This window comes from Cibotium barometz, chromosome 54, assembly GCF_041138505.1.
Source record: "Cibotium barometz isolate CiBa-2024 chromosome 54, ASM4113850v1, whole genome shotgun sequence".
In the NCBI taxonomy this organism is placed as follows: Eukaryota; Viridiplantae; Streptophyta; class Polypodiopsida; order Cyatheales; family Cibotiaceae; genus Cibotium; species Cibotium barometz.
The window spans coordinates 8501432-8573520 of record NC_141099.1 but is presented as its reverse complement, the minus strand read 5'-3'; the positions used below and the strand labels follow the sequence as shown (position 1 = coordinate 8573520).

At 42.2% G+C, this 72089-nt stretch overlaps 2 protein-coding genes across 3 annotated transcripts; both read right to left on the bottom strand.

Moving 5' to 3' along the window:
- Positions 1-28058: 28058 nt before the first annotated feature.
- On the bottom strand, positions 28059-57532 carry LOC147607826 (monodehydroascorbate reductase, seedling isozyme-like). Of its 2 annotated transcripts, XM_086790082.1 has the most exons (10): positions 57319-57532; positions 56355-56426; positions 55688-55739; positions 55462-55542; positions 31100-31218; positions 30367-30586; positions 30130-30248; positions 29898-30023; positions 29416-29556; positions 28059-28641 (listed from the first exon to the last, which is right to left on the bottom strand). In XM_086790082.1, exons 1-10 carry the CDS (start codon positions 57367-57369, stop codon positions 28318-28320), a joined length of 1305 nt encoding a protein of 434 aa, XP_086646208.1. In that variant the 5' UTR covers positions 57370-57532; the 3' UTR covers positions 28059-28317. The 2 variants fall into 2 exon arrangements, with proteins under 2 accessions (XP_086646208.1, XP_086646209.1); XM_086790083.1 differs by lacking the exons at positions 55462-55542; positions 55688-55739; positions 56355-56426; positions 57319-57532 and adding an exon at positions 55279-55337.
- Positions 46817-48485, bottom strand: LOC147607827 (uncharacterized). The gene has a single exon (XM_086790081.1). It carries the CDS (start codon positions 48462-48464, stop codon positions 46962-46964), a length of 1503 nt encoding a protein of 500 aa, XP_086646207.1. The 5' UTR covers positions 48465-48485; the 3' UTR covers positions 46817-46961.
- Positions 57533-72089: the final 14557 nt, after the last annotated feature.

Here is a 72089-nt window from a genome sequence, read left to right as displayed (position 1 = left end):
GAAGAGTATTTTCATTAAAACCCAATATTCTCTAATAAAACCATTTCTTAATCTACTATGGAAAAGAAAGAAAGAAATTCACAAAGTTGGAATTTTCTTATGATTAGAAGTTTAGTAGTTTATATGAGAAAATCCTTGTTAGAACTAAACCGAATGATTTTGGTTAGACTACGAGAGGAATGGACAGTAAACCTACTTGTCCATCTCTCGATTTGAATTAAGCAAAAACTTCGTGACCAATTCTAGTTCCTAAATACAAAGAATAGACTACCGTTGAATTAAACTAGTTTTCCTTTGACCGAAATCACCAAGAATCTAGTTGGACAATCAGTCAAATGATGGGTAGATTACCTTGATGAGAGATCAAGGATTCTCATTATGAAATTGAGAATTAAGGAAAAAGGGGTTTTGTGGAACCAATCTCAAACTGGGAATTTTACTTGCATAGAACCTCTGTTTTTCATTTAAAGGACTGTTTTATGCCAGAATGCTGGAGGAAGCATTTGGCATGTGTTTTACTAAGAGGAGGTTCGTTGTAAACAGGTGGCGGCGAGGGACGTCGCTCGTCGCGGCAAAACCAGCCTCGATATAGTTAAAATGGAACGCTTCTAGTATGATGGACGAGGACCGATTGTAAGATTCCTCCCTCCGACTTTTGAGGTGTGCACGTGTAAGAACCTCCCCTTTTGATCTTATAATTATTCCCCTCTCTCTGAATAAAAGAAAGATCTAGTTTTACCCTGTTTTGGTCTAGAGAGAGACAATGTCTAGAGGGAGGTAAATTGAGATATTTTTTGGATATAAAAATCCTCCTAGTGTCTAAAATGGTTTCCCCTGAAACAGATATTCAAAAAGAAATTTCCAATGTGTAATTGGAATAAATTGAAATTAGGTAAAAAGGACCTTAGCCGAAGAGTCCAAATTTTTTGAAATTTTTGAATTAAGGTTCCTATGGACCAATTAGATTAATCCAAATGTAGGGAGGAGATAAATGGAAGAACAAAAGAAAACCTCCCAAAAATGAGTAAATGCTCACATAAGATGAAGTGTTGACTAAGGGCAAGGTTATTAGTTAAAAAAGAAGAGATATTTAGAAGAAATGATGTATTTTTGACACCTCAGTGTAGGGAATTTCCCTCATGAAGGAGGCGCTTATTTCACATGTGTGGTTGAGTTTTAAACTCACAAATAATGAGATATTTTCATCTCTTCTCTCTCCTACTTCAACTAGATCCAAAAAGTAAGCTAAACTGACCTAAAAATGGTCAAAATTGACCAAACTGATGTGAAAAATTCTAGAATCAGTTTGCTTGGTTAGAGGCTCACTTTTTCCTATAAATGAAGCCTCCCCCTTTGTAAATGGTTAATAGTGTTTTATGCACTGTTACTCTACTTCTCCCTAGAGCCAAAAACAATGAATTCATTGATAATTCATTTGTTTTTGACCATTTCCTCTTCAAAAGAATTGGTGGCCACTCTTGTTACAAACAAGAGTAGATCCCTCAAACCATCAAGCCAAAGGAAAGCTCACAAAACTCCTAGTAAGTTAGAAATTCTACTTTTTCTTATTCTATTTTATGGTTTTGTGATTTTGGCTTTCTTTAAAATGAAAATGGATGTTATGCCTTGCTGGAAAGGCTTTCCCCCTTCTCTTCATTATTGAATTCAGCCTTTCTTTATCCTAGATGTGTAATCAAATTGATGGAATTAAACTTTTCATATTGTTTACTCTTAATAAAGTGAAAATTGATTAGATTAGAATGATTTAAATCATCTTGGATAATTTTTAGTAAATTTTAGAGTGAAAAAAAATTGAAAAATGGTCAGTCATACAAAGGAGGTTATGGTAAAATTTTCTTAAATTTAGTGAAATAAGTTTTATCTTTTTATTATTCAAAAAGAGTAATCCCCACCGCTTGTGTATTCTAAAAGTGTTATTTTTATTCTATGCATAGAAAAATGCATATTAGAAATATTTTTATAATAAAAGTGTTATTTTTATTAGAATTAATTTCTATGCATAGAAAGATGCATATTGGGAATATTTTGATTATAAAAGTGTTACTTTCATCAAAATTGATTTTTATGCATAAATAGATGCATAAAAGAATTTTTATTATAAAAGTGTTACTTTCATTAAAATTGAATTTATGCATAAATAGATGCATAAGAGAATTTTTCTTACTATAAAAGCGTTACTTTCATCAAATTTTGATTTTATGCATAGAAAGATGCATAAAGAAATTTAATTTTATTTCAAATGAGTTATTTTAATTAATTTTGATTTTATGCATAGAAAGATGCATAAAGAAATTTATTTTTATTTCAAAAGAGTTACTCTCATTAATTTTGATTTTATGCATAGAAAGATGCATACAGAAATTTATTTTTATTTCAAAAGAGTTACTCTCATTAATTTTGATTTTATGCATAGAAAGATGCATAAAGAAATTTATTTTTATTTCAAAAGAGTTATTCTCGTCAATTTTGATTTTATGCATAGAAAAATGTATGAAAAAATTTATTTTTATTTCAAAAGAGTTATTCTCATTAAAATTGAATTTATGCATAGAAAGATGCATAAAAGATTTATTTTTATTTCGAAAGTGTTATTCTCCTTAAAATTGAATTTATGCATAAATAGATGCATAAATGGATTTTTATAAAAGTGTTATTTTCCACTGAAGTTGTTCTTATGCATAAATAGATGCGTAAAGAATCTTTATATAAAAAATAAGAATTCTCTTACATTCTATAAATAGATGTGATAAGATGTGATATGAATCAGATAGATGAGAATGAATAGAGAATGGATGTGATGAGAATAGAAGTGATGAGAATGAGAGGTAAATAGATGTGATGATATGTGATGCAAATCAGATAGATGGGAATGAATGGATGGATGGATGCGATGGGAATAGGAGTGACGAGAATGTGAGGGGAATAGATGTGATGAGATGTAATGCGAATCAGATAGATGGGAATGAATGGATGGATGGATGTGATGAGAATAGATGTGATGAGAGTGAGAGGTAAATAGATGTGATGAGATGGGATGCGAATAAGATAGATGGGAATGAATGGATGGATGGATGTGATGAGAATAGATGTGATGAGAATGAGAGGTAAATAGATGTGATGAGATGGGATGCGAATCAGATAGATGGGAAATAATGGATAGATGGATGTGATGAGAATAGAAGTGATGAGAATGAGAGGTAAATAGATGGGATGAGATGGGATGCGAATCAGATAGATGGGAATGGATGGATGTGATGTGATGTGAATGAACGATAAGGGACGTGAATGAATGTGTTAGCATGTGAATCGGGATGTGAATGAATGAGATGTGATGTGAAATGGATGTGATAAGATGCGATGTAAATTGGATAGATGTTAATGTATGTGAAGTGATGAGGATGTATGGGTAGATGCAAGTGGATGAGATCTAATGAGGATAAATGAAGAAATAAGTAATGAGATAGAAAAAGATGTGATTAGATGAGAATGGAAATACTTATGAAATGAATGTGGATTGACGTGTGGGTAATGTGGAGTGATGATGTGGATGGACATACGGATGATGTGGATGGATGTATGGATGATGTGGATTGATGTGTGGATAATGTGGATTGATGTGGATGGATGAGTGGATAATGTGGATTGATGTGGATGGATGTATGGAAGATGTGGATCGATGTGTGAGTAATGTGAATTGACGTGAATGGATGTATGGATGATGTGAATTGATGTGTGGATAATGTGGATTGATGTGGATGGATGTATGGATGATGTGGATTGATGTGTGGATAATGTGGATTGATGTGGATGGATGTGTGGATGATGCGGTTGGATGTGATTTGATGTGGGAATGATGTGATGTGATAGGGATCGATGAAGAAAAAAAAAATTTGTGGGAAGATGAGAAAAGATGGGGACTAATGTGAAAGGATGTGGGGTGATGAGAAAAGATGGAAATATTGTTGGAGTTGTATTTGTATGTGAAATCTGTTTTTAAATGGCTGTTTTATGTCAAGAATGCTAGGAAAGCATTTTGACTATCTTGTGAATGAGGTCGTGGTGGAGACCTATCTGTTAAAGTTGCAACTACTGACGGAGAGTCAACGGAGGACGTCTCACGTAGCAAGGTTGGCTGATTGACCAGCCTCGGTTTGAGTTAAATGGCAAGCTTCCGGTACAGTGGATGAGGGACCAAGGAAGCAGCCTATGAGTGAAGCGCTAGAGGATCCTAGAGGGTGCTGACCATACGGTGCTTGGGCTCTGGGTCACTGAAGATACCCACACGTACGTCGGGGAAGATATTGGAACAAGGAGTAAGAGTTGTTTTCTGAATTCGGGCATGGATCTGGTTGATTGACCTTGCTAGTCCTCAACGGATGAGTCCATGGCTCTTTTATATATGGATCTGTTGGTTGATCTTGCTGATCTTTAACGGAGACTCCATTTTTGTTAAAGTGAATACTTGCCGGTTACTATGAGCTAGGAACTATCAAAAAGGCCCCTGAGTGGACAGGGGGTGAGCGTTCTGGTTGCTAATGATGCCATAGGTACACCGATGAAGGAATGATTAGAAATTATGGTTTCATTAAATGATTGTTTTAAAGACTGTTGAATCTGTGAAAAAGGCAAGTTCATATTGGGTGTAAAAGTGGTGTGACTAGTTTTAAGTTTGCATGAATATCCCGCTAGGGGGCCTGGGAACTCTTTTCCCTGGTACCCGGGATAACCTAACCAAATTCTTAATTGGATCCCATCACTATAGTGGTTGGACGGTTGGCTAACCCATGGGACTAGGCTGGATTGATGGATCCCTAAATTGAGACTCAATTCTGTTTTGGTTCGATAGATGAAGTAAATCCCGGACAAAAATTGTTCTATGGAAAAGAATCAATGGCTGTGCCTCTCAATGAGGAAAAAAGCGTTGGTCTCTATGATCCAAGTACAATCTTTTCCCTGATCTGACTATGGGACTTACGGGTTCGGTCAGATCAGTTCAGTTAGTTAAGACTTTTGACTACGTTAGAGAAAAGTTATCCTGGAGGAATCGCCCGTGCTTTCGGGCAAGGGAAGTTTTTCCGGGTTCGGTTTTGGAAGAACTGATGGATTAGTCTCTTGTTTGGATATCCGTGGTTGGGCAAGGCCCCGAGTGTGGGACCCTGCCCGCACAAGAAGTGCTACTTCCGTTGCTAGCACCCCTGAATTCGTTGCGCGGTGGGGATAGGGACTTCACACCGATGAAGCGGTCCATGAGTGAAGTGCTAGGACACCTAAGTAGGATCCTAGAGGGTTCTGACCAGGTGATGAACAGGCTCGCCGGTTGCTAGGACACCCATGCGTGCGTCGAGAAAGATTCGGATGGACTAAAAAGAATGACTTTTGTGAATTAAATTTTGATATTGGATCTCATTGGTTGGCCAGCTGGTCTTCAACGGAGAGTCCAGATGACATATTTTGTAATACAATGAATTCAAACTTTTGGAGGATGATGATTAGTAATATTATGATTTCATTGAAGAATTGTTTTAAAGACAACCGATTCTGTTATAATGGCAATTTCATATTGGGTGTGTACGTGGTATGCCTACTTTAAATTGGATGCAGTTGTCAGGAAGCGTATGAAGAATGAATCAAATATTAGCAACATGGAGTTGTCATTATTATGCACTCCCTAATTCAATGTCAAAGGTAATGTTAATTCCATATTGATTTTAGTAGTTTGATAATTCTTGTGAACTTAAAGTTTACATAGTTTGTTAAGTTATCCAATTCTCTTTGTAGATTCAGGAGGTTGGTGCGTGCTTTGTAGGGTCAACGGTTCAGTGTAAGGAGTAGAGTCAAGTATCCTAGAATTGAAGAGACAATGCGCTTTGAGTTCTTCCATGGTAGTCATTTTCCTAGGAAAACTTTGGATGAGTTAGAGCAATGTTACGTGTTTAAAATGTCAACCACAAGGCCTACATTGGGTTTAGATCTGGTGAACCGTATGTGCAAAATAGGAGACGAGGATTTGAGGAAGGCTTGGGTTTGTGGCATGTGCAAGGATGGACAACAATGGTGGCTGCACATGTATATGATCCAAGGTGTAGTTTGGTCTTGTAAAGTTCTTAAAAAATTGATCTTGTTTTTAGTACTTTTTCAATTGTTGTATGATGCCATGCAGCTTGCAAGAGCTTATGACAATTACAACTTGCGAAATAAAAGAGGAGGACACAGTGGCACAAGTGCTTTTTTGGAAAATGATTAACAATGTTGTGGTCCAAAAAGGCTTTTCCAAGCTAGATTTATTTGGCTTCATGGTGGTGAGATGAGGCTGGAGCCAATTGGAGGTAGTTTTAGGATAGTCTATAATAATGGACCAGAGAATATATCAGGTCATGAGCATTGTGTCTTTTTCATTGTTGGGAAAAAATCTTGAACATACATACAATACAATATGTAGATAGGAATTTTTAGGAAGAGCACAAGCGACTATGTTGTCAATGGCGTGCATTCAGTGTGAGGAAGATGCACTTTTAAAATACATATACATTAGATTGTGGTGGTGGATGAACGGTAAAGTCAGTGATGCAAACTTACCAGCCATGGATTGTTGACTTAGTTGGTGGCATACTAGATATTCCCGTATTGGAGGAAACATCTTGTAGGGGTAAGTATTACTTTCTTGGTTTTTTAAAAGAATAGCTTGTATTTGCAATCTAAATTATCAACTTAACTATCTGGTTATAGAATGTGGTTGGAGCTTGCAAATAACTTAATCTCCTATTTGTAGGATGTCGACAACATCAGTGTGCCGCACATGTCGACCACCAATCTAGCAGAAACGAAACATGCAAGTTGGTTAGCAGGAGAGGGTTTCAGGGGAACCATCTCTTTATATGGTGCAGCTGATTCACACCTCACTAATTCCCTCTTGCAATCCACAAAGAAGCATGCATTCATGCAAGGTAAAATCACGGAGCAGGCCCTACAACAATAACAAAGTTGATGGAGAGGAGGCTAGAACATCAAAAGCTCCAAGTCCGTCACAAGCACTAGCAGATTGGTGGGGGAAGCATTGAGTGGCACACCAATGCATGTGCAACTGAACTTTTTTGGTGATAACATTACCGTTAGCTGGTGTCGAAAGCCCATAGTTATAAATCTTGAGGAAGATAACTCATCACATCATCCAGAGTATGTCACAGAAAACCAGCCACGCAAGAAACAAGGTAGGAGATTAAACTTTCCACCCACTAGCCACAGAAGGTGGTTAACACAATGCAGAGGGAGAGACAACTGAAAAGCAGAGATGTAGGAAATTGTGGAGAGTGACATACACGATTCAATGTGGGCTATACATCTAACATCTCTACACAGCAAGGTAACTTGCCAAGGATGGTTAGGTGGCCAAGATGGCAAGTGCAAAAAGAGCATCAAGAACTACGGGCAAGGTGTCCCAGCTTCTTCTTTCTATGGTATGAGAGAATGTTCTAGAAGGCAAAGGTGTTAAATCATGTGGTTTTGTAATAACAGCAGTGTGGATCATACTTAGAGAGTATGTAACACCATCTGTCAATTACCTCAGTTGTTTGGCCAGTGGGACAAGGTACAAACCTGACTGTGGAAGAGATCTAAGCATTGAAGGCTAGTGGGTTTGTGTTGCAAAAGGGACAATGTTAAGAAGTAAATGATGTAGGCCAACGTTCAACAAGGTACAGAAGTGGCATATCGGATATGGTAGCCAAGAGAATAGATTTGGCAATTTCGAGTAGCACAGTTACGGTCTTTGAGCATTTGGTCATTAAGGTCAAGCAGATGGAAGTGTTTGCAATTGAGATTGAGGAATCACTAGTACACAATGAAAAATACTGGGTGACTATGGGAAAGAATCCATCATGCACATGTCCCAAATTTTAAATCACGGTAGGTGCTGGACGAGCATATTGTGCATGTAAGCGCTTTTATTTTATATATTTGCGTATCTTTGGGTTGGATGTGAACCATAATATGTTTACATATCAACCCACTTTAAAAAGGAGGACCTGATGAGAATGTTTAGCGTAGCAGTAGGAGAACAATGTGAAAAGGACCTAGTACTGTTGATAACATTGTACTGTAGTTTTGAAAAGATCCTTCATGTTGCAGTAATAAATTGTCTTTTGTCTCAATTATCTAGCAAGGACTATTTACTTTTCATTTTTTTAATGTTTTAGCAAGACAATCAATATGGTTTTATGTTAATGGCTTGAATATGTTCATTCCATTCATCTACTTTTGTAAATAAAGGTTTGTAAATAAAGGGGATAGCCATGCATATACTTTTCTAAATTTAGGGAAAAGCCATGCATGTACTTTTTTAAATTTAGGGAAAAGCATCTTCTTTTTTAAATTTAGTAGTGGATAGCCATGTAAAGTACCTTTTTGCTTTATGCTTTATGTATCTATAAATTTGACCCCTGCCTCTTACTCTAATCCTCACTTCCAAAGCTTGTTGCCTCCCTCTCCCTCTCCCTCTTGTTGCCTCCCTCTCTCTCTCTCTCTCATTGTATTTCTCTCCCTCACTATCATTCTATTCCTTACAATCCTTACCATCCTCACCTAACCTTTGTTGATCTCTAATGGCTTCTTCCAATGGCCCCTAGCTATACTATGAAGGAAACCTTGGATAGGGTTTGCAAAGATTTATGCAACAAAACGGGTGGATATGTGACATAACATCTCAGAATCATGACAAAGGCCCACAATCTTTGGATGATGAAGATGCTATAGGGCGAATGAGCCTATTGATTCTGGAGATTTGTATGTGTGGAACATGAAGATTGGAAGCGCTATCGGCACTTAGCGAAGCTACGGCTATATTGCCGAAGAGACAGAGGAGCCCCTACGAGAGGAATTAAAGAATGGAGTAGCCTAAAAAAGCGTATAGGTGTAGGAACCGCAGGTAGTTATGTTATGTTATCAATTTGAAACAATGTTTGATTGCATTAGCCCCTATAAGTGCATAGTTTTGCAGATGTAATCTTTTTTTGGAATAAAGTGGTCTCAACTATAGATCACCTTGTCTTTGTATTAATTACCTTCATAAATTTTTGGTTTGTTGTTGTTTTGACTAATTATGTCAAATTCTCAGTTTGTTGTATGTTTTGAATAACAGTTATGATAGAAGAGATATTTGAAATGTGTATGTGAATGAACTTGGTTTTATTTGTAATTGAAAGCGGTATTTTTGACCCTAAGGATGTAATGTCATCATGTTCTTATCTCTCTCTCTCTCTTTCTCTCAAATAATTAGGCCATGATCTCAATCATGATTGAAAAATTATTGACCTGAATAAATTTACATTCTTCATTGCTTTTTAATATCTAGTACGCAATGCATAGTAGATATCTTGCCTAGAATGAAATTATCTTGTATATGTATAATTCTTTACATTATTCACCTTGTTAATTGTACTCACATGCAATGATATGCCATCACATGCAAAGGCTTCAAATGACATACAATCACATGCAAAGGCATGCAATAACATTCAACACTATGCAAAGGGCATGGAGTACCATGCAATGACATGCACATGTAATAACATCCAGATGCAATGCCATGCCATGCAATGCAATGCAATGTATTGTAATGGTGCATACATGCATTGACATGCAATTGGATAATAAAGGCATACAACACTATGCAAATGACATGCAACACCACGCAAAGGGCATGGAGTACCATGCAATGCCATGCACATGTAATAACATCCAGATGCAATGCCATGCAATGTATTGTAATGGCACATATATGCATTGACATGCAATTGGATAATAAAGAGAGCAGGCAATGTTATGAAAATGTAAAAATACAAATGTAGAAAATAAACTCACATTCAATGCTATGCAAATGCATGTAAAGATGAGGGAGAGAGAGAGAGAAACGAGGTGAAAGAGAGACATGGGCCAAAGGGAGGGAAGAACAGATTATTATGCATAGGAAGGGTTGGACAAGGAGAGAGAGAGGGAGGGTGGGAGAGTGAAAGGGAGGGTGGGAGAAGGAGAGAGAGGGAGGATGGGAGAAGGAGAGAGAGAGGGAGGGTGGGAGTGTGAAAGAGAGGGAGGGAGAGGAGAGAGTGAAAGAGAGGGAGGGAGAGGAGAGAGAGGGAGGGTGGCAGAGTGAAAGGGAGTGTGAAAGAGAGGGAGGGAGAGGAGAGAGAGGGAGGGTGGCAGAGTGAAAGGGAGGGAGGGAGGGAGAGGAGAGAGAGGGAGGGTGGGAGAGTGAAAGGGAGGGAGGGAGAGGGAAATGAAGGAGAGAGAGGGGGGGAGGATAGAGAGAGCTACCAAAGAGGGTGAAGGATAGAGAGAGCTACCAAAGAGGGTGAAGGATAGAGAGAGTTAGGAAAGAGAGAGTGAGATAGAGAGGATACAGAGAGTGAGAAAAGAGAAGGATAGAGAGAGTGATAGGGGGAGGATAGAGAGAGTTAGCAAAGAGAGACAAGGATAGAGAGAGAGAGAGAGAGAGAGAGAGAGAGAGAGAGAGAGAGAGAGTGAAAGGGAGGAGAGAGGGAGGGAAGAGGGTGGAAGAAGGAGAGAGAGGATGCAGTGGGGGCTGGGCATGGTTTTGGGCTGGGCTCGGTGGTGGTGGGACAAGGAGAGAGAGGGAAGAGGGTGGGAGAGGGAGGGTGGGAGAAGGAGAGAGAGGGAGGGTGGGAGATTGGGGGGAGGAAGGGAGAGAGGGAGAGAGGGAGGGTGGGAGAAGGAGAGAGAAGGAGGGTGGGAGAGTGAAAGGGAGGGCGGGAGAAGGAAATGAAGGAGAGAGAGAGAGAGAGAGCTACCAAAGAGAGAGCAAAGGATAGAGAGAGTGGTGGGAGAGTGAAAGGGAGAGAGGGAGAAGGAAATGAAGGAGAGAGAGAGAGAGAGAGCTACCAAAGAGAGAGCGAAGGATAGAGAGAGTTAGGAAAGGACAGAGAACAACACATGCATCAACTTCTTCATCAAAAGAGAGAGAGCTACTATGCTTAACCACCTAAGAGCCAGGGAACCTATTGATGCTACCCAGCTCTCGAAAAGGCTTGCTGAATATCCTAACCACCTGAGAGCCAGGGAACCTATTGATGCTACCCAGCTCTCGAAAAGGCTTGCTAAATATCCTAACCACCTGAGAGCCAGGGAACCTATTGATGCTACCCAGCTCTCGAAAAGGCTTGCTAAATATCCTAACCCCATAGAGGAGAAAGAAAGATTACTGGTGGTGGCAGCCTAAGCATTGGTCAAGGATTTCCAGGCACAAATAGAAGACGAGCCTCCTACTGCCTATCTTGAGCCATGCCCATTGGCCTCCAACATGAGAGCTTAGGTATACTCTAGAGTCACCCCCACATAGACCAACAAAAGCTGCAAAACCCACTGTAGTGGCTAACCCCCACCAGGGAGACTTGGTAGCCAAATATCTCAAAGATCTGGGGGATGACCACCTTAAGAGAACGGATACAGAAATCCCTATCTCAAAGATCTGGGGGATGACCACCTTAAGAGAACGGATACAGAAATCCCTATCTACATTACGTACACATAAAAGAGCTTAAGATTAAGCCCAAGCAACTCATGGAACAGCCTCCACCCCTAGAGACATTGTTGGTCTCTCTTCCTTCCTTTCCTCTTAGATGGAGGGATGCCTAGGGGCAGCATGTAAAAATCCATGGAAAGATCTAAAAGATTGGATGGAGGGACGCCTAGGGGTAGCATGTAAAAATCCATGGAGCTAGATAACTATAATGAATCTAAGGAAGATGAACTTGTTATACCCCACGGAATAATTGGCACCCCCACCCTTTGAGTCAATAAGCTTGGACAATATTTTAAAGGAGACAAATTGAATGCAACTTTTCCAATAACCTTCGATGGCCTCTAGGTGTCACAACAATCCTAGACGGGGGATCGGGAGTGAGCATTGTTACAAAACAATGTTGGGAAGAATGGGGAGCACGTGCCATGGATGACACCACATTGCTAGTCAAACTTGCTAATGGAGCCATATGAAAAGATGCAGGGGGGAAGAGAGCTTGAGCTCTTGCAAGCACACATACACACTCACAAAACCCTAATAGAGAACACACAAGGTGAGAGGCTGAAAATCTTCTTCTTCTCTACTCAACACTCAACACACCATATACAAGAATAAGAGTACACACAATATGAAAGGTACTCAACCAATACATACATGGGTTCTCTATAATGTGAACCCGACTAAATGAGCTGGCGCTATAACTATGCCAGTCTCTAGAGTGGCTGTCACACAGCCTGTCATCCCACTGGCCGCATATCATCCAAGATCTCACCAACCATGCCAGTGGTGTAAGTGCGGGGCCTATCCCCCAGGCGGGTCATCAGTGTCCACCGCCTCACTAGAGCTCGATATCTCAACACTCCCCCTCGAGCTCAACTCCATCTCATGTACACCAAGCAAAGCTCTGAATCTGCGGAGCTTCTCTGTACCCAATGCTTTGGTGAAGATGTCAGCTACCTGATCCTCTGTGCTGACATAAACAAGGTCAAGGTCTCCTGCCAAGACCTTCTCTCTGACGAAGTGGTAGTGGACCTCTATGTGCTTCGTACGAGCATGAAAGACTGGGTTCCTGGCCAACTGTATACTGCTAATGTTGTCACAGAAAATGACAACTTGTCTATCCACTGATAGACCCAAATCTCCAAGTAGCTTTCTCAACCAAGCTACCTCACATGCTGCCATAGCAGCTCCTCTGTACTCGGCCTCTGTACTCGATAGAGCAACCGTAGGCTGCTTCTTGCTGCTCCAAGTCACAGCAGCACTCCCCAAAGAAAACATGAATCCACTGGTAGATCTTCTATCTGAGATACTACCAGCCCAATCAGCATCTGTGTACCCATGTACACATATCTCTGTCCCAGTCTCATAGAATAGTCCACAATGCAAAGTAGACCTCACATACCTCAGTATGCGTCTCACTGCATCCAAATGCGGTTTCCGTGGAACCTGCATAAACTGACTCACCAACCCAACAGCATAGCTCAAGTCTGGTCTGGTGATCGTCATGTAGATCAAACTTCCTACTATGCGTCTATACATAGTAGGATCCTCCAAGATCTCTCCTGAATCTGCACTCAACTTGCCATTCTGATCCAATGGCACAGAAATAGGCTTACAGCCTGTCATACCATACTTGGACAACATGTCCAAGCCATACTGTCTCTGCAGTAATCCAATACCATGTGGTGACCTAATCACCTCAATGCCCAAGAAATATCTGAGCTCCCCCAGATCCTTCATCTCGAACTTCTGTCTAAGCAAGATCTTTACATCAAGGATCTCTGCATCATGGTCCCCCGTAATGATCAAGTCATCTACATAGATGACAACAAGCACAACTCCTCTATCACCATGTCTCACATACAATGAGAAATCTGCATTGGCTACATGAAAGCCAATAGTGACAAGATATTCAGAAATCTTGTCAGACCATGCTCTTGGTGCTTGCTTTAAGCCATACAAGGCTTTCTTCAACCTGCAAACATGATTGGGGTGACCCACATCCTCATAACCAGGTGGCTGCAACATATACACCTCTTCTTGCAAATCCCCATGCAAGAATGCATTCTTTACATCCATCTGATGTAAAGACCATTGCTTTGATGCAGCCACTGCTATCACAACTCTCACCGTTGCCATCTTGGCAACTGGGCTGAAAGTTTCCTCATAATCAATCCCATATGTCTGCGCATATCCTTTGGCTACCAATCTAGCCTTGTACCTGTTTATGCTCCCATCACTGTTATGTTTAACTTTGTACACCCACTTGCATCCAATGGCTTTCTTGCCTTCAGGCAATTGCACTAAATCCCAAGTTTCATTTCCATATAGTGCATCCATCTCCTCATCCATGGCTTTCTCCCAATTCACATTTCCAACAGCCTCATCAACGCATGTGGGTTCAACAACCTGCACAACCTTTGCCATATATGCATAGTGATGTGCCACATAACCATCATATGTAAATCTCTGCACAGGGTTCTTCACTCTCCCTGATCTTCGCAGCTTTTCATTCATGGCTTCCATAGCCTTCTTTACACCAGGTGTTCTCATAGCTGGGATCCCAAGCTCCTCATCAAGGCTCATATCTGAGCCACTAGACTCTCCATCAACATGTTTGGGTATTGTTGAAATTTTAGAAAGCAAGACTTGCAAAGAGGCCTGGCAAAGAGGGTGCATATCCTAAGCTTGCAACCAGGTACTATGGGCCTTTTCGAGTGATCGAGAAGATCAATGATGTGGCTTTCAGATTGGCATTGCCTAGTCATTGGCACATACACAATACTTTTCATGTTTGTCTCCTTCGCAAGTATGTAGGGCCGGAGCCCAGTGAAACGGTCATTGAGGATCCACTAGAAGTGGATGAGCTTAAGGAGATCTTGCAGCCAGAGAAGATTGTGTATCACAGGGAACGCATGATTGCTGCAGGCAAAGTTGTCAAGCGTTACCTTGTGAAGTTTATTTTTTGCTTGTATGATAGGAGGTCTACTAGTGGTTATGCCTTTACATTTGGAAGTGTAGTGGTGAGTTGGAGTAGCAAGAATCAACCTACTGTTGCTTTATCTAGTACAGAGGCTGAATACAGGGGTGCAACCATTGCTACATGTGAAGGAGTATGGTTAAAGAGTCTCTTGGCTGATTTGGGTGAGCCTGATGGCAAGGTTATCATTCATTGTGAACATGAGCATACAATCGGCCAAGAATCTAGTTTTTCATGCACGGACCAAACATATAGAGGTCCACTATCATTTTGTCAGAGAGAAAGTGTTGGATGGTTGCATTGCCCCCCTAATGCTGCCAAATTATTGCACCCTTCATCACTTGTATTTCCAACACTATAAATCTGCATATTAGCTTATCCTCAAGAAACCTTCCTCCTCATGTGCCAGTAATAGTTAGTAAGGCTTGTGAAGAGTTGTGGCTTCACTAATAGTTGCAAAGGCTTATTCTCTCTTCCTTTTTCCTTTTGAGTTGTTGTGTGTCAAGGCTCTTATTTTCTCTATGATAGGGTTTCTTTCATTGTAAGTTCTCACTCCAGTGCTAGTGGCTCTTTCTTCAAAGAATGGTCAATTACTTTTGTAAGAACTTGTGGGTTTTGGACTTAAGATTTGTGCGTCTTGCATGTTGTCTAGACAACATTTAATAGTAGTCAACCTAAATTGTTTGGTACTCCATTACTACTCTTGCTGGCCATGTTTGGGTTATTGCACCTGTTGTATTTATCTAGTTATACTATCATAATGATATATAAGGCCTTTTATACTCTAGCTTTAGGTCATCAAGCACTATGTCCTTTTGTTTACTTGATTGTGTTAATCCCATCTTTTCCTTATCCTACTTTGCCATCTTTCTGTCCTTAAACTTATCTCCATACACCAAGACTTAAGGCATTTGTTACCATGTTAATGTCTATCTTGATGGTCGTATCTTTATTGTTATCATCCTTTACATGTATTCTCAGGTATTGGGGTTATATGCAAAAGCATGTTGAACCACCCTTGGTAAGTCTACCCCCATAGAAAGGTAATTGTCATTTTCCCTAAGCATATTGGCCCACCCTTGGTAATCCTACCACTCATGGGTGGCAAAGTAGTTGTAATTGGCCTTAAACCAACTTCTACATCAGCTCTTGTACCTCCATGGTTGTACCTCTGTTGTCTTTAACACCTTCTATGATTTTGCTCTTACTAGCAAAATCCATAGAATTATTCCATGAGTTTATCCCAAAAAACGATTCATACTTTGTATTATGTTTCCTTAGATGGTGTAATTGGTATTGTTACTCCGTCATCCTCATCCTCCTCTGAACTTTGTCTTCACAACTACTCTGAGTCAATGTTGGAAATAGTCTAACATGTTGGGGATTACAAGCTGGCTTGCAAGTGGGGTGTTAAGGATAAGGGTGCTTTGCATGCTATTTAAACATATGGTGACCTTTTGTGTGGGCACTTCCTAGAGTGGACACACACTTAGGCAATAAAGGTGGTGATTATCCTTGATGTAGATGACATTTGGTTTTTCTAGACCCTAATCCCCTAATAGCATGTGCTTCTTGTTATGATATAGATTCTATAGAAATCTAGTTCGTGTAGTTGTGTTTCTTTCAACAAGTCTATTAACCACTCTGGTTAACATTACTTTTGCAAGCGTGGCTACACTTATTGTACTCATATTTTGTAACTGCGCTAAGCGCTTAATGTAAAAGAGACATGGGATGACCAAGCTTACGGCTTGTGTAATGCCGGTCTTGAGGAATAGTTTACATAGAGCTAGGAAGACTAGTACCCGGCCATTGTAACTATAAGCTCTTGTATATAAGACATTTGATGAAATATGAAAGGGAACATCCCATTAGTCTCATTTGAGTTTTTCCTCTTCTCTCTCTCTCTCTCTCTCTCTCTCTCTCTCTCTCTCATTTGAGCTTGTGGATGTATGCTTGCTTGTGCTTGCTTGCTTGCATGCTTGATTGTTGGTGTGTGCTTGTAGGGATGATGATGCTCTAACCTCTATCCCCTCTCTTTACTCTCTACCAAGTCCCTCTTGCATGCATGTGGCATGAGGTGAAGGTTGATCTTTCCATAGCTCCCTCCTTGCTCTCTACCTAGCCATTGAATCTCTACTTGGGTGTGACACAAGTAGAGGTGGAGTGAGCCCCTAGCGGCTTCACATCAAGGAGTTAACCCTTATTAGGGTTGGCTAAGTGCAACTCTCTGGACTCGACCCTCTCATGTTGTCTCTCTTCTCTCTCTCTCTCTCTCTCTCTCTCTCTCTCTCTCTCTCTCTCTCTCTCTCTCTCTCTCTCTCTCTCTTGTGTGCAAGGTAGTATGTTAGGTTTAACATCTTTGGCACCGCTCTATTGGGGAATGCATTTAGCTTAGGGTCCTCCACTTTGTTCATTTGCTAGAGTCCTTGTTTGGCCCAATTGAAGTGCAAATCCACCAGCTGGTTGCTTGATTTTGAGCTTGTTTTTGTTTGTTGATGGTGATTCCATGGAGCATTGAAGGAGGTCAATTGAGCATTGGAGCATTGAGATCTTCATTTAGCGTGGGAGAAGCAAGTAAGTGCTCAAACATTGCTCTTGACATTCATGCAACTCTTTGATTTTTTATTCTTTTTTCATCAAGTTTGCACCTTAGTTTAATCAACAAATTAAGCTTAATTAGTTAGTTTTCATTAAGCATTGTAGGCATCAATAGATAGCTTGAGACTAGCTCTAGCTCTCTATTGAATTAAAAACACAAAAATTGGAGGGAAGATACCTGAATTAGCAAGAATCTGAGAAAACAACCAAGCAGAAATCACATTCTACAGGCAGTTCTAAGAAGCGAACGGCCATTCCTTTCACAAGCCACAGCCCTAGCACATCTGCCACACTCGTTCCCTTCTCACTGGCCAAATCTGGGAGGAAGATCTTTAGCCTTGAATGTGGCAGCAATTTGCATTAAAAATGGAATAATTGCATTAAATTTGCATAAAGAGCATTCAATTACATTCAACCAAGTAGGTATAACTAAATTGTCAGGGAATATAGTGGGTGGCTTGTCAGACCCGTAACCTTAAATTCCTTGAAATCTCTTGAAAAATCTGGAAAAAATCTCTGAATCTGACAGTGCCGCGGCTGTTCCTTCTCTACCATGGCCATTCCTTCTATATTTGCCACAGCCATTCCTTCTCTACCACGGCCGTTCCTTCTTAAACCGCATGCCCGTTCCAGAGCATTCATTGTGTTTGCCACATCTATGTCAATTTTGCCACGCATGTGTCATTCTCTTTTGCACTAGATTTAGAAAGCATACGGCCGTTCCACTTGTGCCACGCCCATACCACTCATCCTGTCATCCAAAGAGAACGCTCATTACCAGTTGTTCTACTTGAAGTGTACACCCGTGGCAAACTTGCCATGCCCCTACCATTCATCTGCCATGCTCGTACCTTCTCCATTTCAAACCGCATGCGCGTTCCTTTGTGAAGCCACACTCGTGTCCTTCAGCAACAAGTGAACGTCCATGCGATCTGCCCTCTGAGAAGGGTATGCCCGTTCCCTTTGGCCGTAGAAAGTGTACGCCCGTACCATTCCCACAAAAAAACAAACTTTCACAGGGGGTTCTGCACAGCAGTTCCACATTTCCATGCACCTACGCTCCCACACATTCACAGAGAAGCCTTGCTTTGAGGCTCCGCAATTTTATCCTAGGAAACACACAGTTGGAAGAACTGCAACCCAGGGAGAGAAGTATGGACCATCCACAAGAAAGTGAGCCCACACCATCTCTAGATCCTAGAGTGGAAGTAGGGTAGAGAGAAAGCCATCAGACCCAAACTGAACCACCAGTCTGGAGAGCCATGCATGTTTTAGGAGTGGCTGATTCTTATTGGGCCCAAAGACCTGTACAAAACCTTAGGCTAGGTCTATCTTCTTAAGGACCAGAAACATTATACCAAAGAGAAAGGGTCTACCCAGGCCCATCACATCAACCCAGTCCGCATGTATACTAGCAGTACCCACCACAAGGAGCATACCCTGGGTACCACATGGGACCACAAGGGGCACAATCTAACCGACCTATAAGACAAGGACCTCCAATCGTATATTATTCTCCTGGCTCCTGCTCCTCCTCCAATCTTTCCTCAACCTACACCCACTCCAACCATGGTAGGGCTAACCCCAAAAAAGATTAGCCATGAAAATAGGGAGGGGGTGGCTACAAGCATCACGCCCCCAATACCAGTGCAACCTGCACCTGCACCAAGATTAGAGCAGAAAAAACCCATCAACATTGTTATAGGGCTACCACACCCTCCAAAGAGAGAACTCTAACATTCACCATTGGATGAAGCAATAAAGCACTTTCTTTTCAGCATCTCTCTCTCACTCTTCTACACATACATGCATAGAAAAGGCACATGCACTAGAGTACACTCCCTCTCTCTCACACACACACACACACTCTCTCTCTCTCTCTCAGACAAGACAAGGCAAGAGCTCTCATAGCACAAGGGGGATTGTGTCCATTCATTATGAGAAAATGACTTATATACAATTGGCCCTTATTCACACTTGGACGCCCAAAACTTACTAACTAAGGCCTTGGGTGGCCAGTATCGCATAATGTTACAACTTTTATAGTGCCTTTGCATGACACTTATTATTAATGTCCTCAAATGGAGGAGTATAATTGTTAATCCAAAATGGGATTAACAAACATCTCAAAGCTGATCACTAAATTTGATGGGACTAGAGACCCCATTCTACATTTGGAGATGTTCAATCAAATTTGTGAAGCCTTTGGCCACGTAGAAGATCAAGTTAAGGTGAGCACCTTCAGTCTCACCCTCGATGGTAAATCAAGCCAATGGTTTAGGTCCTTTTGAAAGCTGAGGACAAGGCCACCTTTGAAGCCTTGAAAGAGGCTTTCAAGGTAGGATATTCTTACCAAGGCACCAGATGGAGTCCGGTGGAGCAGTTACACAATGTCAGACAAAGGGATGGTGAAACCATTTGAGATTATATCAATAGAGTCAAATACCTCCATTCTTGCTATAGTGCCAGAGACAAGTTCTCTAATAAAAGAGTAATAGGGAGATTCCTGGAAGGTTTGGATGACATACCCTTGCAAAATTCACTATATGCCATGGCTCATACCTCCTTCGAGCAATGTTGTAGGAGTGCTGGACTTTGAAGACAATTTCAAGGGAACACGTTCCCGAGAACTTCATGAGGGTACATCTGAAGCCTCTTTCAAGACCACCAGTACAAAATCTGACGAAAAGAGTAAGGAGTCCACAAAGGGACATCAAGTTGAGCAGTTGGCCGCTACATTAATGCAGCAAATGGCCCAACATTGGAGAACCGACCAAAGTCGAGATCGGGTCAGCCAACCCCATCTCTATCCAAAGAGGGAGCTTGTGTGGTGCCCAATCTGTTGAGCTAACCATACCAGCATATGGAGTGTCCACATTTGCAACCCAGTCATCCCAACCTCTATTGCACATATTTCCAAAGATGGGGCAATTACGAAATCACAGGGCTGCTCAAGCCTGTGCACTCTACTTCAAGCTTTGCTAGCCAACCCAAGGCAACCGCTGGCTTTGCCATCACTTGCTCATCATAATGCATCTCAACTAGGCCAAGAAGTGGCCCAAAGAGGAATCCTTAGGGTACCAAAAATGCCCTTATCACCCTCGATGCTCCCACCTCAACCCCCATTGCCAAGAATCACACAAGTGCGTCAACTAGCCCTGACAGAAATCTTCAAAGAAGGGGACGAGGGGGAAATTCCAAAAGTTCCTAACTACAAAATCCTTGAACCAACAAGTCCACCCTCTAAAATTCTAAGTCACTATGTTATGGAGGGAGACCAAATGTACCTAGTGTACTTAGCCGGCCCAATGTTAAGGGCCAAAGACATGAATACAATGGCAAAACGACCACCTATGCAATGCTATCATTGCATAGGGCCTCACCGAGTGACTGAGTGTCATATCAAAAAAAAGGGATGAGGAGTACCTCTATAGGTGCTCCCGCATTAACTCCCTTGTGCGTTGGGTATGCGGAATTGACCATATGTATAAAGATTGTCTACTAAGACATGGAACAACAGGGAAGGCTCGTGAAGCTAATTCGAGCACCAGCATTAACCTACTGAGTGTAAGAGATGGCTTCATCCACATGGTCCCTCTCAACGTCATAACTAGATTGCAAAATAGACAAAGAGCCACAGCTCATGCCACAGCTGAGGGATCAACCTCATGATACCAGGGCCAAGCAAGCATCCATGAGAACAAGCATGAGAGCAACTAGACGCTCAAGAAAGAAAACCATAAAGATCGGTAAGGGAGACAACCAAGTAGTTATCAAAAGTGGTTTAGAAGATGACTCATTAAGAATTGTCAAAGGGCCAATTGTGCTAGTGTACACATTGGGTACTCTTGAAAAAGCTGAGACCCAAACAGAGGATGAAAGTGAATGGGAATATGAAATAGAAACAGGATTTAAATCTGAAACAATAACCGAAACACCCATGGTTCCTTTTTGGAAGACTCTATCATGGTATGGTTGGATTTCCCTACTACAGGCAATGATGTTCAGCCCAAACGCACATTAATTAGCCCTCAAGCTAGTCATAACATCGTGACCTTGGATAAGTGAATCGTTGTATTCATCACTAGATAAATCCATGCAAACAGTCACCTTGAACACTCGTGTAGTAGGCAATGTACAATTGCTATTTACTGGAGGAAGAAACCTTGCAGGAGCTGGAACTTCCAACATATCTTACTGAAAAGATCCCTAGGATTTTGGTTGGATTGGAAATTGCAAATAAAATCACCACAGCTCAAGTACAGCTTTATCCAACACAAGAACACAATCTCATGACCCTCGAGCTATGGGATTTGTTAGGTCAACCAACACTCACAGCCCATCCTGAAAGAATAAACTTTACACAAGACGAACATGCCATGTTTGGGGTACTTTGAACATACAATGTATATTGCAACTAACCCCCTCACTTACAAGTTTTTTGTGGTTGAGTATGTGTTGGAAGCAGATTTGATCTTGGGGTATAAATGGACTATTGCTGCCCAAGCACCACTGTGTTTTTTGCGATAGAGTCATCATGATGCTCAACGACAAAAAGTTGACGATACTATACTGTCGGGAAGAGGATCCAACTTTAATGGATATCTATGATGCTGAATGCAAAAGGACACAAATCTCTTCCACACACAAGCCCCTCTACACAATGACCTACCATCTGCGTCAACAACCAACTCCGATAAAGCCTCTACTCCTTCAATCCCATCCTCACCCACTACAAAGTTCGATGCCCAAAACTTGCAATCAATAGCTATTCCTGAAGCTTCATCGACAAATCTCATCAAAGGAGACAACCACATGCTCAAAGGCCTCGTCATCGAACAGCAACTACACAAGAGACTCTAACCTCATCATCAACAATGCCAATGAGTCTCACACCTACAGCCTCAGTGCCAACCAAAGTTAAGGAGGGCCCCAAACCTTCCACATCAACCCAAACAAAAACTCCATCACGACAACCACAATCAAGGTATCTTAATAGTATCAAAATGTGGGTGGAGAAGCAGCTACTTGTAGCTCAAGGCTACTATGAAGGTGCCAATCAAATTTGGGTGCCTCGACAGTCAAAACCTCTTCCTCAATGAAGCATTAGCCAACAAAGAAGAAGAGTACTCCACAACACCATCCACAAAAGCCTAATGTGCGAGTTCCTCATCAAAGAACTCCACCAATGCAACAAGTGTGGGTACCAAAAATAGTGCTGCAAACACAAGGGTACTACCAAAGAAATACCAAAGCTAGGGTCCCCAAGCGCATCACAAAGTCCCCTAAGCTTGCACAAAGAAGAAAGCCTCAACACCAAGCACAACGGTCACCAAATTACAATGTTTGTCAAAGATGAGTGCTTGTATATGTACATCATCAACAAGGATACTATGATTGTAATTCCATCATATGGTTGCCAAAATCGAACATTGTGAAGAAAACCTCACCACCGACTTCAATCCCAACAACTTCACCTAAAGTTCGACAAGAATGGAGGCCCAAGAAACAGCAAGCAAATCACTCAATCACTCTCATGCATTCAGCGCACCAACACAAGAGCTTGTCTGTTCAAGCAAACAATCAGCAATCTTCCCTACTGTCTCGACATCATTTCAGCAAAAACAAATTCAAGATCAATTATAGAGACTTAGGAGCACATCAAGAACAAAATAACAATGCTCTTGTCACCCCTCCTGGAAGTAAGAAATGGGTGCATAAGAAGCTATTGCTTGCAAATCATGACCTAGATAATCCATAAAATAAATAAATAAAAGGGTCAAAATCTACAAATTCATGATTTAAGCCTCATCATGGATTAAGCCATATCACACAATAGCCACTATATATTTGTTAAGCTTATTCCTTACTATTCTTTTGGCTAAATTAATGTAGCAGCTGCTCCATGAGTACATATCCATACTCATGCACTGGAGAATATTTGCACCAAAGCCTAACCATCGACAACTTCCAGGTACATCTCTGGATGGGGGGGCCATGGTGGGTGAAAGCCTGGTCAATGGTACAACCCATCGACTTGAATTTTCTTTCAAATTACAAACCTCTCCAAACAACGCCAGCATCTTCACAAATTAATTATCTTCAGTCCTTAGTGAAGATATCTATATTAGCCAGTGCTCTTATGAAGCAGATTTACATGAAGTACAAGAATTGAGTCATATAGACTCTTATTGAACTGCTTTGTGTTGAAGTAGCTGAGCAGAAGAAGACAAGATCAGGTCCTACTCAACATTTGACAAGAATCCTACGATACAAAGGGACATCCTCACAAGCCAATTACTTCAAATTATGAATGTCGCTTCAATGAATGAGAATCACCGTCTCGTTCTGATGATTAAGTCTACATTCCTCCGAATCCTTTTATCTTCTCTCCCATTATTAACACCTCTTAGTGTCCCCACTAACAAAAATCACATGTAACCTTGCCGATGATTGCCAAAAACAAAGTAAGCCACCAAAAAAACAAAAAAAGAGAAAAAAAAAGAGGCTCACATAAATATAAAAATGTAATCATTCGCAAAAACCCCATCAGGAAGGGAGGAATGTTAATCCAATTCTAGGATTAACAAGAGCTACCGCCATTATCTTACATCAAGGAGTCACGGTAGATACACCAAAGGGTCATACATTCAAGATATGAAGCAATAGTGTCCAAAGCTACAACTTGGACAAGCGCCTGTAATGGTGTGGCGGAGTATTTATGGTGATTCCTACCTCAAGAGCATGTGGTAGCAAGTTAGGATGAAGTCCTAAGTGATGTACTTCATGGATATACTATGAGTAATCATTGTAATAGCATTAGGCCTCTTATGAGCCTAAAGTGCCCAGTCGGCCATACTTTAAGTGTGTGAACACCTATGGCATGTATATAAGTGAATTTCTCTCATAATACAAGATACTCTCCCATTGTGCAATTGAGAATTGCTCTTGCTAATCCTCTTGCTAATCTCTCCCTAATGCATGCTAGTGAGTGTGTGTGAGTGAAGTGAGGTGAGAGGATGGACGAGGATTCGTAGTGCAACGTGACAGTGTAACAACGCTCGCGGCTGCTGGGAGACGCAGTGGCCCTTGCTTCTTAAGGAGTTGTAGAGCTTGGAGACCTCAAGGGTTACGAGCTCGGCCATTGGAAAGATCCTCACGATAGTTGCGGTTCACCAGGTAATCTCTTTTTGGATGTGTTTCAAGGAGGGTTAGGGTGAGCCATAACAATGGCTTGACTCCTATTCTAGATCCGACCCCCCCAATGTGGCTAGGCGTGTTCACCATACACGATATCCTCATGGTGGTCCATGGAGCAGATGAGGACAATGGCTTGCTCACTTTTTCTATTGGATTACATGGCAGATTAGAGATCAAAGCACCCCTTGGAGGATTTTAGAGGCTGCACCTTACAGAGGGTGAGGGTGATTGGTTTTTGGGCATGGGCATGACACATAGATTCAGCACCAGCCAAGGTGGCCAGGGAGAGACTTTGGCGGTAATGGATTTGGGAGTGCCAACCACTCACGCGGTTGTAGTGGGACCCTGGAGAGTGGACTTGGCCTGATCCCACAGATCGGGTGAGGGTGATTGGTTTTTGGGCATGGGCATGACACATAGATTCAGCACCAGCCAAGGTGGCCAGGGAGAGACTTTGGCGGTAATGGATTTGGGAGTGCCAACCACTCGCGCGGTTGTAGTGGGACCCTGGAGAGTGGACTTGGCCTGATCCCACAGATCGGGTGGAGACTCTGGATGCCCCTTTCTTTGCATATACAGCGCGGCTTGGCCGTAAGATCCAGATGCCGGAGACAAATGGCACACCAGCAGCAGCAGCAGCACACTAGCAGTCTTAGGACCTATCACAGCGCTTACTTTCAGATTTATGGAAGAGGCTTTGGAACAGCTTTTGGCCGAGGAAGATCACTCTCTTGGGCCACTGAGGCTAGAGTGGTCAGGACTTACGAGGAGGATGGGGAAGGACTAGCCCTTCAGGTCTCTCACCATCATACTGCAATAGTACCAATCATAGCCCCACCGGCAGGTGTCTAGCGACCAGGCTCATGTCAGCGATGGGAGATTTGCAATAGCATAGCAACCTAGCACATCTGGCGTGCTAGATGTAGCGATGCCATCGAGGGTACCCACACTCAGCCGGCTGAAAACAAAGAGGAGCATCTGGCTCGATATCATTCACACCCTCCGCGGTCAGTGGGGAAAGATCACTCTCTTGGGCCACTGAGGCTAGAGTGGTCAGGACTTACGAGGAGGATGGGGAAGGACTAGCCCTTCAGGTCTCTCACCATCATACTGCAATAGTACCAATCACAGTCCCACCGGCAGGTGTCTAGCGACCAGGCTCATGTCAACGATGGGAGACTTGCAATAGCATAGCAACCTAGCACATCTGGCGTGCTAGATGTAGCGATGCCATCGAGGGTACCCACACTCAGCCGGCTGAAAACAAAGAGGAGCATCTGGCTCGATATCATTCACACCCTCCGCGATCAGTGGGGAAAGCTGCAGGGAGGTTCTAACTGCATGCAGAAGCGGCAGGAAGCCGTCTTGAGACTTTGGAGGCCTGGCCCTTTCCTCACAGATAGAGGCAGTGACCCCATTTGGCATTACAGACCACCTGTATGGTTGTCCCTCCCCTCTCCCCTATATTAGATAGCCTTCTCCTCACAAAGCAACCAACCGGAGAAGAAGCATCTCTTTCCCTTTGATCATTTGTCTCCCACCATTATATGAGGTGAGGCTGTATTTAGCCCGTCAAGCCCTTCGCGGCTGTTTTTCTTTAACTAATTGAAGGTTCTTTTTCCCAGAAAAAAAAACTCTCAAGATCTACAATCCAATTACTTGGACTCTTTGCAATCTAATCTCACAAGAAAGGGACGCTAGAAAGCTTTCTCTCCACGTAGACGATCAATCTCTCTCTCAATCTCTCACTCTCCACAACTATTAATCACAAGACAAGAATCATGCAAGCTCAAGCTCTCAACATGCTCACACACACACACACACACAAGCATGCAAGCAAGCTCACAAGACTCATAGCCATAGACATGCAAGATATGAAAGCAAGGAAGATACAAGAAATCACAAGACAATGTAAGTAGAAAAACTCTCCAAGCTAGAGCTGAATGTTAATTGTATTACCAAGAATGTCTTTATACACTTCCATAACACACTTATATACAATTGGGACTTTGCCCGGTAGGTCCACACTTATGGGATACAAAGAGTGTACGGAGAAGGAGTAACAACCTCCCTGCCTAGCCTAGCTTTCTCGAAAGCAGTTATCTGAAGACCATTGGATTGGCGATAAAATTACGGAGGCCTACAATCACACCTATTCAAACAAGCATCCATCAAGCAAGTAAGAACACAATAGTATGCAACCAAGGAAGAAGAGGAACGAAGGAGCGCTAATAAGAAAAGTATTACAAGGGAATGATTGTGTATTGCTTATTGTCAAAAATGGCTTATGTACAAATGACTAGTTTTTACACTAGGCTGATCAAACTTAAAAATAGTCCGACCTTTATTGCTAGTCTTAAGCAACTATGTACACTAAGGCCGTAGACTTTCCATATTTGACATTAAGCTCATGGTAAGGCTGCTTTATATGTTACAATGCCATTTACAAAAATTAATTGCCCGTTCCCACAAGTAAGATGTCAAAACACCTTACAGTAAGTCAAACGGGCATAACCATGTTAAACATGTTAACCAACGAGGTGGTTAACATTGGGGTTTAGCATGCGGCACATGTTTCAAATTTACTTAGCGTGTCTTTACTAGCTCTTGTACTTCTTTAACTTGAGATTTCTCTGACATTGGAATTTAGCATGTGGCATAGGTTTTAAATGTGCTTCGTGTGTCTTTACTAACTCTTCTACTTCTTCAACTAGAGATTTCTCCAACATTGGGTAAGAACACTCTCAAGTAATCACACAGGATAGTATGAAACTAAGGAGGATCAAAGACATTCAAGAACTCTAATGACTATCAAGGACAAGCATCAAAGCCATGAGCAACACAATGATATGCTTAATTGACAACATAATCTGGAATTTTGATCATGATCTCAAGGTTAATCAAACTCCCATACAAATGAAATCTAAATACGCTCCCAATCACGACCAGAATGAATGGCTCCTAGCATACCACCTATACTCACCAAGAGAAACCCCAATCTACTATAAAGCTAAGCTACTCACACCCCTAAAATGCAGCAGCAATTCTCCCAAGCAGGATCTGATACCATGTGAAAATTTACGAAGGCAAAGGAGAAATATAAGACAAACATTAAAGCCATGATAAACAATGAACAAAACGATAGGCGTTATGGATAAGATAATATTAACCCATAATTGCTAATCAAACTCTAATACAAATGAACTCCAAAATACACCACAATACAGCTCTAACAAGCTCCCCATCACCACAAGAATGAGTGGCTCACAGCATACCACCTATGTGACTTCACCAAGGTCCACGTCATCACATCTACTCACACAACTTTTCAGCTCCTTCAGTCTTCTACATTTTTTATAAATCATCAATCAAAACAACCTTTGAGCTCCCACAGCACAACCAAACCTACAACTCAAAATTGCAACATCAACACATACTATACTCACGAGTTGTTTTCCTTGGTTGGTGTTTGTGCATATTAGAAGGAAGAAGGGGACAGAGAGAAGCATAGAAGCATTTAAGGAAGGCAACATCATGGAGGCATTTTTCACCACAATGGTCCAGGTCATCCTCTCATATATTTAGAGAGCCTACCTTCCATGAGCATTTTTCACATGGATTTGCATTCCAATAGAAAGAGAGAGTACAGAAATGAGAGAAGGGGAAAAAAAGACATGCTAAATTTTTTTGTTTTAAAAAAGTTAAAAATCTGTAGAAAAAAATGAATTGGCCGAAATTCTAATGCGTATTAAGTATGTACAGTTTAAACCAAAAGTATTTAATGCACCCACCCCACCCCAGGCTTGGGGGCCCATTAAGGATAAGTTAATAGGTGCAATGCTCTTGCAATAATTAATCTCTCAACCGTCCAGGTAATATTGCATTATTTACTGCGAAATATGCACCAAAAGTGCAGTTCAATCCTCGACCTTTTCCCACATGTTGGATATAAAACTTTCCAAATAAATTGTTCCAGGAACAAGCACTATATTTTGGAAGCAAACTCAAGGCCAGATGCAAGCAGCACTTCCTTGCTGTCAACCGTAGGCTGCAGTTTGGCCACTTTGGCAATGGCCTTGTTCTCTTCAGGAGAGCCATTCTCTAGAAATGCACCTACCACTTTGTTGTCTTTGATCCAGTAGGCACCAAACTTGGCCTTTGGAACTGAGGGGTCTGACTGTCCGAAGACTACCGAATCGCCCACATTGTCACCATAGAACTGCCATGAGAGATCGAAAGAGCGCGAGTAGAAGAAAGGCAGATAGTCATACTCATCAATGGTCTTGCTTTGCTCTGCTGCCTTGATAGTCTGTCAAACAACATGATGAAATATTCACAAGTTGCAAGATAAATTTATAAAAAGCAGCACTTGTCCTCTCTATGGGACAACACTAAATGAGGTGCTAAGTACTCTCTCTCTCTCTCTCTCTCTGTCTGTCTCTCGTGCAGCTAAAGCAATTTACACGTCAGGGTCCTAAATGGTGTTCAAGTCCCATTCCCTGCTCTTCGGAACAGTGATATGGTTTAGAGGCCCGGGTTCAATTCCCATTGCCTGCACTTTGCTGCCCATATATGGATCAGGCCACGACGTTGAACACACATCACATCATTCTTGTAAAACATCCTCATAAGGTAATTAATTACCCTTTACTTGTAAATCCTGCTAAGAACCTATGTAATAAGAAGAGACAGACACCATTAAGTCAGCAACAAAGGATTTGTAAGTAACAGTACACATCAGGTGGTGATAAGGCTCATGCCTCTTCTTATTTATTGTCACAAAAACTTGTAATTTGTCTGGAGTGCATTCACTATGCATATGAGTAATTTTAATGTTTTTGGCTTTAATGTTAGATATGGGTTGCACCATGCCTCTCTCTCTCTCTCTCTCTCTCTCTCTCTCTCTCTCTATATATATATATATATATATATATATATATATAGATAAGGGCTTGTCCTCATCATACGTACAAAAAAAACTGCTTGCATTTCTTCCACTCAAGGTCTTGTCCAAGAACTTGAAATCCGCCAAGCCTCCATAATTCAACAAACATTTGTCAGGCAAAAGGTTTTACAAACATACCTTTACTGCTTGAATGGCCGACTTCCTTGCATGATCAACATGTTCGACTCTTCTATTCTCATTATACAGTTTCAAAGGGAAAGTTGCAACATCACCCACAGCATAGACATCTGAAACACTGGTTCTGAAGAACCCATCAACCTGTTGAAACACAATGCTTCAGTGAAACATCTCATGTGCAGCAAACTGCAGACATAAGGGTACAATGCTTGAACAGACACCAGAAAAACTAAGAAACTGGGCCCTCCACCAGAAACTAACCCCTCTTTGAATGTTAAACATGCAACACACAGAATGACCAATTTCACTTCAACATTTGGACCATGACCCAATGCTTTAGTGGGGCACTTTAATTAGGGATGAATTCAGTTTAAACAGTTTATGGATGCATCTGTGTGTGTGTGTGTGTAAGAGAGTGAAAGAGAGAGAGAGAGAGAGAGAGATTACACATGCACATATATTATCCATTCCTAAGTACAAACCTTGATGCCTCCCTTCTCTTCTTCTAACTGCCCCTTGAACAGACTTATAAGCGGTCGTGCACCGACACCAACAACAACAATGTCAGCTGGCAGCTCTCGTCCATCTTTCAACTTCACAAGCTTCACCTATAATAAACAGGGGCTTCAGAAGTAAGCAATATCATACCAAAACATATTAGAGAGCAACCCCTAGAGAAGATAAAAGCATAACATTCACATGAACACGACTCACATTCCCAGCTGCATCAGACTCAAAGCCTGTAGCTACAGTTCCCTTCACAATCTTCACACCCTTATTTTGGTAAAAGCCCTCATAGAAGGCTGCTATCTCTGATGTAAAGAGACGTGGCACTGGAAAAAAGATCCAGAATAAAGCCATTGGCAACTAGTATGTAGTTATCATCTCTCAATAACTTAAAAATGTCATTGCCAGACAGAAAAATACTGGATTGTTTGGGAGACCACTTACTGCACCATGGCTCTGGATAAACCATTGTAACCTTCAACTTATTTATGATCAAATCTGCAGCAAGTTCCAACCCTATGTAGCCCCCACCAACTATGACAGCTGTCCCTTCTGGTTTTGCACGAATAGCCTCAACAAGAGCATCTGCCTCATCAATTTCTCTCAGGTAATATATGCCCTTGGCATCAGCTCCTTGAACTCCGAAATCAGACAGCTTGATGAACTGCAAGGATGAGAAATGACCACTGGGATGTGAGGCAGTGTTTCAATTAAGAGCTCAATCTAAACCAATTGTCAAAATCAAAAGTAACCTCTCTTTTTCCATCACAAACAAGCCATTTATCCTTTTTCGACTGGCACAAATGTTGAAACCTACTGATGAAAGAGGCAAGAAACACAAAAAGAAAAAAGCGTAAGCTATCCAAACTAGTGCACTCAACGCAGCAGTAGATATGTAGGTCAGTGCACACCCAATGCCAACTAATATAAGTCACATATAACAACGAATGCCAAGCTAGGTAGCATCTAGGACAGCAGTAGACATGTAAGACAGAGCACACCCAATGCCAACTAATATAAGTTACATATAACATAAAATGCCAAGCTAGGTAGCATCTAGAACAGCACTGAAACTCGTGTTAGAACAAAATTAGCCTGTATTGACACATCAATTTTTTTTCATATAAGGTAACATAAATGCATAAATGTGATCTAGAATTAAAGAGAAGATTCTTACTGTTGCCCCAGTGGCGATGATCAAAGAGCCATATTTAAAAATGGCTCCGGCAGCACTTGCAAGAGTTTTCTTTGCAAGGTCCACCTTCACTATTTCCGTCCTTAGAATTAGCTCAATACCTGAGGCACAAAATATTGTATGGTTAGCCAAGCAAAGGCCAAAAGCAAAGCAAGAGAAACCAGCAATCTAAGCTTCAGAAAGCTTGTACAATGTGCTTAGAAAAATATTGTGAACTGTGTCAACCCATTTCACCCATTATAAACAGGGCAATAATGATGTCATAATCTTACTTTCAAATAAGTGAACTCCAAGAAAAAGACACACGGAGACCTCAGATCAAGGGTACCACTTATGGCAGAGCAACTTGAGGTTGAAAGGAGCAAATGGACTGGACAACAGTGAAAACTTCAAGGGCTCATGGTTGTTTCAAAACCTGTTTCTAGCACTCAGTACAAAATGTTCTGGTATTCAAAAACTCTCTACTTTGTATATGAAACATTTCTTTGGAGTTTCTAAACAATATCCTAAAGTTTTTCACGTAACAACAAGGCTTTTAAAAGACCTTCCATCTATCCTCCTTGACCCTTACCCATTGGGCATTAAAAAATATTATGTGCACCTATAGAGGCGTACAGAAATACAAACCCCCCCCCCCCAAAAAAAAAAAAAAAGCGGAACTTTATTCAAGATATTCCTGTCTCATACAACTCTGCAAGGGCTGTGACAAAGAGGACAGATGGCCGCAAACAATAGAGGCAGCCAAGTGTGGGCTGCAATATGTGATCAACCTTGAGCAGCCATACAGAGAACACAGCCAATGCTTGAGAAGAGAGAGAGAGAGAGGGGTGTTGGGGGGGAGGGGGTCCCATAGGCAGCCCCAACCACCCTAAATGCAAGGAAAATTACCCCTCCTTCCCACAAACCCCATCTCCAATCAACTTGTGTAAGCACCCTTGAGATTCCTCACTCCTCGTCCTTTGCCACTTACACTAACTATCCTTGTCTGAGCACACAGCCAGGAGAGCACTACAGCCATACTGGACTACAAAAAGCAGCCAAGATTTGCGCATGTCTTCTCTTGTCCCTTGTGAAGATTCAATGCCATATCCCTTGAAAACGCTAGGCCCATATCCCTTGCAAGCGATAGGCCCATATCCCCTGCAAACACTAGGCCCATACACCTTGCAAAGGACTGAAGCCATCCTAATGCACGTTTGTCTGAAAGTTAAGAGGTGCCATCTTGGGAAATTTTGGATTGAAAATTGATTCCCGAGAAGAACACACCTCTTAATTGTTGCAAGGATTCCCAATACATTATGATAAGTGGGCTTTTGCACTAATCAGGTCGCAAAAGTTGTAAGCAACGAATGCAAAACCATCAATCTGCTGAAAAAGGATAAAGATGGTTTTGTTGAAATTGATGGTTCCCTTCAAGATTGCGTGCTTACAGATGAAGGCCTCTTTCAAAAACACTGCAATAAGCATGTGCTCTTAACCAAGCCACCAAACCTCATCATGTTTTGGCATACACACGGGATTAAAGTACTGCATACTTTCAGCAAGAGGATGCTCTCAGTTTCCTGTTCAACATTACCTGCCCACAAAGAAATTATAAAGCTGTCATATGCCCACATTTTCATGCTGCCAAAATTTCCTTGAGCATGCTGCATGTTGCAATCAATGTTGGTCACATGCTCAAGCTGATTCATGCTTACACAAACATCTCATTAGGTGACATAATTCTGCAGCTGCTAGGTTGCATGTTTTAAAACCAAAAGAACTGCTAAAGTAGCAGAAACTTTAAGCAAGCTAATAGATCTAGCTGCACTTGCAACCACATCTTCATGCTGCATTTTGCCAACCCAATGCATTCTGCAATGCCCCATGGACATTTGGGTTGCTACCAGAGCATTTGCCTCTGACCTTATTTTGACAATGGTTGAAAGTGCAAAAAGGAAGAGCAGGAAAATTGTTATTTTTCCTATGGCAGAAGCAATGTAAAAGATTGGGCAGCTTAAGACTGTAGAAAAAGGTTAATGATTTCCACTCCTATCATATCCACATAACTATCAAGACCAAACACTTGATGAAAATAACTTGATAATAGATATATTTATAATGCAATATGTGGCTTAGAACAGTACCAGGAATGTGCGAAAAGATCAGCCTCTGCCCTTCAAGATTTGTTAATGAACAAGTCTCACCCTTGGGTGGCTCGTAAAATGAGTAGAGTTCCCCTTATGCAAAAAAGGGTGTACCAGGAGTCTCCTCACTATCCTCTTGATCATGCCATGTCCACTCCCCTAGAGACGTGTGAAAGGCTGGCCCTGCCAAATCCATGAACACCAAAGTCTCTCTCTGGCCACCTTTGCCGGTGGAAGGTCAATGTGCCACTCATGTGCATGGAAACCAATCACCCTCACCCTTCGCAAGGTGCATCCCCTGAAATCCTCCAAGGGGGGCTTCACTCTCTCCAGTCTACCATGAGGTCCAATAGAGAAGGTAAGGCGGAGCTCTCATCTGCACCATGTACTGCCAAGGGTATATCATGGCTGGTGAACACTCCCAGACACTGCCACTGCACGGCTAGTCCATAGCCTGTAGGATTCACATGCCAAAGGTTGAGGGCACTCCAGCAGCAACAAGACACTGGCGATCCCAAGGCCTCTCGCCGCACACTCTCAGATTTCTCGAAGAGGCTGAGGGATACTTTTTGGCCATAGAAGATCACTCTCTTTATGCAGTTGGCACATAAGAGCTTGGCAGTTGGCACCTGGTTGGCCAGCATTATGTCCGAGGTGTGGTGTCACCATTTGGTCCATCTCCGTTTTTTTGGTGCCACTCCTATGGGATTACCACTCCATAGAGCGGCCAGATTTGTACCATGTTCACATGTGGCCAGGCCAGTGTCCCATGTGAAAGGGTTCGGTCATCTTGTGTCACACGGACGGGAACCAATTTTGTGCCACCCGTGTGACCAATATTGTGCCATATGGACAGGAGCCTGTTTACTGCCACCCGTGTATGACCAAGATTGCGTCTTATCCATGGGACTGTCACTCCATGGTAGGACTGATATTTGTGCCAAGCTTTGTCTATGGGATTGTCACTCCATAGGAAGGCCCGTGCCAGGATTTGTGTTTTGCCTATGGGATTGTCACTCCATAGGAAGACCAGGACTTCACATTTCTGTCGCACCGGCCTTGTGCCTGACAAGAAATTCTTGTACAAGTTTCATGAAAGGGAGATTTCGTCCATTACATGTGCACATGCATTCATGTTTGCATGCATAAACTTGTTTTCGCATGACTTGTTTTCGTGTGTTTGCCTGCTATGACATACCAGTACACTCGACGGGGATGCCCCAAGTGTACGATGGGTATGCTGTTTGCTGACGAGTTGGTGTGGCGTGTGAACAGGTGGTAGTATTGCCTTTTTGGCCTTTTTCAAATGTAAAATCTATAAAGTAGTGTAAACCTTAATATTTATAAGGTTGGGTGTTCACACATATTTTAAATTATGACTAGACACCTTTCAATGTGGGTGCCCAAGGATTAACCATTGCTTAAGACCTAATCATATATAGACTAAGGATTGCATGGGGAAAAATTCCCTCCAGCACGTGGATGGCTGTATGGGGGTGGTTGATGGAAAGAGGGCGCCGCCTCGTTGGGACTGGATTGGAAACAGTGCTATTGGTTTTCATTTGCTGGCTGCTGCTCCTATACCCGCCATCAGATCTGCCGGCTGCTGCTCCTATACCCGCCATCAGTACTTGCCGGCTGCTGCTCCTGTACCCGCCATCGGTACCGGTCGGCTGTTGTCCCTGTACCCGCCAACAGTACCAACCGGCTGCTGCTCCTATACCCGCCATCGGTACCTGTCGGTTGTTGTCCCTGTACCCGCCGTCATTAGTACTTGCCAACGGTTGCTTCTAGACCTGCCTTCAGGACTGTAGCCACCTTTGTCTACTGTGCCCAACAGGACTGGTTGCTGCTGCTGCCTCCGCCTCTTCTTCTGACTGTTCTCCTGCTGCTATCTGCACCAACCAGGACCGCATTAAAGGGGATAGTCTCCTCTCCCTTAGATCCTAATTTGAATCTCAATGAGGTACATGTTTCTGTAATTCAAATTCCGATAAGATTAAATTTAAATGTTGTTTCTCCAAGTCTTGTGTAGGCAATCATCACCATCGGTTTCCCTCGCCATGGAAGGCAACTTGGATGGTGATCTTTCCCCGTCAGTACCCTGGCAACGTCCTCACATTCAGAGGAGCCAGTGAAGGTCAACGGGGTTTGAGGGAAACGGGGAGCAAAGCTTACTTGGGAGCACCAGGTATCACTCCCTCCGCAGTGCTTCATCTTGCCAGGTGTTAGTACGGGCCTGCCTATTGGTGCACGGTCCCGAAAGACTAGTGAGGGTCGGGTGTTCACCTAGTGAAGGTGGGAGACTGCCTATGATTTAGTCTCCTCCGACAACCGATTCTTCATCAATAGAAACCTTAGTTATGGAGAAATCTGGCCTCGGGGCCCTTGAACACTTGTACATATAATACTCCAAGAAATACAAACGACCGGCCCTTTCTCGCCCCAGTGATGGTGTCAAGTGTTCTTTGTGATTTCCAATTTTAATGTTGTAAGTATTGTTCCATTGTTAGTATTGGTTAAGTGATCTAATAATGTGTATTTTATCTTCCGCTTTGTAGGCCTCCCGTAGGGAGCAGTTGGGCCATCCCCAGAAGTCCCAACGTCATTGTCTTTGGAATTGCCCAAAGGCTCACTGTCACGATTGTGACTTAAACTCTCTTATTACTCTTAATCATTGAAAGGACACCAGTGAAGGGTCACACCCTGTCACATGGGTCATCATCAAAGGACACATCTCTTCAAAGGGACACGTTTATTGATCAAAAGACACATCTCTACGTCCAAAGGACATAACTATTCATTCAAGAGTCACCCTTTCATCACGGATGTGCCTCTTCATTTGTACCTCTTCATGCCCTATTTAGCAAGGCTTTGCATCTCAATGCAAACAACACTCAACTTTCCGCTCTCTGATTGTCTTTAGTTATTGTATTCAATCTTAGTTATGTCTCTTAAAGTATTAATAGACTAGGAAGTCCTCACAGTGGTATCAGAGCAAACAAGCTCCAACCTATGAGATGCCCACACCTAAAAAACCCTAACCCTAACCCTAAAATCAAAAACCCTAAATCGGCAAATTAACCTTAAAATTAGGGATAGCAAGAGTTGTATGGAAGAACACGAGAGAATGCCCCATCCAATTTTGACCCCTTTGCCCAATTTTACCTGATTAGTCATTTTCCCCCAAATTTGTCTACAAAAAAAAAACGATGGGAAGCAGAGATTCACACCCAGGTTGCATCCATGTGCTAGCAGGCTGCCTTGTGTCCCCGTGGAGGTCCTGATCGCCTGAATCGTCATCATCAAGGGGGCGCCACTTGTTGGGGTAAAGGCGTTATGCCCACCCTTATAGTGTGTACAAGCCCATAAGTTATAGTACATAGTACACTTAGTACTTTTAATGTACTAAGTGCACTATGTGTACTAGTGCAATATACATGTGTGATAGGGGAGTCACACACTCATATCATTATGAGTTGACTTATCCCCACAACTCTCTCTCTCTCTCTCTCCCTTGCTTCTCTGTGTATGTCTCCCACATAACTCTTAACCCTAATTCTCTCCCATCAACTGGTATCAGAGCAGGTTATTTTTTCTAGGGTTTTGTCGCTGCAGAGAACAGGCGTGTGCTGCTGTACGGATCTGCGTGCTGCATCAAAATTTGTCTCTGGTCGCCTTTGTGCAGTGCTGGTTACTGGTCGACTGTGTGACCAGTCTCAGGCAGGTGGGTTGAGAGAGCAGCCAGCAGCGTGGACTGCCCCAGCTGCCCAGCAGCCAAGCGAGGGCTGCCCAGCAGCCAGGCGGGCTGCCCACTAGCGCTAAGCGAAGACATCAGCAGCCAGGCGAAGCGTGAGCGAGCGCTGGGTGTAGATGCGCTAGGCGAAAGCAACACAGGCGAAGGCGGAGGTCGAGTGTGAGCAGTCGAGCGAATACGTCAGGCGAACGTGAAGCGAAGGCTATCACGTCATCTGCAGTTCAGCACTACTAGGCGAAGCAAAGTTGGCGCTCAGCAGCGAGTAAACCAGGCGAAGCGGGTGGCCCTTCAGCGTGAGTAGCAGGCGGCACTCAACAGGCGAACACGCCTATGACATACCCGTAGCGCGAAGAGGAGTCGGGTCAGCGTTTTTTTTTTTTTGGTGCTGCGCTCCATTGCAGCTCGCCATCACCTTCTGATCTCCCACTAGTGAAGCGGCCAATTCTTGCATCAAATGATTCTTGCTACAAGCAACCATCTTCTTCTGGCCGCTCTGCACTCCTTTGCAATCACGCAGGCCCTCAAGGTTCTCACCACTTGAGCACCTGGATCATATTGCCCATTTTTGCACAACAGCAGCAAAAATTCATCAAACACAATTTTCCTGCAACAAAAAGAAAAATCAGAAAATTACAAGGTATTTTCCTCAATTTTTTTTTGGGATTTGCAAATTGAGCAAGTACAATCAACAATTGAGCAGGTACAGGTGCCCAATTGCTCAATTTTTGAGCAAAATTGGCAAAATTGGGTGACATTGGTCACAATCAGGATAAATTTGCAGGAAATTGGTCAAATTAGGATCAATTTGCAGGAAATTGGATGTCGAAATTTGGGGCTTTTGATGTAATTGTGCAATTAAGCACTCATACATGCTGTATGATGTGAAAAATCGCACATTTGGGCAAAATTGCAGCAAATTGCAGTGCATCAAGGGGCTTTTGTGCCGATTTGATTGATTTGCATGCAGACAATCGCGTTTGATGCTGTGGATAATGTGTTGATGCCTTACAAGCACTCAATGTGCCTGTAAATCAAGGGGCTTTCATGTATTTGATGTATATGTGGCCAGGGGGAAGCATCGTGAACACTCTGGATGCCTTCATGTGCGTCAATGTACCATGTATGATCAGAAATTGATCTCAAATCAAGGGGCTTTTTCATGTTTGTATGCTTGTTAAGCTTGGCAAAGCAGCAGGCAAGACATTTATGCCTTGAATCCTCAGAAATCAGCTTGCAGTCAAGGGGCTTTTGCCCAATTTCTGTTCGGAACTGTTGTATGCAGTGTTCGGGACTGTTAAAGTCTGATTTTCACTCATTTGGACAGCCAGGAGAGCATTTATTGCTACTGTACCTGCTGGTACAGATTTGGCACAGCTTTGTGCATGATTTGGCATGGCTGTACACTGTTTTGAGTGACCAAAAGGTTCAATTTCAACTGCTGAACTTGCCGGGACAGGTTTGGTACATCATTGGTGAGCACTTGGTACTGCTGTACAGTACTTTGGAAGGGCAAAAGAGCACATTTGAGGTGCTGTCCAAAATCTGCAGCAACCAGATTTTGGTGTTTTCATCACATAAAGTGGGAGAAAAGTTGCATTTGTGCTTCCGCAGTGGGAGATAAAGCTTGGGACAACATTTGTGAGCACTTTGTGTGCTCTGGGTGCAGTGTTTGCACATTTGCAGGGAGTCAGGCATTAAAGGTTGCATATTGCTATGGCAACCACAGGTGAGCTCTTCATTGCTTCACATCAAGAAGCTTGAAGGCTCGCAGAATTATGACATTTGGCAAACCCAGTGCTACAATGTGTTGCTCCAGAAAAAGCAGCACAAGCCTATCAAAGAAAGGGGTGTGATGCCCGCTTCTCTTACAGCTGAAGAGTGGGAAGATATGGATGAGCTGGCAAGATCTACTATCATGTTGTCTGTGTCAGACTCATTACTTTTCAGCATTCGTGAAGAGAAGACAGCTTGGGGAATGTGGCAGAGATTGCAGGACTTGTATGCCCAACAAAGTGCCTCAAGCAAAGTGTATTGGTTGAAGAAACTCATAGGTCTTCAGATGAAGGAAGGGGCGTCTATGACAGCCCATCTAAATGAGTTTAATGGTATTGTCAACCAGGTCATTAATCAAAAGTTGGCAATGGACGATGAGTTCAAAGCCACTTTTTTGTTAAGCACTTTGCCAGAGAGTTGGGACACATTCAGGACAGCCACTAGCAATTCGCATGCTATGCTGTCATATGCAGATGTTGAGGGTGCTCTTCTTCAAGAAGAGATGAACAGGAAAAACAACTCTGTTGGAAAGTCCAATGCAATGAATGCACGTGGGAGATCCCAGCAAAGGGGAAAAAGCCAAGAAAGGGGAAGGAGCAAGTCTCGCTCCAAAAAGGATTTGGAATGCCATTATTGTGGCAAGAAGGGACACATCAAAAAGCAATGCTACAAATGGAAAAATGATCAAAAAGAAAAGGGAAAAGGCAAAGACAAAGACAAGGATGAAGCCAAAGATGTAAAGCCAAAGGGCAAAAGTGGAGTCAAGATCGAAGAAATCAATGTGTCACATGCAGGTGGCAGTGAGGATGAGGTCCTCTTTACGTCTTCACTTGATGCCCATTCACTTCTTACAGGTGGTCATGGTATGCACTCATGGATCATTGATTCAGGTGCCTCCTTTCATGTCACAGGTTGCAGAGACTTGTTTGTCAGGTATACTGCTGGCAATGAAGGAGTGGTTTATTTGGGTGATAACCATGCATGCAAGATTCTTGGCAGAGGTGATGTGAGGCTTGTATTTTCAGATGGCTCACAACTTATGCTCCATGATGTCAGGCATGTGCCTGAGATCAAAAAGAATCTGCTTTCTACTGGACAGCTTGATGATGCTGATTATGTTACCACATTTGGTAGTGGAAAGTGGAAGATTTGTAAGGGCTCACTGGTTGTTGCCAGAGGCTCTAAGGTGGACACTCTTTACTTTATGCATGCAGGTGTTTGTCACCATGCTAATGTAAATGCAACCGAGCTGCCGGAAATCTCTATGTGGCATAGCCGGTTGGGACACATGAGTGTCAAAGGAATGGAGCAATTGTCTCGTTTGGGTTACTTGCCTTCTCTAAAGTTTTCAAGTTTTCAATTTTGTGAGCATTGTATATATGGTAGGCAACTACAGTGCCCCCACAAGAAAGCTCTTGGACAGAAAGATGCTCAGTTAGAGCTTGTGCATACAGATGTATGTGAGATGCCTCAGCTTTCTTTGGGAGGGGCAAAATATTTTGTGTCTTTTATTGATGATGCCACACGCAAGGTGTGGGTTTATCCTCTTCGTTTGAAGAGTGATACATTCTCAGTGTTTCAGAAGTTTGTTGCTCTTGTTGAGAATCAAACTGGCAAAACACTGAAAGCTTTGCGTTCCGACAATGGTGGAGAGTATACGTCCAAACAGTTTCAGGACTTTTGTGATGCTAAAGGCATCAAGAGGGAGCTCTCTACTCCTTATGATCCTCCACAAAACGGGACAGCAGAGAGGATGAACAGGACCATACAGGAGAAGGTCCGTTCTATGTTGTCACATGCTGCATTACCTCATGGTTTTTGGGCTGAAGCTGTTATGACAGCCGTTCACCTTATAAACAGGTCACCTAACACGAGGCTTGGTGGGAAAGTGCCCGAAGAAGTATGGACAGGGAAGCCTCCGTCATACAAGCACTTGAGAGTGTTTGGTTGCGTTGCGTACGTGCACATACGCAGGGAAATGCGCACCAAACTTGATCCTAAGTCTCACAAATGCATATTCCTAGGATATGGTGACAGAGGTGAAATGGGGTATAGACTTTGGGATCCCATGAATAGAAAGATCATACGCAGCAATGATGTCATTTTTGATGAAACATGCATGTATAAGGAGCCTGCAAGGCAACAGGAGCCTGGCAGAGTCATCTTTGATGATGATGGACATCATGGACAACAACAAAGGGCTGTAAATCAGCCATTACAGCAGGAAAACCAGCCCTTAAATGGTGCTGAAAATGGTCCAAATGGACAGCCAGAGATGGCAGAAGATATCCCTATGGATATACCACAGTTAGAGGAGATACCGGGCATGATTTTTCAGCCTTATGGCATGGAACAGGAGCCACCAATGGGTGATATGCAGGCTGGACAGCAACCTGCAAATGATGGTCATTGGGTACGGAGGTCCACTAGACCCTCCAGAGCCCCTGACAGGTTTGTTCCAGGGGTTGACTACTTGATGCTCACTGACTGTGGGGAGCCCTCATGTTATAAGGAGGCTTTACAGAGGGCAGACAAGGCTCTTTGGGAGCGTGCCATGAAGTCAGAGATGGATTCTTTGCATAAAAATGGAACTTGGAAGTTGGTGCATTTGCCTGCAGGCAAGAAGGTTTTGCCTTGCAAGTGGGTATACAGGCTCAAAGTTGCACCGGATGCAAAGCCAAGATACAAAGCCAGGTTAGTGGCTAAGGGCTTCAAGCAGGAATATGGTGTGGACTTTGAGGAGATCTTCTCTCCAGTGGTCAAAATGACCACACTTAGAGCTGTGTTGGCTTTGGTTGCGCATGATGATCTGGACTTGATTCAGATGGATGTGAAGACTGCTTTTCTTCACGGTGATCTCCATGAGGAGATATATATGCAGCAGCCAGAGGGTTATGCAGTGAGTGGAAAGGAGAAGCTTGTATGCAAGCTGAAAAAGAGTCTTTATGGACTCAAACAGGCACCAAGGGAATGGTATCACAAATTTGATACATTCATGAAATCTCAGAAATTCAGGAGAAGTGACATAGATCACTGCTTGTACACCAAGAAAGCTTTGGATGGCAGTCTATTGATCCTCATCTTGTATGTTGATGATATGTTGATTGCCGGGAAATCTCGTAAAGAGATGGATGCCTTGAAGAAGAGGCTGCATGAAACCTTTGATATGAAGGATTTGGGTGATGCAAATCACATCTTGGGTATGCGGATACTTCGGGACAGAAATCAGCATGTGTTGTATTTGTCTCAGAAGGAATACATTGGCAAAGTCTTGCAGAGGTTCAATATGGACGGGGGGAAGAAGACTAGTACTCCTTTGCCTCCATATGTGAAACTCAGTGCTATGGACAGCCCACAGTCAGATAGAGACAGGGCTGATATGGCCAAGATTCCGTATGCTTCAGCTTGTGGCAGTCTCATGTATGCCATGGTTGCTACTAGGCCGGACATTGCATTTGCAGTGGGAGTGGTTTCTAGATACATGGCCAACCCTGGCAAGAAGCATTGGGAAGCAGTGAAAGGTGTCATGAGATACCTGAAGGGCACACAGGATTTGTGCATTTGCTTTGGCAAACAGGATGCATTAGTGCATGGTTACACGGATTCGGATTATGCCGGTCATCCAGATAACCGGAAGTCTACTACCGGTTATGTGTTTACATTCACAGGAGGTGCTGTGTCATGGATATCCAGGATGCAGAAGTGCACTGCCTTATCTACTACAGAGGCCGAGTATATTGCAGCCACAGAGGCTTGCAAGGAGGCATTATGGCTATCTCGGTTAGTGGTTGATTTGGGCTATACAGGGGATATTCCATTGTTGCATTGTGACAGTCAGAGTGCCATTCAGTTGGCAAAGAACCCTGTTTTTCATGCAAAGACGACGCATGTGGATGTGAAGTATCACTTCATCAGAGAGGTGATAGAGAACAAGCAAATTCAGCTTGTTAAGATTCACACGGATGACAACCCGGCTGATCTGTTGACAAAGAGTTTGCCTCCGGAGCGGTTTGCTCATTGCAGACACTTGATGGGCATTGGATGAGGCCATTTTCAGCCTTGATATGGCCTTGTATATTATCATGTACATGCTGATTTTTTCTTTTCCTTTACTTAAGGGCACTTTGCCTTTAAGTGGGAGGTTGTTGGGGTAAAGGCGTTATGCCCACCCTTATAGTGTGTACAAGCCCATAAGTTATAGTACATAGTACACTTAGTACTTTTAATGTACTAAGTGCACTATGTGTACTAGTGCAATATACATGTGTGATAGGGGAGTCACACACTCATATCATTATGAGTTGACTTATCCCCACAACTCTCTCTCTCTCTCTCCCTTGCTTCTCTGTGTATGTCTCCCACATAACTCTTAACCCTAATTCTCTCCCATCACCACTTTTTGGGTTCAAGGCACGACTGCTCACAGTTTTTTTTTTACGTGACGTTTCACCATTTTAAAAAAAAACGATTAATCCTCAGCCTTATACATAAAGGTTTTTCTTTTTAAGACTAAGCCACGTGGCTACCAACAAAAAATGGCCAGCTTCATAGCAATCATTTTTTTTAAAAAACGAATCGTTGGCCGGAAAAGGGCTCAGGAGGTTTAATGTCCAATTTCTTAGTTTTGGATGCTTGTAATAAGCAATAAATAACTTTTAAGTCATCGGCTTCTATCTTTGGGAGTAAAATGTCGGCGTCTGGAACTGGTGCGTCGAGTGAAGCCGTCGAACTTGTAGGTTGAGAGTGTCAGGGCTGCATCTGCTGCATGATGCATTTGCGATGTGAGAGTCTCCAAAGTCTTTTGGAATTGACTCTGCATAGTTGCCATCTGGGTCTTTATCTCCTGCTGCCATCAGGTAAGAACGGGTTCGTCTTCCAGGATCGGTTCGTGTGCCATGGTAGGAGATGGGACTTGGTTGCTCTACTGCAGCTGCGTTGTTGTGCCCTAGTAAGAACCATCTCTGGGAGGGCGAAGTTGAACATACTGGAATATGGCCATGGTGAGGTTATCAAGGGAGGAGTTGCGACTAACCACCCGGTGTAGCGAGGACGATCAGAAGGAGAAAGTAAAGGAGTGGGAGTGGGAGCCGGTGTGGCGAAGGAGTGGGTGTCCGAGGAGTATATGTCGGTGTTGAAGATCGGACACTGAATAAAAAAGGAGCCTGCTCAGGGTATGTACTGATCCCGTGGTAGATGAGAGATGCCTCCAAGATGGCGAGGCCGAGGTAAGGGTGCCGCTCCAAAAGAAAACTGTAATGGGGCAGGTCTCGTGGCGAGGTAAGTATTCCGAAAATCCACACGTCAAGTTCCCGATCACGGGATGTGGGTGTGGCAACCTGGATACAGAAGTAGGCTGGAGGAGCAGGGGCTGGTACAGGTGCAGGAGAAGGCACGGGTGTAGGGTAGGGTGTCACGTGCACACCCATCAGGTGTACAAGTGGCATGGCATCATCAGGCATATAATCAGGATATTCATTCAGGCATATATCAGTATGAGCATCATATGGGGGTGTTTTCTCACCAACATCAGCACTCTAATCATCATGAGCATTTTATGGCATTTATACATCAGCCGACAGCATGTATAAACCAGCCGACTGGCATTTTATGGCGTTTATGACATTTTATGGCAGTCGTGGGCATTTGCATCTGGCCGACTGCAACAAAGCTGGCCGACCAGCACCAGTTCACTCATATAAATAGAGAGCATCATATTCAGTCCAAAAACGCATCTCACATTAGCATTTCCAGCATTCAGTCCACCATCGCATCTCAGCGCTTCAGATCAGCAAACGCATAGAGCATCACTGCATCCGGAGAGCATCTGCGTTTCAGTTCAGCAGTTCAGCATCAGTTCCCAGCCATCCCCTTCAGCGTTTCCTTCCCACGAGACAAGGGAAAGACATTGGGACAGCAGTACATTCAGCATATCAGTATATTCGGCATATAGGCAGCATATTCAGCATATAGTTCATCCTTCCTATCTCCTACATAGAGGGAAGCCGGCATCGAAGGGTGGACCTCAGCATTGGAGCCGGGAACAGTCCTCAGTATCAGCATTCAGCCTATTCCTCTCATCCCGAGAAGGATAGTCATCTAGGACAGCATCATAGATCTATTCAGATCTCATTGTAACCCATTCATCTAATATAGCTGCATTGCATTGCATTGACACTATCTGTCTTTCTTAAGCATCATTAAGTGTAGTTTAGTTAAACTAAGGTTGTGATTACTACGGTCAAAGACCTCACATGTCACATTGGTATCAGAGAGTTACAGGGTAACCAGCCTTAGATCATGTTCATTCCATCAGACATTCAGTCAGACATCAGGTTAATCGCTTCCGCACAGATAAACCCAGTTCTCAAAATCTTGTAGGCCACCCTTAGGGATTTTCCCTTAGGTATGCATTAGTAACCCATCCATCTGCATTCTTGCACAACATATAGGGTTGCACATGGCTTACATAACAGTCATCTTAGCAGTCAGTCTTGCATCTGCAAGGCATACATGTTTGCCCATGAATTCTCTAGGGAAGAATGACATCCATCATCAAAGGAGGACATAAGTTTTGGGCTTCAACCAAGGTGGTAAGGTACGTAGTGTACGGCACGCTATCAGTACGTACGGAACGTACTTCTGTACGGAACAAATTTTAAAGTACGTAAACAGTACGTACCATTTGTAAACAGTCCTAGAAACCTGAATATTTTGTCGACATAGCAACCAAAATACTTAAAATAAAGACTGAACCTCATTACTTAAAGTTTAAATCAATTATCAGTTACCAAGCCCATTACACAATACCTCATGTTAACAGTCATAGTGATATAAGCAAGAACCATGAAAGTCATAGATGATAAAAGAGAGTACAAATATCATGTCTACAGCTGCCAGCACATGTCCTGGTCCACAAGTGCAAAAAGCAAAACAATGAAACACTACAGTTGTCTAGACTCTAGAGTCTAGACGCAAGAGTCTCAGATGAAGATGATGAGTCTTCTGAAGAGAGCATGCCTCCATCATTGATACCATTGCCCTCTTCATCGAACTCTGGCTCAGCAGCAACAAGCTCCAGTGCATCCTCGTCATGTGCGTCGGGAATCTGAGTGTGAATGAGTTCGACAGCCTCATTTGCACGCCTCTGCTGGGTGCGACGAACTGGAAGCTTTCCCCTGGAGCTGCCTGGCGTAGAGGAATGCTGAGAGATCGTGCACGTGAGCGGGTCACACAACGATCCACGCTCTCAAGCTCTCTATGTAAAGCTCTCAAAATCTCCTCTTGCTCATCTCTAATCTGCCGATCCACAAGCTCCGGGCTAGGTTCATCTACCATTTTGAATAGTGTTGGATCAACCTGTTTAAACATGCCACAAATTGCATATTGGACAATGGATATTCATTGAACTAGAAAAAAATTTCTACTTCTAAGTTCTTCTTGAGTCCAAATTTCAATTTATACCTGCTTCGGTGACCCCAAAGCATGGTAGCTTCGCACGAGCCTCATGTTAGCTCTGCAATACACCAACTTCTCTAATTGAGAAGTACTAAGGCGATTCCGAATCTTAGTGTGTATAAGAGAGAGTGAGCTCCAGTTCCGCTCACATGCTCCAGCTGAGCAATCCTGTGCAAAAATGAGTGCAATGCGAGCAAATTTGTAAATCTTTTAATGCTAAAACATCAATCTTCATTTCCGAAGAGTATACTTTAGAGATTAATTACAAGTTACCTGACTCCTGAGATAGAACACGAAGAGCAACTCGTGAAAGGTTTGGAAGACCAACCCTTCCATAAGAGTGCCACCATGTCAAAGGGAATTTCATGGCTTCCTTCCTCAATGACACAGGTCTCGCAAATGAAGCACCAATACCACTCATGTAAGTGGTGAACTCTCTATCAATCTGAAGTTGCTCCTCCTCTGAGAACATCCTTCCCACATACTCTGACTGCTTCATGCTCAAAGCAGTATTATTCCATAGCTCTGGCGACCTGTAGAGAGGATGGAGCATGGCAGCCATCGCATGGATGGGACGGCTCATGAATGTCCACCGTTTGTCTACAATGTCCAAGATCTCACCTCGGCTGAAAATGAGAGATTGAACATACATGTCTTAGGTTATAGTGCTAAGAGAATCGAGAATCGAGAAGTCATAAAAATCAAAGAAAGAGGAAGAAATTAGAACTATTGCTTACCGTTGAGCAGTCATCATGGAGCACTGAGCAACATGGTCTTTCATTTGCATAAACAAATGAAAGACCAGCCCCAAAGTTGAGCCCTTTATGTCTGTAAGTCGGAGAAGGACATACACGGGCTTAAGTGCAACTAAAAGGCTATGAACTTGCTGCCAAAAATCATCATCCAGGATCCGCCTCTGCAAGTATTTTGTACGCTCATCCTCTGAATGATGCATCTGTCGCCACCTTGGATCCACAACTGTTGATGATAGTGAATCTCTTATCTTGTAGAGCCTATCCAAGACCAAGAATATGTAGGCAAACCTGGTCTTGGAGGGTCTCACCATATCCAAAGGGCTATGGCTCCGAAAGATGGCAAGAGCCTGATGCTTCTTGCGGAAGAAGGTGGTGATCTTTACAGCATCTGCAACAATGGGCTGCACCCAAACAAGCTTCCCAATGTCTTCCATAAGTAAATCAAGACAATGGGCAGCACATGGAGTCCACACTATATGTGGAAACTCTGCCTCGACCATTTGACCCATTGCCTTGCAGTTAGAAGCGTTGTCGGTCACCACCTGCACAACATTGTCCTCCCCAACCTCAAGGATAGCCTGTCGAATGTGGCCATAAATGAACTCCCCTGTGATCCTGTCGCCTGCTCTCCCTGCATCCACGGCACGCAAGAAATAGGTGCCCAAGCAAGATGACACAAGGATATTGATTATGTGCCTCTTGCGAATGTCTGCCCACCCATCTGAAATAATAGTGCATCCAAACTCCTGCCAACCTACTTTCACAGGAGTGAGCGCCTTGTCTATCAAGGCCTTCTGCTCATCCAACATGGATGTACGCATCTTCGTATACTCAAGACCTGTCCATGTCTCAGTAGGCCCTACCTGCGCAATTGCTTTCACCATTCTTTTCCATTGGTCTATCCTTAACACATTGAAGGATATATTACACTCAATAAGAGTACGACAAATCTCCATTTCTGCCACCCTTTGCCGCTCTTTTACCCAAGCTTGTGATGAGATACAAGAACGCAGAGTGGATTGCTTTGATGCCTCCCATGTACCTCTCGCATCTTGTGGCAGGAGGTCCTCATCATCGGCAATACGTGCCCTCTTCCTGCCTGTGGTGGATTGGGCTGAAGCCGAAAGACTTTCACCCTCATCTACTGTACCTGAACCTGTAACATCTCCAATAAAAGCATCATGGAGAGCATCTTGCGTACTTTCACCACCTCTAACACTGCTTGCACCACCCATTGCAGGACAATTCTCCGCAATCAATTCGTCCCTCACAGCTTGTGGTATTTTATCACATGGACCACATTGATTGGTGCACCCGATACCTATCATGTGCTTGATGACGCGAGTTATGGTGCTAGTGTACTGCTCCCCGCAATACTTGCATGCCCATAGCCGAGTACCTGACCCTTGCTGAGAAGGGGTGTTAACAACCCTCAGGACATTGGTGTGGATTGCCCAGTTCGGGTTAGTCTTGCACGGCATGATGAAGCCTGGGCGTGAGAGAGAGCGAAGAAGTTTGCTTTGCAGAGTTTTGCAGGTACACACGATTTTGCAAGTATTCACAAATGCCCAAATTTTGGTCGCTTATCCACAAGCGCATGGTCGCCACACGCGTTTCGCCACGCCACACCATTTTTTTTAAATGTTTCCGTACAGATCCGTACAGTACGGTACCGTACCGTACCGTACAACCGTACCGTACTGTACGGATCCGTACGTACGTACAGCATCAACCTTGGCTTCAACTGGCAGCAGCAGGGGGTTCTCTTCCACAGAAGACGGAAGTTAGCTCCAACATCGCCTCAGGAGGTTCAGAGCTTCAGGAACGACGGAGATGGTAGGTGAAAGGATTCCACAGACATGCCAGGGGTGACTCAGGTATTCCAAGCAGTTTTAGCAGCATTTCCTATTCAGTTCCCACAGTCGACAAAGTCTTTGGCTCAAAGGATTTCACTCCTACAAACGACCTCAGTCCCGACAGAAGAAGTCAGAAGGGGGCAGTGGTTCAGTGGAGAAGGATCACCACAGGAGTCGAAAGGTTGCCAGGTATACCACCCAACAACATTTTAGCAGAAGGGAATGTCACGTGCACACCCATCAGGTGTACAAGTGGCATGGCATCATCAGGCATATAATCAGGATATTCATTCAGGCATATATCAGTATGAGCATCATATGGGGGTGTTTTCTCACCAACATCAGCACTCTAATCATCATGAGCATTTTATGGCATTTATGGCATCAGCCAACAGCATGTATAAACCAGCCGACTGGCATTTTATGGCGTTTATGACATTTTATGGCAGTCGTGGGCATTTGCATCTGGCCGACTGCAGCAAAGCTGGCCGACCAGCACCAGTTCACTCATATAAATAGAGAGCATCATATTCAGTCCAAAAACGCATCTCACATTAGCGTTTCCAGCATTCAGTCCACCATCGCATCTCAGCGCTTCAGATCAGCAAACGCATAGAGCATCGTCTCCATCCGGAGAGCATCTGCGTTTCAGTTCAGCAGTTCAGCATCAGTTCCCAGCCATCCCCTTCAGCGTTTCCTTCCCACGAGACAAGGGAAAGACATTGGGACAGCAGTACATTCAGCATATCAGTATATTCAGCATATAGGCAGCATATTCAGCATATAGTTCATCATTCCTATCTCCTACATAGAGGGAAGCCGGCATCGAAGGGTGGACCTCAGCATTGGAGCCGGGAACAGTCCTCAGTGTCAGCATTCAGCCTATTCCTCTCATCCCGAGAAGGATAGTCATCTAGGACAGCATCATAGATCTATTCAGATCTCATTGTAACCCATTCATCTAATATAGCTGCATTGCATTGCATTGACACTATTTGTCTTTCTTAAGCATCATTAAGTGCAGTTTAGTTAAACTAAGGTTGTGATTACTACGGTCAAAGACCTCACATGTCACATTGGTATCAGAGCGTTACAGGGTAACCAGCCTTAGATCATGTTCATTCCATCAGTCATTCAGTCAGACATCAGGTTAATCCCTTCCCCACAGATAAACCCAGTTCTCAAAATCTTGCAGGCCACCCTTAGGGATTTTCCCTTAGGTATGCATTAGTAACCCATCCATCTGCATTCTTGCACAACATATAGGGTTGCACATGGCTTACATAACAGTCATCTTAACAGTCAGTCTTGCATCTGCAAGGCATACATGTTTGCCCATGAATTCTCTGGGGAAGAATGACATCCATCATCAAAGGAGGACATAAGTTTTGGGCTTCAACTGGCAGCAGCAGGGGGTTCTCTTCCACAGAAGACAGAAGTTAGCTCCAACATCGCCTCAGGAGGTTCAGAGCTTCAGGAACGACGGAGATGGTAGGTGAAAGGATTCCACAGACATGCCAGGGGTGACTCAGGTATTCCAAGCAGTTTTAGCAACATTTGCCATTCAGTTCCCACAATCGACAAAGTCTTTGGCTCAAAGGATACTCCTACAGAAGACCTCAGTCCCAACAGAAGAAGTCAGAAGGGGGCACTGGTTCGGTGGAGAAGGATCACCACAGGAGTCGAAAGGTTGCCAGGTATACCACCCAACAACAGTTTAGGAGAAGGGAATGTCACGTGCACACCCATCAGGTGTACAAGTGGCATGGCATCATCAGGCATATAATCAGGACATAGGGGGTGTCCTGGATATAGCTGAACTCATATGGTCCCTCGGCCATAAGCCACCGCCGCAAGAAAATTTAATGGAAAACAGTGAAGTATGTCCAACCCGCCAACAGATATAAGTTGGTGCCTTCAGCCCGTAGAATGTGACATTAGTACCCGAGGTGTGTTGTGCTCTAAAGATGATGAAACGACAAGTCTCTCTAACATAAAAATACCACAGTCTTGGGTTGCGTGTGAACCCTTTTTTTTTTTGTAAATGGAAAGATCACACCTGTGGAGCTTGCTTTGATGGAGTTGTCACCGACAATTGTTGTTTAACAAAAGCAGGCCGGTTGCATGAGCCAGCAGTTTTGGTAGTCGACCAGCCATGTCAAGCAAGGCCCGTTGGCAAGGGCAATCGCCAGCATGTAGTCGAGGGGCACCACCATGAGAAAGAAGAAAAAAAAACGTGAACTGTTGGCCTCCGGAGAAGAGCCTATCGGGTCGAGACGAGTCCAGGAAATGATTCGGGTTTTTTTTTAATTGCTATGAAGCTGGCCGTTTTTTGTTGGCAGCCACGTGGCTTAGTCTAAAAAATAAATAAACCTTTATGTATAAGGTTGAGGTTTAATCGTTTTTTTTTAAGAAAACGTGAGGAGTTGTGTCTTGAACCCAAAAAGTGACGCCCCCTTGATGATGACGATTCAGGCGATCAAGACCACCACAGGGACACGGGGCAACCTACTAGCACATGGATGCAACCCGGGTGTGAATCTCAGCTTCCCATCGTTTTTTTTTAAGACAAACTTGGGGGAAAATGACTAATCAGGTTAAATTGGACAAAGGGGTCAAAATTGGATGGGGGCATTCTCTCCTGTTCTTCCATACAACTCTTGCTATCCCTAATTTTAAGGTTAATTTTCTGATTTTTAGGGTTTCGGGTGTGGACATCTCACAAGTTGGAGCTTGTTTGCTCTGATACCACTATCACGACTTCCTAGTCTATTAATACTTTAAGAGACATAACTAAGATTGAATACAATAACTAAAGACAATTAGAGAGTGGAAAGCTGAGTGTTGTTTGCATTGAGACGCAAGGCCTTGTTAAATAGGGCCTGAAGAGGTACAAACGAAGAGGCACATCCGTGACGAAAGGGTGTGACTCTTGAACGAATAGTTATGTCCTTTGGACGTAGAGATGTGTCTTTTGATCAATAGATGTGTCCCTTTGAAGAGACGTGTCCTTTGATGATGACCCATGTGAGAGGGTGTGACCCTTCACTGGTGTCCGTTCAATGATTAAGAGTAATTAGAGATAATTAAGAGATTAAGAGAGATTAAGTCACAATCGTGACACTTGCCAACCAGGCGTCATGTCCACTCTACCACTTGCACTCCGTGTTGGTACTATGACCACACACCTTGGAGGAGAGGTGGGCTCAAGTGTGTAACATAAAATGAGAATCACTCATAGGCATAGATATCATGGTGCTCCATAAACATTTCTGCTACACATAGTTTATAGGCATTTCGGCCACCAATAGTTTTACAGGCATTTCGGCCACTAATAGAAATCCTTGATCCATGAGATAACCATGAGTTTCATAAGTCCAATGCATCCCAAATAAAGGGAGCCAAAAGCATAATCCATCCCAATAAAGGGAATCATAAATAATGTTTCCCTGAAACCATCTCCAGGCAAACAATAACACCTTTCTCCTTGCATGGCTATGCAAGGGTTAGTGAACATCAAAAACACTTCATAGTAAATAGCAAAAGCACCAACTTTGCAAACTTAAAGTATACTTAGCTTTTCTTTGCCAGGTTAGTCATGAAGCCAAAAGAAATATCTCCTCACCATATCCTAAAGATATCTCAAGATATATCTCCATATAGCTTGCCTGTAAGCTTGATAATATAATCCACAATATCCATATGGAAAGAGTGCTAAACTCGTGTACTTAAAGCCAACTCCATGCTTCAAAGTTCATAAATCCTTAGATCAACAAGCTGTCTATTGCTCATGCTCTTGCTTCATAAGCTATGAAGCGGTTGGCCATGCTTAACAGCAATGATGGTAAGTGTGGTCCCCACTTGAGATCTTTTCTCTTCCTTATTGATAGAAGGAAACCTTCGCTTCCAAGAAAGCCTATGCTCTGATACCAATGTAACTTCCGTGGTGCACGGGGGACTAGGGCCTTTGACACACGTGTTGATACCATCAATGCATATTAAAACATTTAAACATGGCCACAGCCTTAACACATATCCATCATCACTTTGCATAAAACATAAAAGATGGACAAAACATCCACAAATGCTGAAAATGGAGCTTGCACATGTGACACCGCATAGAGGCCGGAATGGGCCGACCCCCCCCCCTTGGAGTATTTTATTATGTACAAGCTTTGAGGGCCTTACTCTCCCCATAGGAGATGCCGGATTATTCATATACAAATGCCATAACACAACCCAACACAAGGCAACTATAAAATTCAGCCGTTACATAGCTGTAGAAATGCCGAGCCAACAATATAAACCATATACCTCCGTGTGGGTACTAATTCTTCCCCAAAAACCACGGGTCTTCATGCCATAGAGCTGGTACAGCAAGTACAACTCTCCATTCAACCAATACAAGTACAATGGCTGGTACAATAAGTACAATGGCTAGGACAGCAAGTACAACAGTTGGTACAGTAGGTACAATGGCTGGTACAACAGGTACAATAAGTACAAGTACAAGGGTTGGTCCAGCCAGTCAGGTACAATGGCTAGGACAGCAAGTACAACGGCTGGTACAGTAGGTATAGTGGTTGGTACAACAAGTACAGCAAGTACAAGTACAAGGGCTGGTACAATCAATACACTGGCTAGTACAGCAAGTACAAGGACTGGTACAATCAATACAATGGTTGGTACAGCAAGTACAAGGGCTGTTTCAACAAGTACAATGGCTAGAAATCATAATAAATGATTAAATACCCTTGCCTTTGGTATTTCTTTTCGATGGAAGCCTCCAAAACAATCCCCAACAGCTGGTATTCTTCATGGGCAACCTTCAAGAGAGAGAGAAAGAGAGTGGCCATCATTAGGGCAGCCTATAACGGTAGTAGAGGCTAGTGTTGAAGAGAGAGGGCTCCAATTTATAGATTTGGACCTCCATGAACTGAAAGGGCAAGAGAAGGCTACAATGAAAAGTGGAGAGGCACACAATAGCTGAAGCGACAAGTGTGAGACCACTTGTCTCACTTTTATCCACTTTCTGACAAGTGTCAGGCCACTTGTCTCACTTTGGTCCACTTTCTTGCCACATGTCCCAATCTAAGAGATGGGTCCTTCCATAAACTTTATCTCCAAAAATATCTCAACTCTTAGAAATTCTGTTATAGACACTTTGCCAACTCTAGTATCGGCTCAATTCCAAATGTAATGACGCAAACAGAATTTCCATCGGAGTCGGGCCAAAAATAGCAACTCTCCTAAATTTTAGGAGTGTGATCCTTTGTATTCCACGATAATCCCCCATTCCCAAAGCTTGTACTTTCCAAATATTTCGACGTCCTGGAGTCCACCAAACCCCTTTCATACTGGAAAATGTCCAGGCTGGTAACAAAGATTTACAACAGTATGTTGCGTGGCACACTAGAGAGCTCGATGCAATGACGCCATTGAAGGCACCCTCACCCCGCCAACAAAGTCCATCCCGAGCATATGACTCGATATCATTCATACCTTCAGTGGGGGAAGCTTCAGGGTGGCTCAGACCGCATGCAGAAGCATCAGGAGGCCTTAATGAGGATCTGACGTTAAGGTCCCTTTCTCACTGACAGTGGTGGCAAGCCCACTTCACACTATATATACCTAGATGAATCCAGGACCAAATTCACCTTATAAGAAAGTGCAATTTATAACCTCATGGTAGTCATCCACAAGACAATGAACCATCAACTTCATCATGTATAATATGGACTAGATACTACGACCAATTGACACTATAGACCACCTGTGTGGTTGTTTCCCCCTCCCCCCATTGTCTGAGATAGCCTTCTCCTCCTCGAGCGGCCAGCCGGAGGAGAAAAGCATCCTTCCCCTTTTATGCTTCTTGAATGTTTTTCTTGGTAACTAATAGAAGGATCTTTTTCACAGAAAAAAAAATGAGTACATTTTTGTTGCATTTGAATTTAAGGAGGCATCCACATCGTCAACAGGCCTGTAGCCTGGTGGTGGATATGTTACTCTTCCACAATATGGACCCGAGTTAAAAACCCTCCTAGCTACACCCGCTGAACATGATTGAAGTGTATCGCTAAATACAATATATTATCTCTACCCAAATAAATAGATGTTCACATGATCAACTTTTACTCTAAGGAGATGCATAGAAGATGTCAAATCGAAAAGAAAGGTAGCTTTTGTGTTGCATAATAAATGTAACGTTAAACAAGCTTCAGCTAACTGCCTCATGGTCACATTTGCAATGTATATGAAAAAGTTTGAGAGTTGCTCAGTAAGAATTATACCAATATCCATCACTATCACAATCAACAAAAACAATCAAACTACAATATGGTGCTTCATTATCAAAACAACCCTTTACCCCATCCTACTTGAGTTTAGACAATCCAAGGTGTCAATCACATAAGTGTAAACTACAAATTTTAGATTTAACCTTTCTCAGAGTACCATTCGGGAAGTAGCCTTTCCTTCATTAAGAGCCAGTTATCAAAACAACGCTATCCCAAAAGTGTATACAACAAATTCTTCTCGATATTACAATAACCCATGGTAACCTTCTAGAGGCAGAGCAGCCAAAGCAAAGTCATCACAAATAGCAGCAAATTTTAAATTTAACCTTTCTCGGAGTACCATTCGGGAAGTAGCCTTTCCCCTCCGCTACCAACACAGGTATGGAAACCTGGAAGCCTAGCAGCACCTACACATACTTTCCTATCGTGAGTCATATGTGAATCACAGGAACAGTTACACAAATGGACATACTTTTTCTTAATGTAAAAAGCAAGATGACAAAACAGTAAAGAAAAAGTTCCCATCGAGCATTCCATGAAAATAGACTTTACCCTCTGGGAATAGATATGCTTTACTCAAAGCAGGTCTTTCATATGGGGCAACCTGCAAATCAGAATAATGCTGTAAGAAAACAAAAAGCCATATTGCAAGGAAGGACGATTCCCTAATTGAATGAATAATTTAAATTGCTCTTTTAGAGGCAGATTGATCATTGAAGCAACACCAATCTTCCTACAGAACCTATAATAAGGGTATCAATGAAAAAGCTTGACAAGGAATGTAATACAGTCTTGGCATAATGAGAGTACTCTGAAAACTATCTTCTCAACAAGGTTGAACTAAGTTGGTGATGAATCTGAAGATAAAAGCACGAGCAAACTTACTGCTGCCTGTGACCCAGGAATCATAGCTTGCACTACATCATATGTGACCCATGGATGCATAGGCCGCACTTGACTCATGAGTGCATGCAACACTATGTTTACATGATCTATAGCATAGAAATAGCATGCTATGCGGCCCATAAATGAGCACACAAACACATGGCTCAATGCCTAGGGATCCAACTTCCATCTCAAGAAAAATACCAGCATGTGCACATCTCATCACACGACTAGATACCCATGAAAACTCTTTAACACAAGTCCTCCATTTTCATTCTTAAGACTCGCACAACCGCAACCTACTTTGGCAAGGCATTGACATGACAATACTTACAGCCTCTTTTGAGATAATGGCAAGCTCTCCAGGAAGGAGGCCCAGAGAAGCAAACTCCCTTGCAGCGTAACCCTGCCAGACAATGAGGTCCAAAGCACGATGAGAAACTGCAAACGTCTCTCTCTGATGGCATAGAGGTAAGAAAAGCTTAAATAGTAAATTAGAATGTCTTTAAACAGACATCTTTTCGAGCCATTGTCAACAAGCAAACAAAAACCTGCAAAAATAAAGGTTGGCTGTGCAAAATGGCAGATGACCTCATGAACAAGCTATGGAACAATACAGCTGCAGACCCTGGAACATGTATTAAAAGAGCATGTGACAGAAAAACCTAGACATGGTGACTGCCTTGGTAGCCTAAATCACCGTTATTTCTGTTGCTCAGTCGATTAAGTGCCAAAAAAATGTGCTGGTAAGGCAATTAAGTGCTAAGAAAAGGGCCAGCAGGATCTAGCCCAAGTGGTAACGTCTCATTCTGCCGACTTAGCAGGTCTGAAGTTTGAACCCTGGCATCTATTAGTGGGCTCTAGCCCGTGTAGTAATGCCTCGGCCTGCCAACATGCAGTTCTCAGATTGGAACGATATCAAAGATTGCATTGAAGGCGTGCATTCTGGTGCACTTCAAGGTAGAAATGAAGTCATTTACTCAGAAAGGCAACAGCAGGCGAATGAAAATTGAGCATTTGGACTGAATTGTCTCGGTGTTTTGAAACAAGGTTAACGCAAGCATGGAAAGCCCTGTAGAGGTGCAATTGATGAAATGCCATACTCGAAAAGGAAACATGCCCAGTGATCAAACAAGCTGACACATGGCGTCTGCACTAGAAAGCTCATCTGAGGCTGAAATTTTGCGTACTGGGCAAGTGCAAAGAAGACGATCCTTGTGCAGCTAAGCCATCTTTGGTTTAAAACAATGGCAAGAAAGACTGTGAAAAGCAGAAAAGGGGGGGGGGGCGGGACTTACCGCAGCAACGCCTCCGCCGAGAATGATGTACTTGAAGAAGGTCTCCGCCATAGCTCTGCAGAGAAGAAACACAGAATAAAAAGCAGGAAGCTTTTCTTAGTGCGTAGCAACAGCCGCTTCAAATGGATGAGAAGAAAACTGAATCGTGGACGCCGGTTCTACACAGAAAAAACCCAAGGCACCAAAAAGCACAGTAGTCATTATGACCAGTCCAATCCCTTTCTTTTTTGGGACTTTTTTAATCCAAATTTCATGTCCACATTCAATGACCCTTCACCAATGTGGTTCGTGCGTGCTTCATCCAAAATGTACTATAGCTTGCAAGCTCTTATTAAAGAACTAGACTAGACGTGGAACACCCTTTGTAAACCCTCTTTATATTTATTATATTTTATGCTTTTCTTTTCTTCTTTTTTTAAGAACCGCACTATGGTCACACTCCAGTGTTCTTGGGGGAGAAAACATACCCATTTCCATCCACAAAACAAGCAGTAATGGCATACATTTTTCCAAAATTGCAATGTTTTTTCTTTTCCTTAATCCACTTTATTTCCAAAATTCATTCCAAATTTGCACGGTTTTATCTTTTCCTTAATCAGCTATTTCCAAAATTCACCAGCTGGATGATCAACCGAGGAACCCATTTCTCTAACATTGTTGTCCACCCAAGATCTACACACACACACTCTAAAACACCCAATTCACAAAAAAATTATCCACCCAAGACCCACACACTCAGATATTTCCAAAATCCAACAAATGGATGATAAGTCAAGGCACCCATTCACCCAAGATCTACACACAGACATGCACGACGCACTTGTATGTGCATATTTGTGTAGCAATCCAAGTACTTGTAATTCGTAGTCACCAACAAAACAACAATACAATGAGGACAAAGGTGGGTTCACCTAGTATTTACCACCCAGCCATAGACTACAAATCAAATACAACAATAAGCCACCTCAACTAAATACCAAAGACTACAACCCTAGCATTTACCACCCAACCATAGACTACAAATCTAAAATAATAATAAGCGACCACCTTAGCTAGAGACCACCCAGCCCTCACTGAGTACCCAGTGGGCCTGGAGGCCTATCTCCTAAGATCTAAATCCCATGGAGGAACTTAGCTACAAGCTATATAACCCAATAATGGAGGAACTTAGCTACAACCCAGATATATAACCCAATAATGCAGTTTATATTATAATGAGCTATCCGAACTCATCCTACCCTCGTTATGTCCAAACAATGGGACATGACGTTCCTAACCTGAGGAAGATTGGAATATAAAATATTCTGCCCCTCCTAAAACAAGAGGAAGATTGGAAGACAAAATCGAGAAAGTGGCTCTGAAGTGAAGTAACATTCTCCACTCAAACACCATCTTATTCCTTTCAAGATTTCTCCCTTGCAATTCAACAACCACCACAACTGATTCATGAAAACTATAAATGAGTAGACCCTTAAGTCTTGCAAGCTATCTCCAACACTCAACACAGGAACTTCATACCACAAACGTGATCTATAAGTCACCTCGTTAATCTTTGTCAAGACCAAATTAGGTCCACAAACACAATATGTTCAATATGTTCAAGATAAATTATGGACTTTTCTAATCCTCGTCGTTACCTAGGAATCTTTAGGAATGTTCATGTAAGCCCATTGACCTTCTTCTAGGACTCTAGCTGACAACTTTTGGTTAGCATGGAGAAAATTATAGAATTGTGCTCTATCATATGCACTTTGGACCTTTCTAGTCCTCGTTACATAGAGAAATCTTTAGGAATGTTAATGTAAGCCCATTGACCTTCTTTTAGGACTCTAGCTGACAACTTTTGGTTAGCATAGAGAGAATTATAGAATTGTGCTCTATCATGTCCACTTTTTTATATACTCTCTTTTGTAAATTGTAGCATCTCTTATTATTGTTTCAAGGAGTCACCCACAACACCAACTCATACTTTCTCAAAGGTTCCCAGGACTAAAGCTTTTCTGGCTTATAGATATATGCATTAGAGCTAGGATCTCCATTATCTCATGAATCACTTTAGCGTGAAGGATTACAAAAGTAATGTGCTACCACACTAATTAAAATGTGGCCTTATGCCAAAGTGTTGGTCATGTTAACCATGGTGGTTTAACATAATTAGACTCCCTTGTTGCCAACCTAGCGTATTAAGTTATGTTGTTGTGCAATATTATTTGATGTTTATTATTGCTCCAAAAGGAATGGGGAAGGATTTTTATATTTTTGTGTGTCAAATTTTTTATTCTTGCTTGCTTTTCTTTTTTGGTAGTAACAAGCAAAGTTACAATGTTTTATTTTTTAGGTTATCATGAATCTAAGGGTCAGTAGAAATGGAGGAGAAGAAACAGTGGTTCGGGGAGGTATGCAAACACAATCATTGGAACAAAATTATGAATCTTAATTCCTCATTTGATACATTGAAACGACACTTGAGTAATGAAGGGATTAGCTTCTTGGTGGCATGATTTCCATGTTTGTAGGGGATTGTTGTCAAATGAACTTGAGTAATAAAGGGATTACCTTCTTGTTGGTGGCATGCTTTCCCTATTGTTGCTTGACTCATTCTTGCATTCTTCTTCCCATGTGCTTTTTTACCTTTTAAGTGCATTAAAGTGCTCATCAGATATATAATGAAGTGCATTAAAGTTCTTATAAGAGTAGATGTATAATGAAGTGCATAAAAGTGAGTCGGTGATGTAATTATTATTGTAGTTAAACCACTGAAGAGGCATGAAAGAATTAAGTTGACTTTCAAGACTAATGAAAAAAATCACCTTCTTGAGATAGGAATATGGGCCCTATTACACGAAAAGGTTATTGTTGATGGGGGCCAATGATGGGGAGGTTTGGGTTATCAAATGGAATAGAACTTAATGGGAACATTGAGGATAATTTGTTACACCTTTCAAGGGAGTCTAGGTGATGGGTGGACTAGCCCTTTTCCCACCATAGCCCCCAATCCAAAGATGTGCATATAGAAGATGGCAATGGTGGCGAGATATGTAACCTTTGGATTTACTTTTCATTCTAGTAGGTGAGTATGAACTTCTTATTACTCACAGAGCCGGTGCTTTAATAGTAGCTAGCCAATCAAAAAGAATAATGGCGAGCCAAATAACTTAACTATTATTGTGGTTGGTTGGTAGGAGCTTTGTAGATTGTTGATGAGGATTTGAAATCCTATGTATGTGAGGGTCTTGTAGCACTCTACCATTATATAGGCATACAATTCTTGTGACTCCCTTATTATTATTTTTACCACCTTGTGAGCAACAAGTTCTTGTGTCCACTTTTTTTTGAGGAAGCAGGTTCTTATGTCTATTATAAAGCTTCTCTACAACTTATGGTGTTGGGTCAAAAAGCATGGGTGTGGTAAGCAAGGATATTGAAGCTTGAGTTGTAGCTCTTGAAGTGTTAAGGTAGTAAGCGAGATTACCTACTGCTTGTCCTTTTTGATTCCATGCAAGCAGGTTCTTGTGCCTTCTCCATTTTTGGGAGAGTTCTTGTGGTCTGCCTATTGCTACTTTAGCTTTCGCACCATGCGAGACTTCGGTGCACTTGTTACTAAGGTTAGTGCTGAGGCTTCTCTCCCTTGATTTCTTCTTTAGGCACCCATATGATGAAATTTCCATCATAATACCCTTGAGCATAGATTACGCACCCACATGAGGTAAGCGAGAATGTTGAAGCTTGAGTTGTAGCTCTTTAAGTTCTAAGATAGTAAGTGAGGTTACTTATTGCTTGTCCTTATTGATTCTTCGTGCAAGTAGGTTCTTGTGCCTTCTCCATTTTTTGGAGAGGATTCTTGTGGTCTACTTACTACTACTTTGGCTTTCACACCATGCAAGACTTTGGTGCACTTGTTACTAAGGTTAGTGGCAAGGCTTCTCTCCCTTTGATTGCTTCTTAAGGCACCCACATGATGGAATTTTCATCATTATACCCTTGAGCATGGCGTAGGCATCCATGATTGTTTCTTCTTTAGGCACCCATGATGATGGAATTTCCATTATCATACCCTTGAGCATCGAGTAGGCACGTAGACACCCATTGTTTCTGAACTTCTTGGATTGGAAGTTTGTGCCTTGGTTACTGAGATCTATTCCTTTATATAGGCTTAGGGGGTTTTGTAGGTTTCTTTGTAATTCATACTTCAGCATCTCCTTCATAATATCCATGAGCTTACAACACCAAGTGTTTTGGAACCCACAATTTTTGAGTTAGTAGAGGTTTTTTTCAGGCTTGTGTGGGTTTTCATGGAAGAGGTGGTAGGGTAGCCTTTTTATAGATTTTATAGATTTGTGTTGCCTCCTAGGTTGGCTAGGTAGCTTGGATTGTACACTCATTGTAGCTCTGAGTTACAAGTAACTATTTTTCCACCCATCTTTTTCTTCCTTGAAGATATCTTGGAAATGACCTACGTGGTGGATATACCTTCTTGTGTGGGGTTGAAGATTTGATACCTGTTTTGGCATTATTTTTCAAGACCAAAAGATAGCACTAGTTTTGTGGGTTTGGGCAACGTCAATGATGAGGCTTGGGTATTCAACAAAGGGTTTGCCAATATTGAGGCCACCTTAATGGATTTAACCTTATCAACTATTGCAGAGGTGAACCTCCTTTGGTGTTATCATCGATGACTTAGGGATATAGAGGCTTTTTATGATGAAATTTTGGTGATAGAAGCCTTTTTATCTTTGGTGGGGTTGGTCGAAGAGAGAGGATCTCGGAGTGGAGGCTTCATCATGGGAAACTTTGCTAGAGTAATATTTAGACATTTTTTGTTAGTGTTGACAGAGTTGGAGGGATAACTTTAGGACTTGAGGAGTGGTTATCATCTAAGAGGTTATGGAATTATAGAGTGAAACTAGATAAGGAAGCTTGTTCCTTTGATAAAAAAGAAGATGGCATTTTAAGAGTAGGGGCTTTTGATGTGGAAGCCTTTTAGTGTGAGAAATCATAGAGATAATTTAGTGTAGGATCCTCTATATCGCAAAATGGTACTACCATCTCCGTGTTATGAACTTTTAGAGCAATTGTATTTGCTAATGAATCATGGTGTGCCAAATGTATTTGCTAGTGAAGCATGGTGTAGCCTTGGCAACAACAATCCATTCACATCCCATATTTAAATACATACTCAAGCATAAAAAAACTTACACTTTAGGGGGTTGGTTTGCGTATAGATTATTCGTTCAAAATACCCAAAACATGGCATGCTCATGTCCTTATTAGTGAAGAGGAAGTGCAAGCTGGCCTAACAAAACCCATAGTTCAAAGGTAATGAGATTGTTTTCATGCCACGGATAGATTTGAACTTGTATTGTTTATATTTCCATGACCACCTTAAATCTAACTTCGATTCTTGGGATCTTTTGGCCAAGGTCAATCACTAAGGACTTTAAATTTTTCAAGGGATTTACAAGAGCACTACGATTGTTTCCTTAGGCGTTCTTAAGTTGATATATTGCATGGATTAATTAATTGAAGACCGCACATTACCCATCCAGTTTCCACCAAGGATGATTTCATCCTCAAGGTTATTGGTGTTTGATTTTATCCTCAAGGTTCGGTGGTTACATAGAGGTTTCATAAAACTTGTGTTCTAAAGTTTCATCCTCAAGGTTCGATGTGGTTACATAGATGATTTCACACTCAAGGTTTGTTGGTTACATAGAGGCTATATTAAACTTGTGTTCTAAAGTTTCATCTATTGTGAGAAGGGTTTGCTTGAAATGTCCCAAGTCCTTTATGTACTCCTCACTAGCATTTATTACAAAGATAAGTCTAGGTGTGATTATTGGTTGGCCCAAAGATATCCAAGTTTCCACTGTAGGCTAGCGTGAGGACTAACTAATGTTCTTTTCCATTTAACATTCCTACCCACTAGAAGATCTAGCCATACCTAGAGAGATATCATAAGAGGAAATTGAGTTTACATTATTCATCTTTGTTTTCAAAAACTTGGTCCACATTGTCAAGTTCCTCATTATGACTTAACATTGTTAAGTGATCCTAATGTGTAATGATACTATAGGCCCACTAGCCATCCTTACCGAGACTAGTTTGGAGAATTGCCTTTATAAGTTCATTATTAGCATGCAAGGTTCCTTCCATATAGTCTTTCAATCTTTTGCATGGGGCAAGGTTAGAAAGTAAGAGTGCACCAATGGAAATACCATCATCAACATCATAGGATAAGAATTATTCCCCCAATAATAATAATGAGTTGTAGGAACACCTTTAGTATAAGATTTTCAAGGTCCTATAATGTTTCAATCTTTTACACGAGGCAAGGTTAGAAAGTAAGAGTGCACCAATGGAAACACAATCATCAACATCATAGGATAAGAATTCTTCTCCCACTAAGAATGCAGATTTGCAATGAGTTGTAAGAATACCTCTTTCACTAAAGGTGTAGGAACACCTTTAGTGAAAGATTTTCTAGGTCCTATAATGGTATATAGCATAGATTTTCTAAGTCTTGTAATAGTATATGGCAAAGACACCATCTTGATTCCATAGTGTTAACCTATTTCTCAAGGAGTCAAGGTAGATACACTAAAAGGTTATACATTCAAGTTATGAAGAAATGGTGTCCAAATCTACAACTTGGACGAGCGCTCGTAATGGTCCTATGGAATAATTATGGCCATTTTCCCTTCAAGAGTGTGTGGTAGTAAGTTAAGATGAAGTCTTAAGTGATGTACTTCATGGATATATTATGAGAGTAGTCATTGTAATAACATTAAGCCTCTTATGAGCTTAAAGTGCCTAACCGGCCACAATTTAAGTGGGTGTGAACACTTATAGCTATGTATATAAGTGAATATCTCTCATAATACAAGAAACTCTCCCATTGTGCAATAGATTCTTGATCTTAATAATCCTCTTTCTAATCTATCTCTCTAATGCATGCCATTGAGTGTGTGTGAGTGAAGTGAGGTGAGAGGAGGGGCTAGTATATGTAGCGCAACGCGACGGTGCGACAACACTCATAGGAGACTCAGTGGAATGGCTTTGAAGGAGTTGTAGAGCTTGGAGACCTTAAGGGTTATGAGCTCGCCATTGGCAAGATCCTGACGACAGTTGTGGTTCACCAAGTAATCTCTTGTTGGATGTGTTTCACAAGGGGGGTTTGGGTGAGCCATAACATTTTTGGTGCCGCTGCCGGGGAATTATCCCTTGGCTTTTTCCATTGTTTTTCTCTAATCTACACATTATCCATTTTCCACAGTCTTGGAGTCTTGGTTAATGGTTTCCCATGAAAAAGATGTGGTTTTAATGGTGATTTGTGTGTGATTTTGTGGAGAATAGCTCTCTTTTTTGTTTTATAAAGAACGTCTTTTTTGCTTAATTTTTAGCTTAAATCGTTGTTTTTATTGTTGTTAATTTAGTTTTTAATGTTCCTAGGACTTGCGAATGGAGTTGATTAGGCTTTGTTTGCTTCCATTGCATCAAAAAATGCAATAAAATGCAATTTTTGGTGATTTTTAGCTCTCTTTAGATTAACTAACATAGAGCTAAAATCATTAATTTTTGTTTGATTATATGCTTTTTTAAAATTTGTATGCATTAGAGTGTTGGCAAGAATTAGGATTATTTTAATCATTAAAAAAATCTCAAAACTCTTGAAATCGACTAATCTTTCTTAATTGACTAGTTTTTGTTATTAAGGGGTGATTAATCCAGTTCAAAGAGGCAAAAAGAGTAGAAATTGTGTTTTTGGGAGTCAAATTTGATCATATAAGAGGTTGAAATTAGTGTTTTTGAGTGTTTTGAGAGCATTTAGATGCATCAAAACACCTAATTACATCAATTTCTTCATCAATTGGATGAATTTCTCTCTCTTTTGCTTAATTTTGCATAAAGAGAAGAGACTAGAATTAAGAGTTTAATTAATCTCTAATTATAGATTATTTTTATAAATTAGTTGGTGCATATAGCTTAGCAATTTTATGCTCTATCCAATAATGTGCTCAATGGTGTGAATTAATTAGTGATTAGTGGTTAGTTAGAGCCCTTGATTAGTCCAAAAGGGAGAAAGATTAGTGGATGGATTAATCTTTGATTAATTTCTAAGCACTTTTTTATACAACTCATTAAGGCTAACGAACATTGAATGAAAAGATGCCAATGAGTTGTCAAATTGTCCATTTTGGGTGTCATTTATGAAGGGTATAAGGGAGTGTCATAGAAGTGTTGACTTTTTTGATTCCCACTTGCCTTTTTTTGGGAAAATGCCCAAATCTCCCTAATTTAAATTCAAAAAATATTCCCTCCACACAAGGACATTCGAATTTCCCACTGGACTAAAAAAAAACAACGTTTCATGGGTTAAGGGTTCACGGCGTGAAACAGTCGCCCCCGAGCGAAAAAAAAAATTTGACGTTTCACGGGTTAAGGATTCACAATGTGAAACCCTATTGTTTTACGGCATGAAATAGTCCTCGGTGTGACAAAAAAAAAGGAGCATTTCACGGCTTGAGTCGCACGGCTTAAGCGGTTCACGGACTAAGCTGTTCACGCCTAAAAATAATAATAATATTTTTGTGTGTGAAGTTCATTTCATGTCGTGAAACCCTGCTGGCTCACATCGTGAAGGAGGGTCCGTTGGCCCAAAAAAAAGGTTTAGAAAACAACCCTGTCTGGAGGCTCTTATCTTTTAGACCGTGTACCCGATGAACGCGCTCTAGTGCTCATCAGAAAGCCAGCATCGAGCTCTTCGAAATTGGTCTTGAGCATATGAGGAAAAAATCTTTTATTTTGCTTTTGACCAACAGCCTCAAAATTTGACCTGAAAATTGAGGCAAAAAACGGCCCTTAAAGTACAAAAAACACCCAAAATAGCCCGAAAACAATTGCAAACCATGTTCGAGCTACTTTTTGAGTGTCTAAAACGACGAATTTATGAAAAAATCAGAGAGACAAAGTTGCAGTACTCCACTCTCTCATACAAAATTTTTTCAAATTCCTTTTGGAACATATTAAAAAACGGGTTGCACAACAGGGAAAATCTTCCCAAAAAAAATATTCATCTTGAGATAGTGATGGAAAATAGGTTTTGAGACCTCCTCTTCCATCTAGGATGTTATTGGCATGCACTTTTTCTAGAAAAATATCTTAGGTCATTCACGTGCGTGTAGTGCGCCTAAGCTAATTATTAGGGTAAATGGACACTCGTTTGACTCAACGAAGGGTATGTCAAGCCTCCTGAGGCTGTGAAACAGGCTATAAAAAAACCTAAAAAGCAAAAAAAAAACACCTGTGCTTGCTCATTAAGGAGCTATTGACAACGTCAAGATATGGCAAACGATAGAGGGATTACGTGGGCTCATACCTAAGCTAAACCTAATGGCTGATATCTTTGAGCCATTGAGGTCCATGCCCAAATGCATCTCCTAATACCATTTCCCTGCCTACAACAAGCATGTCATCGGGTTTTACATCCCCTGTCACATCAATCCCTCCAGGATTTGGCCCCTTGCCTAGCATTATCACAAGTCCTAAGCCTTTGGACATACTAGGTACCAACTCTTTACAACCCCTAGATACCCATACCTTGGATGTATTGACTAATCTAGGAAGGGGGGTTGCCTAAAGACTAAGTGAGTCCCTACCCACATTAGCACTCACACGCGGCCTTAGTCTCATACAAAAAACATAATAGTTGAGCACATAATATGTTGACTCATGTCAAATACATGGATAGGCATAATAGGACAATACCTCGTTAGCTGTATGTCCTGGCTCAGGGAATTGTGAAAGACTCGGCACACCAAATTTTCAAGGATTTAAAAACATATTGCAAGGATCACAGCAAGGTGGTAATGGCAAACCCTTTTCTACTACTTCAAATCTTTACATACAAAGCTAAAAAAGCTCTGGGTTTTCCTCAAAGCACTCAAGAGCTAAATAAAGAAGCTACATGAAGTCACAAGCAAAAGCTAAGGGGAAAGAGAAAAAGGTCACACTAAAGAGATGTCTTCTCAAGCAAGCACTTTTTTTATTAGAGGAAGGACTAGAGGTCTCACAAAGCAAAGCAAAGGAGGTGACACCAGCCTTGATAGAAGAATTAAATCTAGTAAGACACAATGTAGTGGAAAAATTCAGTGGTTTTAGATGGAAATAAATAGAGGTTAGAATGTCCAATAACAGGTAACACTCCCCGATCAGCCTCCTCTGCTGCTTGAAGATGTTGAAAGACCACTAAAGAGGTGAAGAAGGTAGGAAGAAGACCCAAAACTAGAAGAGGCAAGAATGCAACTGCTGATGAACCTTTTTAGTTTAGAGCAATAAGGTGACTCTCAGAAGATAAGGATGATAGGCTTGTGACACTCTCAAGGATTTTGATTTGGACTTCTCAAAATAGGCAAAGACAAAGGTCTGAGAAGAAGAAGGAACATATAAAGTTAATGAGCAAGCACATCCACCAGGAACTCTAGGCCCATGTGAAAGAGTTTGAATCACAAGTGGGTCATCTAGACACTATGGGCGGGGAGAAACACAAGATTCAAAGTAACATGTGTATACTCAAGAAAAAGTGTGAGGAATGACTGCACGAATTAGGAGCTACAAAGAAAGATAGGGATCAACAACCAAGTAAGTCCAGGAACAATAAGAACTTTCTCAATAAATGACTCAACTTCAAACAATTGAAGGGAGAGTAGAGGGGTAGACTCAAGAAAAAGTGTGAGGAATGGCTGCATAAATTAGGAGCGATAAAGAAAGATAGGGATTAACAGCTAATAAGAACTTTCTCAATAAATGACTCAACTTCAAACAATTAAAGGAAAAGTAGAGGGGAAACTTGTAGAAGAAAGAAAGAAGAATGCTCAATTGACATATCAATACAAGGATACAGAGAGACAACTTCTAGATAGATTTTTCTAAAACAACTCCAAAAGTACCAAGAGGATGAGAAAAAGGTAGCACAAAGAGCAAAAGAGAAATATGAGTAAGCATCCCTAAAGATGTCCTTCAACTAGCACAAAGGTACAAAGCTAAAGTAGAAACAAAGGCTGAGGAACTCGAATTGGTTCTTCGCAAGCAGACGGAGAATGGAGATACAAGTTCACCTCAAAAGGAGTTGGGTTATTTCATGGACACCCTCTTCTCTCATGCTTCTTAGCCGCCCTTGCTATTGTACTTAGAAGACATGAGTAAACTCAAGCCTTCTTTATACCCCACCTTGTTGATTTCAATGACTGAAAGGGAAGTAGATTTCTTATCTCCCATTAGCCACGATGATGTAGAATTTATGTCCAAAAGATTGTCAAACCACATAATACCCACTTTTATTATGGCCATATTTCATGGAGATGTAGAACTTTAAGAGCCTGATGATGTGTCTAAATTTCCCATTCATCCAATTAGTTCTTAACTTTAGGGCATGGGTCACTGCACTTATGCAATATAAGGAGTTCCCTAATGATGAAGAGCCCCTCCCTCTCTATTTTACCAGAGAGCATGTCTAAAGATTACCAGTGCCCTAGGGAGTGCATTTTTAATAGCCTAGCTTAGATGCATACTTATGGATTAAATGAAGCTAGGGAGTGTTATGTGTACCTAAAAGCATGACATAGTGACTCATCCTATCATCCTCTCAGAATCTAGCAACTATTCTTAAATCTATGTTCCCATCTATAAAATTTAGAAATGCCTAGTTCTAGGAAATTTGAAGTTGTTCACATAAACTACCCTAGCTTAGATATTGAGAGCATACCTTCCTTGGAGGCTGGATTAGAAAGTCATTTTAGAGATGAACCACAAGATCCAAATGTGGATAAGGAGGAGAAGAAGTTAGAAAAGCTCACTTATTCCTTCAGGAACACCTTGGAGTAGCCACTTAAAATCAACACAAGAAGAACCCTACCATTTTAAAAGCTCACTTATTCCTTCAGGAACACCTTGGAGTAGCCACTTAAAATCAACACAAGAAGAACCCTACCATTTTAAAATCAACATAGAAAGAACCCATAAATAGTATCTCTCTAAAGGATTTTGATAGTCATCTAAAAGATTTCTTGGGGCTAAGCAATGGAAGTAATGGTACTCATCACTGCCCAATAGAAAGTCTACGAAATGGAACGCTAGCGAACAAAATAGTGACACTCAGACACATGAACCCGTGACATCGATAGAGGAAGGCCAGGCACTTAACCACAAGGTAGAAGGGGTAATCCATAACCTAATAGTCATCTAAAAGATTTTTTGGCTAAGCAAAGGAAGGAATGGTACTCACTGCCCAATAGAAAGTCTATGAGATGGAATGGATCCTTAACCAATTATAGAAGTTTTTCTCAAGGCCAATGAACAAAATAGTTAAACTCAGATACATGAAGCCGTAACATTAATAAAGGAAGGCCATACACTTAACCACAAGGTAGAAGGGGTAATCAATAACCTGGTGCAAAATCTTGAACACAATTATAGGGGTGGAAGAAACTTACAAAATGAGGATCAACAATGTTGGCAGGACAAGTGGTGGCAATAAAGGGATTTTTTTATTTGCAACAATCTTTGGAAGAGGCGGGGTAGAAAGACCTTACAATCTATGGGATAGGGGATTGCAATACTTTTTAAGTGAAGCTCCAATGGCCCCTAGAAATATTTTTACCATAATTAAGTTATTGATAAGCTACTTATCTCTCTTAATGTCCACTCTCCAAGTGAATCTTCACAACATAACTACATAAGATTTGGAGCTCCTTTCACATAATCTTTCACACTATGCAGTACCAACCCTCCCATGACTACCTCATGTTTCCTATACACCCTCTGGTACTCAATTTTAGGGCCCGAGCAAAGATGATATATAATGGCTGAACTCTTTGGGAATGAAGAACCCACCATTTACTTGGTAGTTCCAAGAGAGTTGTTGGCTTTTAATAGTAATTTAAATGTGTACATGATAGCACATGGTGGTTGAAAAGATTTGGAGTAGCAAAAGTTAAAAATGTATGCATGCACTTACAAACAGAGGATAGTGGCACTTTTTATCCTTTGGGCATAGTCTGATTATATTATGAGGTTCTAAGGTAAAAGGAAACGATGCATGATATCTAGAGATAGGACAATGGGTACATGATAGCATATGGTGGTTCGAAATGTTTGGAGTGGCAAAATATGCATACACTTACATAGGATGGTGGCAATTTCAATTGCTTTGGGCATAGTTTGATTGTATTCTCAAGTCCTAAGGTACTTAAAGGAAATGATACATGCATTAGGGGAATATTGAGCTCATTTTGGGGCCTTGTAAGGAATGCCACATCGTCATACCTAGTAAAGTTAGGGGCATGGCAAACCTTATCAAGATCATATCAAAACATAGTCATGTAACATATCATTGGAAAGCTGTTGAAAAGTTTGTTTTAGATCACCAAGGTCCAACAAATTTGGAGTTCATAAGCTCAAGCTATGCCCTTTTCATTTTAAAAAAAAAGGCATGCCCTTTCTACTACAATGGTAGCCCTCTCCTCATTGGTCCAAATGGAATATTCCAAAAGCGCTAAAAGGTCCCAAAATAAGCTCACATTTTTTCTAATGATATTTGGAGTGATGTCTATGCAAATTTGGTCAGCTATCTTGTAGTGGAGTGTGGTTTTTGAGGGAGCTTGGTGAAGGGAGCTTTTACTAGCAACTCTTCTCTCTTAAAAATGTGGACATTCTCTCTCCAATCCCTCCACCACTACCTCCAGCCCATCCCACCACTATCTCGTCCAACCTCCACCACCACCTCTCAGCCCAGCCCCCTTTCTCCCCTCTAGTCCAACTTAGCTCCTCCCTTCTCTCTCTCTCTCTCTCTCTCTCTCTCTCTCTCCATCTCCCACCCTCTTCCCTCTCTCCATCTCCCACCCTCTTCCCCCTCTCACTCTTTCTCCCTTGTCCACTCTCCCTCTCACCCGCTCTCCTTCTCTCTCTCTCCTTCCCTCCATCTCTCTCTCTCTCTTTGTCTCTTCCTCCCTCTCTCCTTCTCCCACCCTCTCTCCTTCCTTGCCCTCTCCCTCCCTCCCTATGCATAATCTCGTGTTCCCCCTCCCTCCCTCCCTCCCTCCCTCTCTCTCTCTCTCTCTCTCTCTCTCTCTCTCTTCCTCCCTCTCTCCTTCTCCCACCCTCTCTCCTTCCTTGCCCTCTCCCTCCCTCCCTATGCATAATCTCGTGTTCCCCCCCCCCCCTCTCTCTCTCTCTCTCTCTCTCTCTCTCTCTCTCTCTCCATATGCATAATCTCTCCTCTCCTCTTCCCTCTGTCTCTCCCTCTCTGACCATCTTCCCCCTCTCACTCTTTCTCCCTCATCCACCCCTCACCCTTCCTATGCATAATCTCTCCTTCCCTCTCCCGCACCCTTCCTATGCATAATCTCTCCTTCCCTCTCCCGCTCTTTCTCCCGCACCCTTCCTATGCATAATCTCTCCTTCCCTCTCTCCCACTCTTTCTCCCTTTCCCACCCTCCCTTCCTCTCTCCTTCCCTCTCTCTCACTCTTTCTCCCTTTCCCACCCTCCCTTCCTCTCTCCTTCTCTCTCTCTCTCTCTCTCTCTCTCTCTCTCTCTCTCTCTCCCCACCCTCTTCCCTTTCTCTCTCTCTCTCTCTCTCTCTCTCTCCCCCCCACCCTCTTCCCTTTCTCTCTCCCTCTCTCTCTCGCTCTCTCACCCGCTTTTTTTCCCCATTCATCTAGAGAGAGAGAGAGAGAGAGAGAGAGAGAGAGGTGAAGAGAGTGGGAGAGAGAGTCAT

What these genes read in the sequence shown, in the direction of transcription:
- LOC147607826 (XM_086790082.1), bottom strand. Translation starts at nt 57,369, where the DNA reads ATGGCGGAGACCTTCTTCAAGTACATCATTCTCGGCGGAGGCGTTGCT. An exon ending in TTATCCAGAGCCATGGTGCA is followed by an intron (nt 30,249 to 30,366) that starts GTAAGTGGTCTC and finishes TCTTTTTTCCAG; the next exon opens with TGCCACGTCTCTTTACATCA. An exon ending in CGGCCATTCAAGCAGTAAAG is followed by an intron (nt 28,642 to 29,415) that starts GTATGTTTGTAA and finishes GTTGTTTGACAG; the next exon opens with ACTATCAAGGCAGCAGAGCA.
- LOC147607827 (XM_086790081.1), bottom strand. Translation starts at nt 48,464, where the DNA reads ATGCCGTGCAAGACTAACCCGAACTGGGCAATCCACACCAATGTCCTG.